Below are 54,959 nucleotides of genomic sequence, written 5' to 3' on the forward strand. Positions count from 1 at the left end.
CTTAAGAAATAAATGATGATCCTTCAGTGTGCCAACATGAAGCTCTTTCCTGTATCCATCTTTTCATGCTGCTTTGTTTCCTGCTGTTCTGTCTTCTGTCACTCTGTGCCTTAAGAAAAATCTTTTTTTTTTTTTTTTTTTAAATGGACCACCATAGAACCATCACTGGTCCTTTTTAAATGAAAATGTAAATCTCTGAAGAGCTTCTTATTCAAACTTTCTCCATTTTAAACTATGTGGCAGTTACATTCATGTTCCTGCATTCTGCTTTAACATTTAAGGTGGATTTGGAAATTCAAACAAGAAGTCAACTTCAGCCCTGATAGAATATAAAATAAATATAAAATAAGTTTGATAGGGGCTAAGGGGCTGTGGTAAAAACATTCAGGTCTGTAGCCCAAAAGCTCAGACCTAGTCACACCCCTGTCCACCACCCAAATAATATCTGGTGGTCAGTGGGGGTCCTGTGGTGGTCCTTTTCCATTGATGGATGGGCAAGTATAAATGGTCTATAAAATAAGGTAGGTGATTTCTGATAAAATGGACAGTGAGAAGTTAATGTAGTGTTTCTATTATTTTGTATTTTAATGTCCAGATAAAAATGTTTATAAAATTGTTGTAAGATTTTGGTTGGTGTAATAAATGTGTTATACCACCCTCTTTATTTTACAGCTGGCTTTGCTCTCCGCATGCATTCTGAAGTAGATCCAGAACTTTACAGTGGTGCTCTGTTGGGTCTTCTTCTCAGTGATAGTACATCTAGCTTTGACCGTAAGTTTTCTTTTTTCTATATGTCCATTTTCTCTCTAATAATGTATAAGCTACTTGTCATAAATGAAATTTCCATCCTTTAAAGGCAATATCTGCCAAACAGCAGAGAGAAATACAGAACTTTTCTGATGTTGAAAAAAAAAAATATTCTATAAAAAATAAATCAGTGAAATAAATGTTGAAATAAATCTTATTCCATCAAAATTCTGACTTACTATTTTGAAATTATACATTGTTAGATCATAAGAAAATTATTTTTTTTCAGGATAATTCAGTTCAATTGACTTGAGACATCAATATAAAATGAAATTAAAATGAAATAAATAAATAAATAAATGTATATCTTTAGTTAAAATCTTGTGAAAATAAGCTGTTATATTAAGACACATACTCAAATTTTTAAACAATTATGTCATTGTTTTGAAATAAAAAATCAATATTTTGAGATAAATAAATAATGTTTCAAGATACTAAGTGAATTTAGAGACAGCGTTGTTATTTCTAGGTACTAAGTCAAAATTTTAAGAAAGTGATTATTTTAAGATATTAAGTACAAATTCTGTGCACATTAGTCATTATTATTTCAAAATGCAAGTAAAAGTATTGAGAAAATATGTAATTATTTGAAGAAAAAGATAAGAAGAAAGAGGTTCTCCACTAGGCAGGAAAGAGCTTCTATAATATTGTAACTATATGTCTCTGGAAATTTCAGAGAGCCTTCAGATCCCTGGAGTGTTGCCTCCTTTTATCTTGGCAATTATGATGGTCAGTACTCTGCAGAGGCTTCCAAAGGAAACCATTTCAATGTAAGTATGATCATGTTAATTACACTAGTAGTGTTAATTACATTGATGTCATGAAATAAAATACAATTGATTTTCCTCCCTTAGGCGCCCACATTACTCTTTCATCTATTACTGTGATTGGATTCAGCCTGATTGAAATCAGTGTTTTCGTTCTCCTCGGCATTACCAGGAGAGATTTCAATAGCAGTAAGTATTTGAAACAACTGAGAAAAGAATTGACCAATACCAATTAAAAGGGCTCTTCAGATGCTGTAAATAGGTTCTTCTATTGTTACAAGCTTGACATTGTGACAGTAGCAGAACGCTTTTGGTGATATATATAGAACCTTTTTCAAAAAAGTTCTATATAGAACCATCTACAGTATATTCTCCTTCAATCTGAAGAACAATTCATGATGCAAAAAAAAAAACCCTTTAATCGTGCAGACAGTTCTTTGAGTGTTCATGATTCTGTATAGAACCATTTTATTTACTAAAGAACCCTTAACCCTTGGGACCTGGAGACCACAAACGGTAGGTCACTTCTAGCCTTCATAACTTAACAACAGTTTAAGATACAAGCATGATCCACATATCAGGACATCCAGCAGACCTGCCTCTAACTAGCAAGCACAACATCGAGCTGTGATGTCAGCATCAGTGAGTAATTCGGCTCTGAAAATCAACTAAAATCCTGAAATTATTGCTCTGCTGTTTGGCCTTCATAATCCAACAAAGGGTTAAAACAGCGACATGATTCACACATCAGATCACTCATCAGACTACATACATCATCTAAACCGCTTATCCTTCTGGGTCGCGGTGGGGTGCTGGAGCCTATCCCAGCTGTCATTGGGCGGAAGGCAGGATACACCCTGGACAGGTCGCCAGTCCATCGCAGGGGACTCTATTGTTATATTGTATCTCTGCTTTTAGCCTTCATATTATAAACAAACAGCTTTCAGTTTACAATGATTTTGAATATGAAAAATATCTGAATTAAAAATAAAGCTTGTCTTGCTGTGTATCAGAGTTTTAGCACTGAGCATGAATCCAAGAGGACAGAAAACCAATAAAAAACATAGCTGCATTATGCTAATTGTTTATTTTTACTCATAATAACCAATAAAATAAATCGCCATCAAAATTCTTGCACGTTCAGCTCACAGACACTCAAGACTAACAATTTCTGAAAAAATAAGTTCCAAACAAATTCCACTTGTTTTCAAGATCTCTATTATTAAACAATAACAGGCGCTAGGTACATTTTTTGATCTGAAATGACCCAAATTCATATAGATATCAAATTTCTGTTAGCATTTACATGTCAAGCAATGGCATATCGGAGTAGCGCATGGTCTCCTGAAAATAACAACATATGGCATGTGTGACTGTCACATGTGAATACTTTATAATTGCAATTCTAACTTTAATTGACCCAAAAATTACCAAAAAAACCCCCCAAAGTTTTTGGTTTCTAAGGGTTAAAGAATCTTTTTTGTGTATTTCACACCATGCTTAACAGTTATAATGATAGTGAAACTTCACAAAGAATCAAACAGAAGCATGGTGAGACTTTTATTTTCTAAATGAAAGTGATGACACAGTAATGAAACAGCAAAGCATATAGCATGTTCACTGCTACAGTAACACTATAAAAACAGCTCCCTATAAAAAGGAACTCAATCATTAACTAACAGTTTGTTAGTGATAGTATGTGATTATTACTTGTGCATTAATAAATGCTACCATTTGAACTGTTGCTTTGATAAATTTAAATGTAATCAGTAACATGATATATTTTCTTAAAACATTATGAAGTCATATTTTTACAATAGAGGTTAATCATTTTTGATGTTTTTAAAAAGTATACATTAACCTAATAATGAATAAACAAGGGAAGCATTAAGGGGATGTTTCTGTATCACAAAGCAGCAAGATTAAAACCTGCTTAATCACTTAAAACATGACATAGATAAATACTAACTAATTATTCATAATTATGTTAGTAGCTTTTGCAGCTAAGTAAATGTTTAATATTTGATGTTATATAATTTATGAATTATGAGTATAAAATAAGACCATTCAAAATAATTATTAATTATCATCTCTAAATAATCATTAATCTTTCAGTTGGTTCTTTTTATAAATGTATAATAGCAAGTCCTATTAAACAGCAACTTAATCATTACCTATGCTGCTAACAATTATAGGAAAATATTTATTGGAGCTTGCTATTATTAAATATTAGGAAATGAACGAACAAACAAACGAACAAACAAAGAAAAAAGAAAGAAAGAAACAGAATGAAACATAACTATGTTCTCTCAAGTGGCTGTGTGAGTGACATTCTTCTTGGTATTGTATACTATATGCATGGCACACAACATTTCTAAGTAGTGTGTATATAGCAGGTTTTTCTAACATTGGAATAATTTACACTTCAAAAAGATGGTTCTTCAAGGGTTCTTTAGTTAAGAAAATAAGGTTCTATATTGATCCATGAACACTCAAAGAACACTCAGCATGATTAAAGGGCTCTTTGCATCATAAAAGGGTTCTTAATAATGTGCTGTAGATGGTTCTATATAGACATTTTTCAAAAAAAGGGTTCTGTGTATATAGAACCCTTTTTCGAAAAGTGTCAGTATTTGAAAACAATGTCAAGCTTGTAACAAATGAAGAACCTTTCTGGGTGCTATTGTCCTATATTGAATCATTTTCTTTAATAAAGAACTAGAATCTTAAAATCTCTAATTTGTTTCTGATGAAGAGAAGTGATGCAACAATTTGTCAATTATGGGAAATAGTTTAGAACAACATGGAATTTGTGGTATATACATACACATGTATGAATGAAGGAATGTCCATTATTTTCTTGCAATTAATAGCTTTTAAATGTTCTTATTTTCAGCATGGTTCCTACCACTGGAGGCTGTACTACAGATCATTGCATGGATATCAGTGATTTTACTGCTATGGTGTAGATGTTTTACACAAGGATGTTGTTCTCACAAATTCCCCAGAACATTGAAAGCCAAAGAATTTTGTATTATGAATGCACATAATTATTACTTTCTGTAGGGATGTTACTAACTAAACTAACTTAAGCACTGGACTTGGTTTGCTTCTATGCTAAACCTTTGTTATAACATTTCTCTTTCTCTCTACTTTTATGAAGTGCACCTCAAAGTTATTGTAATTTACTGTATGTTGATTGTTTTACTCATTTCACATGTGTCCTGTGCTGTGATTGTTGCCATTCTAGCCACTGCTTATGGCGCCCTGTGTGTTCACTATAAAAATGAGCACATGGACAGTAATATTAGATACTGCATATAGACCAACTCTCATTATCCTCAATGCAATTAAAGGAGAAAAAAAGGACAGGAAAAATATTAAAACTTATTTAAAGCTGTCTTATCTACAGAAGCCCTAAAAGGTAAAATAAAGTTTCCTGAGTCTGAGTGGATCAGACACAGCAGTGCTGCGGGAGTTTTTAAACACCTCAGTGTCGCTGCTGGACTGAGAATTGTCCACCAAACAAAAATATCCAGCTAACAGTGTCCTGTGGGCAGCGTCCTGTGACCACTGATGAAGGCCTAGAGGATGACCAATACAAACTGCGCAGCAACAGATGAGCTATCATCTCTGACCTTACGTCTACAAGGTGGACTGACAAGGTAGGAGTGTCTAATAGAGTGGACAGTGAGTGGACACAGTGTTTAAAAGCTCCAGCAGCACTGCTGTGTCTGATCCACTCATACCAGAACAACACACATTAACACACCACCACCAAGTCAGTGTTACTGCAGTGCTGAGAATGATCCACCACCCAAATAGTACCCCCTCTGTGAGGGTCCATGGGGGTCCTGACTACTGAAGAACAGGGTAAAAGGGGGCTAACAAAGTGTGCAGAGAAACAGATGGACTACAGTCTGTAACTGTAGAACTACAAAGTGCACCTATATAGTAAGTGGAGCTGATAAAATGGACAATGAGTGTAGAAACAAGGAGGTGGTCATAATATTATGCATATATATATATATATATATATATATATATATATATATATATATATAATATATATATATATGGATGTATAGATGTATATTTGTAAAATCTGTACATCCTTCACATACTGTAAAAGTAAAAGTTCTATACCATTTTGTTTAATAACCATACATCTAAGTCATGAACCATTTAGTAACCTTTAAATCCCAAGTGATGGGAAATTGTAAGTTCAATGATGCCATCTGTGGCAAGGAGTCTAAAAGAGTGTAATTGGCCTCACTCTCTCTCTGTGGGTGGACAGGATGGTCCTCCCTTTCCACCTGTCACTCATCACAATGCCAACCAACATGTGAATCTGTTGGTTGTTGTAATAGAATCGGCAGTTTGTGCTTCCCACCAAACGTGTTGAGCTGACACTTCATTAGCAGTTTGAAAAGATATGGTGGTGCTTCACGTGACTTGGGGGAAGCATGTGCTAGCAACCCACACCCTCCCAGTTTGGTAGTATCATCTGACCTAGGTAGTGTGTGGGATCTGGCCATGAGTCAATCGGGGAGAAACATCTTGCCGATCCACGTCAGCAAAGGCTTCTATAGAATTTCAGGAAACTTGCTAGTTCACTTTCTTGCTAAGTAGGCCAAGAAAATCTGACTCCACTGCTATTTTAAAGTGTTCCTTATTGACGCCATGAGTTTAATGAAACACAAAGAGGATCAGCTCAGCTGCAGTTGAGCAATCGTCATATTCCACCTTATTTCCAAAGAGAGTTTTTGACAGCAGTTGCTACAGGATGTCTTCTTCACAATCAGCTCATGAGGAAAGTACTCCATGTGTTACAGTGCATTAATGCATCATGTGCACCTCAGAAAGGTTCAACACATACATTTTCAGTTGTTCACAAACTTATAAAAATATGTTATTGGAAAGATATGTTCTATTTTCTTGCTTTAACTTTAGTAAGCAGAAAATGTGAACAGGTTCTAGGTTGGAGTTTCCAAGGCAAGTTCACACAAGCATGTTTGGTGACCCATGACAGGGTTTTTTAATTACAAAACCAGATAAGCAGGTTGGCTTTGTTATTTTTTCCACTACGCTGTAAAATAAAAGGGCTCCTTAACAAAACATCATAGCGCACACATCAAAACCAAAGTCCAACTTTCAGTGTCATAGAACAACAGGGTAGCATCCAGGAGTGAAAACTTGTGCCATGTCATTTGATTAGACAGTCAAACGTTCAACAACATTCACATTTTTCTCTACATGAGAATATTTGTCACTTATTTCAGGAGAGCATTTATAATATTGATCTAGCTAATAATATTTAGCAACCTCTGATTAATACAACTAGACCTGTCCAGGGTGTATCCTGCCTTCTGCCCAATGACAGCTGGGATAGGCTCCAGCACTCCCCACCCACCGTGACCCAGAAGGATACGCGGTTTAGATGGTGCGTGTGTGTGATTAATACAACTAGCAATGCAATTATCAGCTGTTTTTACATAACAGACCTCTAGTTATGTACCAATACAGGTCATAATGAATAAAGCTTTATCTGAGCTTCACTGAACGAAGAACAATATCTTAAAAAAGGCCCAATATATGTTCCTTAAAATAAAGTGCAAACCAAAATGACATGTGACTTATATTCGTATTCATGTGTTTGCATGTCCAAGAGGTGGGAGACTAACTACATACAAATCTACAGATCTTCTGCTTTATCAGATCTCATCTTTATTCATCAAATAAATACAACACACAGATTAAAGCAGATTAAAAAGCAGCAACATCTGCTAAGTAAAATTCATTTATTGCCAAAGTTGATCATTTTCTTATATTTTCATTATTAATGACCAAGAGCAAATTAAATGGCAGAAAAAAGCACTGTTTTTGTGCATTTTCTCCGTCTGGCTTAGTAGAATGGTATGTCCATGCCAAGAACAATTTCACAAAATCTTTAAAAACATTTAACCCCTTAAAATCCCAAGACTACTATTTTACAATACGAAAGCTTACTAATCTTTAATTGCATGGAATGCAAACTGGTTGAGCTTTTCTATGGTTGTAGAAGTGTGTAATAAAACCTTTAGGCTTTAGCCTTTTTAAAGAGTTAAGTAGCTTTATTTTATGTACAAAAAAGGCTATGAAAAAAACAAAGTTCTCTAAAAGTATGTTCGTACTTCATGTTTATCAAGAACGCAGGGCAGAGACTGGCTGCAGATGCAAATGTCTGCTAGGTTGGGTATGCTGGATGTAGCCCTTTGTGGCTATCATAATTAGAAGCAGGTGCACCAGGATTTTGAGGTAGGTGGAGCATTGAGATGCACTAGCAACTGTCATTGTAGAGCTTGTGAAAATCACAAGAAGTCCAAGTCAGCCTCTGTACCATGCAAGTAACCAACACCAATCCAGCAAAAGTGCAATAGTCACATTTCATTCATTTTGGTATTCGTTCCATTGTAAACAATAGAATATAACTGTTCCCCTTTTTCCTTTCTAAAATAAAAATAAGCAACTCACCATTCGAAAACAATAACATTTTATCATTTGCATTCATAATGTAATGGTAACACAATATAACAACCATTTATGTGGAGGCTACCTACATAGGGACTTCATAACACAAGCATAAGCATTGAATAACATAATTATAAAGGAGTACTTGATATGCTTGACCAGCTTATGTCAGAAACTACAAGATGACCAGACACTTTATGAAATCAGTGACATGGGCTTTGAACTAAAATGATGGACATTTGTTCCATTTATAACACTGTTATGAAACATTGTTCACAGGTAATAAACCTGTTCAATAGTGCAGTTATTAAGGAGACATCTCTAGGTTTTCTGATATGGGAATAGGTTTATAGAGGTAGACCTCATAAAATAGACTATGGCTGTAGATACAAAGTAGCTGTAGATACTAATGAAGAGGCCAATGAGTGTTTTTCTAGAAAAACTGTGTCACCAAGAACTGATGTTTGGTGTTTTTAACCAAGCCTGGACTTGGGAAAGATGCTTCATAACAGTGTTATTAATGGAACAAATTTCTGTCACCTAAGATGATAACATTTTACATGAACCTTGATACATAACACTGACATAACCATGCCATGAACATGCAAGTGCAGATGTCATATGCCATTTAATGATATTACCAATATCGAAAATTGTCATGGCCGATACCATGACATTTGATGCTCATGTCACATGCTAACTTTTGCCATGTAATCTATTTAGCATTACCAATGTAAAGTGTTACACTTCACATTAAGGTCCCTTTATATCAATATATTGTCACTCAGCATAAGCTGTTCAGAAATATTCAATTATTGCCATATAATATGTAAAGGCATATGCAAGGAACAATGTATTGCAGCCTGTTCAAGAATGTTTTACATGTTAATTTTAGGTTATGTGTTCTGCAGCATTTATGGGGTTATTCTGCTAAGGACTCTTATTCTGAAGAGCAGGGCTGTGTCCATCCAGGCAGATATGTGTGTGGAGCAGGAAGAACTGACCCAGTCAGAGCTGAGCACTAAGAAAGGCAGATGTGAGTTTAGGTTTCGAAAAAACTGTTAGAGAAAACTGCTTATGTGCAGTGTAGCTGTGGCCAACAACAGCTGGTTAATAAAGCACCACGACTTGTGCAAAAGCTCTTTTTTTAGGAGTGAATACTACAATATTTGTTGCTTATATATCAAATACAAAGCATTGGATACAGTGTGTAAAACTTGAGTATTCAATATTTCCTCTGTAAGCAATTTAATATTTATGCATGTATCACACTGCCTATGTCGATAGCCTTCGAATACTGTTACCATTTGTATCATTTTTCAGCATTTGCAAAATTGACTAAGAACTACCGGTCATGAAAAGTACCAGTCATAGATATTGTGTGCTTGTTTATACTCTCTGTGTATGCCCATATATTCACAGGCATGACAAATATACGAAATAAACTCCTGATTCCACAGGATTAAATGACGAGTCGCAGAGACGTGTTTTCTCCAATCAAAGTACCGTCTGTAAGCCTCATCATCCTTGTCCAGTTTAAGTAGATACTCAGCCAATGCTGATGCATTAGGAAAGTCATTCACGTGAATGAACGAATCACCTGGAGCAAACTGTTCATAGTTTTCTCTTGAGGGTCCCAAAACAATAGGCACAGTCCCTACTGTAAGTGGGCCATTGAACTTCTCAGTGATGTAGTCCTTATGGACGGAATTCTCAAACGACAGGTAGAACTTACAGCTGGCTAGGGTAGGGTAGTAATCTTCGTCCTTCATACGCGATCCAGCCATATTTCCATAAACATTTACTTTTACGTGTTTGCTGAGCTCCTCATAGTACTTCATCCTGGTTCCTGTTCCAGTACTGGGGTTGGTGTTGGACACAATCCAGCAGACGAGCTTGTCTTTCTTCGGGGGTTCAAACTCCTCGTTTGGGGTTTTGCTGACGGTCAGTAGATTTCGCACAGAGATGTCAGCATCGCGTCTGTAACCAAGCGTGAGGTTGAAGAGGTTTTCCAGACCTGGAATTCTCTTAGTATTAGTTGGCGATTCGACGTGGAACCAGATCCATTTTTGAAAAGAAGGACGAGGGGATGGAGGAAGGTTGCTCAGATCCCAACTGATAGCTTTGTGGAAGATGAGAACCCCATCTGCCTGATTATACAGGCTTCTATCATCCGTCAGGTGACATCCATCAATGTTGTAGAAGGTTTTGCAGTCACTGAAGTCCCACTTGTAGTTCTCAGGCCAGACCCACAGCAGTAAGATGGGTTTTTCTGGCTGAGCAGCTGGAGGGGTAGTGGGAGCTGGATTACTGTTGTTTGAGATTTTGTTAGATGGTGTAACGTGTGGTACACCATAGGGGATATAAGGGCGGGATGAGCAGTTGTGTGACATATACTGGAAAAACAGCAAACATGTGCCAAATCCAGCAAGCCAGCATGTGACTATTAGAAAACCCTGAAATGGTTTAGGTGAAGTAGGCGTCATCGTTTCTGGAAAAAAGGAAACAGGACTGTGAAAAAATGGAAGTTTCAAACAATTTACCTTACAAGATTATAAGTGAAGAATGAAGCACAATTTCTTCAATCAACAAACACCTGACAGTAATTTTTTTTTTTATTAATTTTTCCTCTCATCAGGGCTGAACAGTGTGACAATATTGGCACACATGCTAGGAAAAATTCATCCTGTGCAAAAATCATAGTCGGAGAGCATGCAGAAGAACTTTTGTCCAGTCTCCTCATGCACAGTCGACACAAGTTGAAATAGTGTTTATTGTAGTTATAGTCCCTCAGGTAAACTGAAGCCAATATAACCTATTCAAATGTTTATAACTCAAGAGTTTTGCAACAAAGAGAAATGTCCAATGTACATGAGCAAAGTACAAACAGTCTCACATAGTATGTGCCTGTTACCCATAACTTCCTCTGAATATGGGCTTTAAAAGAAAGCAATCAATCTTTCTATTGGTTTAATGGATTTTTACCATTTACTTCAAAGTACTTTGTGCTGTCATTTATGCCTTATATCTTACCTGGTATTTAGTGACATTTCCAGTGTATGTTCCCACTTAAATGCTTGACATTACATTAAAAATTAGTGAGCATGTTTGTTTTTACAACCTTATGACTACAAATAATTATGATATATATTATTTTTTGCTTTATCAGACTAATTGCCAGAATCTGATCTGTAATTTATTTAGACTGACTTGGTACTTACACTTTACCAAAAAAATAATTACACAGCTTTTTGTAGTTTGTACCAAGCACTCACTCAGTGAATGTCTAGAATCTGTTTCATTTCAGAGAACTTTTCTTAAATTGTATTGGAATTTACAAATCATCTTGCTCAAAATATTAATCTAGTTCTTCGATTTTGTACATCAGAGTTACATGTTTATAACTTAGGAGACTGTAAAAGTAAGCATTACCCTTTTGTGTTGGAGGTGGGGGTGGGGTATAATTGTATTTGTAAAGCCAGCAATGTCTGAAAATGTTAAATTGTGCAAAAAAAAAAAAATTCAGTCAGCATAAAATCTTCTCTGGATTTGGTAACCTTGTCTTTGTGGTCTTCGCCAATATCTCTTTTAGACTGAATTAATTCTATTCAAAATCACACATAAAATAATATTGAGTCTTACCTTTAGGCAATTATCTTGCTTCTCAATTGGAAATAATTAGTGCATTTGTGAGATTCTGCTGGTGTGGGTTTCCTCCCTCTCATAAAAAATAATCTGTAAATTTCACAGAATGATCATTAACATTTAAGCTTGTACAAACTTTTGCAGAGTTAAGATCACAAATTGTTGCACTTATTGGGATTAACAGAAGTCTTGTTATGGACTTCAAAAAGTGCTTGTTTATTTATTTATTTACTTTTTGAAGTGCTACACTTTTTAAATTTGTGCACACCTGCATGTTTTGCTTGTGTCAGCGCTACTTGCTTAAAAATCTCATGTACAGCTCTGAACATGCTTTAACTCTAGGAAGGGGATACAAAATGCTCATCCCCCATTACCACTGACACACACGCATGTTAACTCAGTTTTCCTAGAAACACACTCATTACCACTTTAATAGTATCTACAGTTGCTTTGCATCTACAGTCCCCCTTTATTTTATCAGGTCCTGCCAAATAGGTTCACTTTGTGGTTTTACAATTACAAATTTCAGTTAATGTGTTAGCAGTCTTTGAAGCTGTCCATCAATAGTCAGCAGGTAGTACTTACATAGTGGACCATTCCCACTGACATGGTAGTAGTATGTTAGTTTGTGTTGCACTGGTACAAGTGTATCAAACACATAAGTGCTGATAATTTTTTTAAACACTTACTGTCCACTCTATTAGATGCACTTTTCCTATTTGACCACTTTGTAGACATAGAGATGATAGCTTGTTTGTTGCTGCAAAACTTGTGTTGGTCATCTTATAGTTCACGATAGGATGACGCTGTTGTGCGGACATTTTTAGTTGGTGAACTAAGTCTAGCAGTGACATTGAGTTGTTCAAAAACCAGCACTTCCAGCAGCACTGCTGTGTCTGATCCACTCATTCCAGTGCAACACACACTATGTCAGTGTCACTGCACCACAGAGGATGATCTACAACCAAAAATACCAGGTCAGTGGTGGTCCTGCGGGAGTGCTGACCATTGATAGACAAACCGATAGACTAAAATGATTAAAGTGATTGTAGAACTACAGTGTGTACCTGCATGACAAGTGGACTTGACAAAATGGACAATAAGTGTAGAAACAAGGCAAGTGTACCTAATAAAGTGGCTAGAGTAGTATGGTTCTTACAAACAGTTTGGATTGAAAGTAGAACTTATTCAAAATAACTATACTTTACTAGCTCTTCACTGGCTTCCATTGTCAGAGTGACACATTACAAAATATTAAAAAATAGCGATACTAAAGTGAGATCATCTTAAAAGTTTAAGGTAACTGATGTCACAGCTTTTTTGAGTTTATGCAGCTTAGTTTATTGTTCTCGTGACTCCTATTTTGTAGTTCTGCATTGCTGTTTTTTGGATTTTTACTCAGTGTCCTTCTCCTCTTAAATTAATCCTTGCTAATCCCCACCTGTAGATTAGGTCTCCCCCTCTAAGTCCCTAAGATGGTGGGGTGGGAACCTTTTACTCTCAGACTCCTGAGCATGGAGGGCTGTTTTGTTACCAGGATTCAAACTCTGGCTCTTCTGAGGATGGGGCAGTTAAACAGTTGCATCACACTTAAACTGGAAGTTTATACATTAGTGTATAACAAAAGAAAGAAAAGTAAATTTATTCAGAAAAGTGTCAAATATTTATTCACACTGAAACAGGATCAGATCAGGAACTCCATCCTCAGTGAAGCCACAGCCCTCCATAGGTGGGAGTCTGAAAGCAGGATATCCTGCCCCTCCCCCAGCCCAAAGATACCACGTAATAGCATTCAGAATAACCTGCCTAACTTGAGGAAACAAAGCAAATTTAACTGACAATGAGGCAGCACATATAACGGCTGATTTTGAGTAAGCTCAATTTAAATTGTATTGTTGACCCGACTGAGATGCAGCAGTAAAGACTGAAGATCTTTAAATTAAGGTGTGTTAACTCAAAAAAAACTGTGAAGTCAGTTACCTTATAATTTTAAGTTGACTTGAATTTTTGAATTCTGAAAAGGAGGTGGGTAACTATATCGCTCTCATGGTATATTTCACACTACACTGCTGCTGATGGAAGAAAACCTCATAAATCCATTTTTTGTTTTTGACATAATGTGAAAATTCCTGTTGTGTAAATTTCAAGAAGAATGGACCAAAAGAAGCAGCCCAAAATCACTTGGAAAAAATTCTGGTTCCATTGACTTACATTAAAAGTGAAGTAGGTTTTTTCCTTCTCCTGTAAAGTTACCATTTTGGAGATACAAGGTTTTCATCCGACAACAGAGATATACAAGTGAACTTTAAAATCATATTTTAAGAAAAAAATCGTCTTGTTGTTCAGAGTCCTGGTTCTGGAGAACCACTGATCTGCAATCTGTAATTTTCCTGCTCTAATGCAATCTAACACAATCTAATATAGTCACTCGAACCTCTTTCTTTAGACCTCCCTTTAGACTTCCACTTGAGTAAAAGTACAAAAGTATTTGCCTTCAAATGTACTTAAGTATCAAAAGTAAAAGTACTAAAAGATTAATTATGGCTCTGATGTCCTATTACCATTTTTGTAACAAGACTTTTGCTTTATCAACTCATTTTAGGTGAAAATATACCAATATTTTAATAGAATGTTATTAAATAGTCGGACACTGATGTCTATTAAGTTATCATAAGCACAAAACACTGAAGGCAAAGAATTTCCATCAGGTAGAATCAAGTGGATATGAAGTAACTTTTTCTGAACAAGCAAAGTTTCAGTTTAAGATTTATTTGCAACTTAGTTACAAGTTTAAATTGAATAAAAACTTGCTTTAAACTCAGGTTCACAAATGAGTTTTCCTTTACTAAATTGCATCTGTAGGTCTCTGTTCATAAACATAAACTAGCAAAAACAAATTTACTAGAAAATGAAATACTGTTTGTATGAATTCAGAAAAAAGAAACATGATACCCTGATTGGTGTTCTTGCTTCACGCTTCTTTCGTTTTGTCATGTTACGTTTTTATACACACATAAACCAAAAGGAACGACAGATTTTGCATAATGTACTGGACTAAAAAGTAAGATATTTGACTTTAAAATGTAGCGGAGTGAAAGTAAAAAGTCGCCCAAAATGGAAATACTTCAGTAAAGTAAAGATACACTTAAACTACTTAAGTACAGTAACAAATTACATTTACTTCAGTACTGCCCACCACTACTTTCTGGGTCTATATGATCTGCGGGAGGATATTTATCATCACTTATATCTAAAGGCATAATGTCTTATTTCTCATAGCAAGATGTTCGTATGCAAAATGGACTCCAATATGTCAAATAGTTTGTTAATGCATTTAGAGAAACTCAGACAAAAACATCTACCATGTTAAGATATTTCACTATTATCACAGTAAAAAGTGGCCATAACTTCCAGATTTATGATTCCAGAGTATGAGAAAGTACAAAGAGCAGGAGAGAACAGGTTAACAAATCCCCTCAAGCGTTTACAGCAATGCAAACAAAATACTGTTTAAGCTCTCTTAGCTGAAATATCAGAGACTTTAATTAGGATAATATCTACCATCATTTCCTGATTCCACTCTCGATAACTCCTTAAGACTGGCTCTGCGGCAAGTCACAAAGTCACACATGTGCCTCTAGCTATGGCTTCTACATCCTCACACTTGTGTTCAGCCAGCCCAGACCGATCTCACAGCTTCATTTCCTTGTATATATTGACGTGAGTGCTTGTAGATGGCATGAACTAATTTTATACTTCACTTGGTTCTATTTCATAAGATCTGCCTCAAAGATGTTAACAAGAAGTGTATCTTAATGGCAGGTATTCGAAAAACAGAACACGCCTCAACTGTATCTTCCTAACCGTATTCTCTTTCCAATTTGAGTCCATACAGCCTCAGCCCGTCATACACAGCACTGATGTTCTACCCAGGACTTACACTAAAGCTTATTTTAACTACAGAGTTAAGTTAGCTTTGACTAAAGTGTTTCAAACAGCGTGGTTAAAATTCTTTGAAGGAAACCTACCATCATCATTTACTCGTCTGTTCCTCCTTCCTCAAAGGAGCGCAGAGCAAAGCTGCAGCAGGTCGACCAACTTGAATGCTCCACCCCCAGCAAATATCCAGTTACACCCGATTCAACCTGACACGTACTGCTCACTGAAGCCCCACCCTCCACTGTTCAGCTCTTTCTGTTGTGAAACTTAAGATTTCACTTCTTTTTTTCTTGTTACTGTTGTTCTTGTTGATCTTGTTCTTTTTATCATTGTTATGTTTAGTATTATAAATAGCTAAAACTAAAGAAACAAAAGGTTTTACTATCATGTTTACATCAATGATAGAGATTCATATGATGAAAACAAGCTCTAGAGGCCTTTCTGGTTTACAGCATGTAGAAGAAATTAAGCCCTTTCACAAAGTTGTGATCTCACAAAGATTTTGTCTTTTTATTTACGGTATGAAAATCATTTTGAATAAGTAAACACATAAGTCGCACCATACTTCACACATCAGTGTTATATTCTACTCTGATTAAACAAAACAATAAGAAGTGATTAAGCTAACTAAGCAACTAATGTTAAACAGCCATGATATTGCGATTTTAGACACTTTGAAATCCTAACACTGCAATTCTCCCAGCTGAGATGTCAGAAAGCTGGACTGTATATCTTATAAATACCAGTGTTGAAATCCTAAACATTACATGATTATGTTTTGACAATAACTCTTCAACTTAAATTTCTTATTGCATTTATTGGACTTTTTATGTGACATTAATGTGCTGCAGAAAGATAAAGTGATTAAAACCTAAATGTTTGGATTCACAGTGCATTTCAGAGTATATATAATACTGTGGAAATTATATTAGCAGCATTAGTTTAAAAAAAATAAAACTACATTAAAGTACAATAAAGTACCGTTTACATTTATACTATGTCTGTTTTTGGACAGCAATGTAATATATTAAAGTCTTTAATCTGGCTGCTTTTCATTGGTGTATACTGTAGTGCCTTTCTGCTGACATCACACTATATGATGCCAAGGGATCAACCGGTTTAGCAACATCTGAATTATGTGCATGGAGCAGACAGACCTCACTTTACTATACTTTCTGAGGGAGTGGTCAGTTGCAGTAAGCTATGAGTGGGAACTGACAGGCTCAATCACATCAACTTACACAACAACTGAGTGAGCAAGTTAATCTTAAAGGAAGGCCTCACCTGAAAACGATAGTGATAGCAGCTAAGATTTGGCCATTTTACCATTGGCTGTTTAACTGTTGGCTTTGTTATTGACCATTTTGCTATTGCTCATTTTACTACTGGCCGTTCTACTACTGGTCTATTTACTTTTGACCATTTTACAATTAGCTATTTTGCTCTTCACCATTTTGTTATAGACTTTTTAACTTTTATTTGTTATAGACATTTTACTGTCGGACAATTTATCATTGATTGTGGTACTATTGACTTTTTTACTCTTGACAATTTTGCTATTTGCTGTGGTGTCTTTGGTTTTGTTTTTTTGTTATGCTACTAGCTGTTTTATTACTGGCCAAAATGGTATTGGCCATTTTACTATTGGCCTTTGTACTATTGCCTATTTTGCTATTGGAGACTTTACTATTGGCCATTTTCCTACTGGCTGTTTTCCTATTGGCCGTTCTGCTGTTTGCCATGTTACTATTGGCCCTTTAATTATTGGATATTTTACTATTGGCAATTGTGCTATAGACTATTTTACTATTCATGTTTTTTTGTTTGTTTGTTTTTGTTTGTTTGTTTTTTTTTCTAACAGTAACATTAAGAAGACAGAGGTGAATCTAATTAGCAAGTATGTACACACTTAGACAATACCATTTCAGAAAATCGCTTCAAGTAAACCTGCACATATAAACATGCTCAGTTAGATGGTTAAAACATATCAAAAGGTTTCCAATACAAAATTTAGCTTTTGGGCAAGCAAAAGGCAAATTGTAGTTGTTGTTTGCCTGTTCTGCATTCCATTACACTTAATAGAACAACAATGTCTACCAAAACAGCATTGTAGTCTGTGGAATAATGGGATCATAATCTTATTGGGAAAGAAAAAATATAGGCCAATGTAGAAGCTGTTACAATTCACCTCCACCAATACTTTTGAGGTACTTCTCTGATTTGAGTTTACTGAGCATCCTGCTTTTGACCGGCTGCTTGCCTGGACATGAACAAGCTTTGTTTTAAACACACCTCTTGTTTGCACAGCATAATTTAGACAGCAGTTTTAAGAAACCATCCCTGGAAAATTGAGTGGGTGAGTGAGGTAGGCCTTTGGTTACCGTTGTTGGGCATTTTATCAGGTCCACTTTCTATGTAGATGTTCTTTGTAGTTCTAAAATTACAGCTTGTTCTTGATCTATTTCTCTGTACCAATTGTTAGATGTGCTTTCATGTCCATTCATCACTGGTCAAGACCACCACTGAGCAGGTATTATTTGGTATATTTTAGTGGTAGATCATTCTCCATAACATTTTCTTTCACATTCCTTAAAGTTCCAGGGATTAACCATGTAAGTATGCAGTACCAACACCAATGTACTAGGTAATTATTTTGGGTAACATGATGGTACAGTTCTGGCCACCATTATGGGCACCCCTGAATTTGAAGTACATAATATACAATATCTCATAAAATAAACATGTGTTGGGAAATATCTTCGGTAAATAAACATTCATGTTCAATACACAATAGCTAAAAAATTACATATTTAAAAAAGTGACACAAGGAAAAAGTATAAAAACAAAAATATAGACATGACACAATTATTGGCACCCTTTTGATAAATTCTAATCAGATAAGACCTGTGATAAATGAGGGCTCACATGACTTGAATTAACTAATGAATGTTGGCTTTAATGCCTAAAAGGTCAATTTACTTTCCCTCATCCCATTTCAGATCCCAGAGCTGTCTGAGAGCATCAGAAGTGCTATTATCTTCAAACCCAAGAATGGTAAAAGTTCATCTCCAAAGTCCCTGACATCTTTATTTCAACACCACGTAATGGTATTAAGACATTTATGACTTGTGGAACTGTAAAAATGTCCTAAGATGTGGGTCAAAGAGGAAAATCAGTGAGGAAAGTCTTTGAAGGAAATAAACAGCATGATTATAACGCCCAAACAGCTTAAGGCAGACCTGGAGCAATCTGGAGTGATGGTTTCAACTCGTACCATTTACTACACATAAAACCAAGAAGGACTTTACGGGCGAAGGCCAAGGAAACCTCTGTGCTGAAAGAAAGACATAAGGAGGCACATCTGATCTTTATCAAAATGTACCTAGACAAACAGAATCCTTTTGGGCAAATGTTTTGTGGACAGACAAAACAAAACCCTTTAGCAATGCAGACCAGTGATTTGTTTACAGGAGATGAAATGAAGCTTATAAGCAAATGAACAACCTACCTAGAGTCAAACAAGGTGGTGGATCCATTACGTTGCAAAGCTGCTTTGCTGCCTCAGATGCTGGAGGCCTCAACCGAATTGAAGGAATAATGAAATCAGAAGATTACCAAGACCTTTTTGAGAGCAAAATGTGGTACCTAGTGTAAGGAAGCTGGTTTGGGTCAGAGATCATGTGTCCTCCAGCATGATAAAGACCCAAAACACACATTAAAAAGTGGAACAGAATGGTTGCAAAGGAAGAAGTGGACCGTTTTAAACTGGCCAGCCTTGAGTCCTGATCTCAACCCCATATAAAATCTTTAGAGAGAGCTAAAATGTGCCATAGGGAAAAGACATGCTGCAAGCATGTCAACAACCAAGAGTTTGACCTGTTGCAATGGACCAAACTACCAGCAGACAGGTGCAAGAAGCTTGTCGATGGCTACCAAAAGCGCTTAGAGGCTGTCATTGCAGCTAAGGTGTGTGCAAAAAAATATTAGGAAAGGGTGCAATGAATACTCTCCATGGTACATTTTGTTTCTCTTCTTTAAAATCACTTCCTGCAAGTTGAGATGTTTTTTGTTTAATATCTTTACACATTTATTAAAATATTTGAATGATAAAAGTTGGTATTTTCCATTTATTGTAAATTTTATATAAAAAAGTAAAGGGTGCCAATAATGCTAGCAAGGCCTGTTCCAAGGCAATCTAACTAAATTACACTGAAATGCCAAACAGGTTGTATTATCTGGGTAAATATGTGGTACTGGAACTTCCCATCATATTACCACTAATAATAACCTGGTACATTGGAATTTGTACCTCATAGTTACCTGATTGACACCTAAAGCTGACTTCATTCTCAGGAACTGCCATGAAGCCAACCACAAGTACACAGCCAACAGCTGACAGGAAGTGACCACTGTGAACACAGAGCTTACACATGTACAACAAAACATAAAAAACAAAAGATTAGTGAAAAAATAGTGCAGGTTTGGTAGCAATTTAATTTACAGTAATTTACAATAATTTAATGGCAAATAATACTTGGTGCAAACTTTACAAGTTTTATTTTTTTAAAGTAAAGACTAACTAATGTGAGAAATACAAACATTTCTAAGCTGTTTATCCTTCTGGGTCGCGGGGGCAGCTGGAGCCTGTCCCAGCAATCATTGGGTGGAAGGCAGGATACACTCACACCTAGGGGCTATTTAATGTGAGAAATATATGGTTTATTTTAACATTTAATGCAGAAAAGTTACTTTTTTTGCTGAAAATCTGAAGCAAAATCTGAAAATATAGATTACAGGTGCAGGTGACAGAGATGTAAAAATTGTACAATAAGTACATTTTCCCAATACATTAATCCACAATAATGGTACTTTTACTGGAAAGTTACTGTAATTTGATGCAGAGCTGTGAAATGAAGTGTGACTTTGTATATAGTTTTAAACAGCAACTACTATTTGTGGAATGCAAAGCATAATCATACATAGTGTTTATAGCCATACTTATTGTTCATGATCATGAATAGTGCAGATGGTGTGGGTCTATATTAAAAAAAAACAATGATACATTGTAGTACAAAATATGGAAGAATAAAGCAAAAAGAACACAGGATTAAGGCAAGAATGGCAATATATCATACTAAGAGAAGCTAAGTAGTGAAACAAGACTTTTATTACAGAGAATATACACTGTAAGCCCGGATAAGTTGAATTTACTTAAAAAATTTGAGGAAACTGGTTGCCTTAAAACAATTAAGTAATGTGTAATGAAAACCTGAGTTAGAGTAACTATAATTTTTGAGTTAGGCTAACATAAACATACGTTTGCACAACTCGTAAATTCTTATTATTTTAATTTAACGTCTTGAAATTGCAATTTAACTATATGTTTCATTAGGCAATTCAGAAATGTTTTCTATTAAAGTGATATTAATCACTTTACCAAACACCAAAGGGTTAACCTTTACTGTGGACATGGTCAATGACCAACACAAATACCCACTCATGAGCAAAGAGAATGATAACCTTCACTCTTAGCCAGCAACACAATATCAGGCAGCTGAGTAAAGCATATGTAAAAAACATTTGCCTGAGGAAAGGCAGCCTGGGTGGATCGAAAGCTCACTGACAGTGAGTAAAACAAACACTCAGTATGTAAATAGATGGAGCCGAGAGCCAACGGGAAAGAAATATACATTTTATCTAATAAAATCATGTTAACAAAACAAACATATAACTGTATTTCACAGCTTACTTAGCTTCACTCAGTTTCACACATTTTTTAACCAACTCAGTTTCAACCAACAGAAATGTTGTCATTTTTTGAATATGAGGTTTCAAAGTTGCCATAGCAACAGACTAAACTAAATAGCAAAAAGTTAATTCAGCTCAAAAATATCATTTGGGTGTACAAAATCATCAAAAACGTTCCCTTAACTTAAAATTGTTGAGCAATGTGAGGGATATACGGAGTTTTATGTACAACTGACTTAATTTATTTGAGTTAAAACAAAATGCGGGTTTACAGTGCACATAATTTACAAGAACATAACCAATGTTTAAGCTACTAAATCCAGTTCAGTAACGATTCAACACACAGCTCAGAACACATGAAAACTCAAATGTGGGGAGTTCTGGATTGAACTGTATTTGACTGTTGCATGTACACTGTTACAAATACATGTATTGTGCAGGTACTTTTTTCATTCATCAAGGTAGAAACAATGTAAATGTACCTTCAAAGGTACAACAGTCGTGTTAAGGTCCAACTTAAAGTGTAGAAATTCATCATAACAGCCAATCCAAAGCGATTCAGTACTCCAGTCCAGTTTTTCTGCATTATTTTCATGACCTCTCTGCATGTATGACTGTTTGAGACTAACTTCCTCATTATCTCCTCATTATCTTCTGCTGTTAGACTTTTACCTTTTCCTGTTCCTTCTGCTCTTATCTTGTCTTTCTGTCTGTGGCTGTGTGTGTGTGTGTGTGTGTGTGTGTGTGTGTGTGTGTGTGTGTGTGTTTGCTAATCAAGCATAGAGGGACGTTTCTGTGTCTTTTACTTGTTGTACTTCTCTTTGTTTAAGTGAGTTAGCCACTGTTACCTTCCAGGTAGTTTAAAATTGTGTTTGTTATTTTGTCTGTGGGCCAAACCTGAAGTCTAAAATCTAGTTAGTTGGGTATTGTAGTTCACTGCTTCAGTACAATACGTTTCCATTTTCACTTTAATCCTGTTTTTGTTTTGGTTCATTCATCCTTGTTTCACACTACAACATAGATACTACTGCTGTGCTTTAACTTAGATCAGATACATTACACTGTATAAGGTTATGAGCATTTTGTATGGTTATGAACAAAGTTACACTTTACAATCATGTTTCCATCATATTATAGAGAACTTGCCAGCATGTACCTCGTAGTATATCTGGTAAATTTCTGCAGGATGACCATAAGAGACAGTGTAGTTATTGTGTAAATACTATACACAATCTTACATTTTATTATATCGTCCTATTTTCACAGTTTTGGAGAGGAATTAGTGGTCCCACTTTAATAGCTTTGTTAGTTTTTAATAAGTCTTTTTGTTAGTTTTTTGTTAGTCTTTAATAGGTGTGTAGCTACTTGTGAACAATACATGCAACAACAATGTAACCACTAATGATATAGTCACTGTAACAGGTGGATTACAGAAGTATACCTCATGTAATTACACACGTGTATCTTAATAATTTTAACAGCCTATTCTCTCTCATGTAATTACACATGTGTAATAACAAATGTAATTACATTTGTAATCAGACTGGAGCAGCAGCCTTTTTCAGATGTTTTTTTTGTTTTTTTTTGTTTTTCAGTACTAAAAGGAAGTATGCACTTCCTGTAATTACTTACACTGTATCTTCCAGCTTTCCTAACATTTAACAAGCATTTATGTTGCTAGTGCTGTGACACTGTAACCAGTTTCAGCTTTAAACCATTGCTTTCCTTTTTTCCTAGCAGTACATCGGCACTGTACCATCAGCATAATCTGTCTGTTTTATCTTCCAAGCCACTTATCCTTCTGGGTCACGGTTGGAGCTGGAGCCTATCGCAGCAGTCATTGGGTGGAAGGCAGGATACACCCATCCATCAAAGTAACAGATACTACAAATTTTGGGACCTGTGACTGAACAACCTAATCTTTTTCAGGCCCTGATTTTCAGGTTTGCCGTGTCAGCGCTTAAGAAAAACTAAATTATATTCAACAAGTTGATTTCACTTTTCTACACACCACTATGCTTTGTAGTTATAAAGAAATATGAAGCCTTGGCATGGAAAACATTGAGACCCCCTGAGTTAGTATATGCGTATTTGATAGAGAAGTACACAGTGAGATGCAGTTAGTACCTTTACTCCACTACAGCAATTCATTCCATATTATGTGACAAGTTTACTGGTGAGTTCTCTGTCATACTGTAGTAATAAAACAGCACCTTAAATAAGCACCTTAAATAGGGACTTCATAACATATGCATAAGCATTGAATAATATATTCATAAAGCAATACTTGACTGTGTATGAACTGCTTATTTCAGAAATCACAAGATGACATAGGACGTTTTATGAAAGAAATGAAATGAAAGGGCATTGAATTAAAATGATCTTTGTAAATATTGTGTAAATAGTTTTTACACAGAAACTATTATTATTATTATTATTATGATTATTAATCTTTGTAAATAGTTTTTACACAGAAACTATTAGTTTTCTTGTCTTTGTGACATGCAGAACAAAACAATACAGAGTGTTACGGATCTGATTTAGATTAAGGCACAATGGAATGGTGACGTCTGTGTTGTGGTGTGAAATATTTATGAATGAAGCAAAGACAATACATATGAACTACAATACACAACTAACTGGATTTCAGAGTTCAGATTTGGCCCACAGATTAAATAATGAACAAAACCTCAAACTACCTGGAAGATAACACTGGCTAATTTACTTACAATGAAGTACAACAAGCAAAAGCCACAGAAACTTCCCAATGTGCACACACACACACACACACACACACACACACACACACACACACACACACACACACACACACACACAATGCCTTCACACACACAATGCCTTCAATGCCACTGATGCCTTCCAAACACTGGATCGACCACATTTTCCAGGATTTCATGTGTCTCATGGAGGCTTGTTTCAGTACTTAGCTTGTACTAATATATTGACATTTTTGCCTTAATCCTGTGTTGTTTTTTACTTTTATTCATCCATATTTTACACTACATTACACACCATTTATCTTTTACCATTGTTTGTTGACATAGATCTGGGGCCGTATTACAGAAACATCCCATCTTTTTGTCTTAACTTAAGATCTGACAGGTCAAGATAAGATTTTTCACAAATTCATATTACATGAATTACATAGTACCCAGCGTTTCACTCACTGTATTACTTCCTTATCGCACATGTGGCCTAACTTGCTTTCTCCAGTGATGTTTTTCTATCTCTTGTCCAGTGCCAATGTCTCTTGTCCATTGATCAAAACAGTGTCTTACTCCTCACGCATGACGGACAGCTGTTTATTTCCCCTGTTTACTTGTTAGCTTTGAGAGATTTTAAGTCTGATTGCTGAAAAGTCATTCAGGCTGGGCGTTCACTACACGACTTTTAAATCTTAACAGATTTCTAAAATGGATAGCATCTCAAACTTAACGTCAGTTTATCACAGAGTTTCTTGTCTTTTTGTCATGAGGGCACTCAGACTAGATGACAAAATAAAGAGAAAGAATATCACACATAACGAGTTTCAGCTATGAATAAGAACTCAAACTCCCAGATCTCCTCAGAGATCACATGACACAAGCAAAGCTAGAATTACCGAACCTGTTTGTGCTGTTATGCACAGTGAAAGTTCAAACTGGGGAATAATATGTGGTTGGGAAGGGCTGATACAGTGAGAGCTGAAGAAATGTTTCACTACAAACTGGCAGCTGAGCTGAAACTGTAAAGAGAGTGTTTTGACGTCTGGATCCAAAATTATAAATATATTATTAGCTCTAATTTGACTGTGTTTTACATGCAGCTCATCTGTCTCCACTCCACTGTTCACGCGTGTCTCTTTGCCTGTCCCTCTGTTCTTCTAGCTCTCTGATTGGCTGTTGTTTGAATAACTGGTTGAGTAAATCTCTGACTTTCTAACTCTACAGGACTCATGAATGTTTTGAGTCTTAAATATCAAACATGTTTCATAATATCAGAGGGTCTCTGATCACTTCAGATTTCGATCAGATGGCTACAAAAACTGCATTAAATCCCTACTGCAACCATCATCCACAACAGCTAATGGGAACTTTTTTTCATAGTAGAGCCCAAATTAGACCCTTCTAAATGGTTTATGCACTGTACATTAAACTTTCTTTATTATGATCTGTATTAGTCCATAATTGGAGTTATTATGGCATCATTAGTGTAATAATTGAGAAACATTGAAAAGCATGCATTATCCTCTAAATTGGAGTAGTGACTGTATACTTGAAAGTATGACTCTCATTAGTGATGAAGAATTTGGAATAAATCTTTAAGTATGAGTAATTTATTAAACTCTCATCCACTCTTAATTAAAAGACCAAAGAAGTCACCTGATGTTGCTTATAAAATATTATAAGTGTAACCTATAAAATATTAATTAGCAGTATTTATAAAATAATACTGCCAATTATTCATTTAAACAATTTTTAAACTTTTTTTGACTATACAAGTATGCAGCACCACTCCAGCATATATGCTGAAGTCTTATTGTACTCCTTCTTGTCAGTATTGCACTCCACTGTAACCCATAGAATAACATGCTAAGACAATATCATATTATCCCTTTTTTCTCTTTAAAAAATGCAACAATGTATGAAGTATAATATTTCATCTTTAATTTACATTGTGTTATATACATATATACATATATATTATACAATATGGTAACACTTTTGACGGCTACCTACATAGGGACTTCATAACATATGCATTAGCATTGAATAATATATTCATAAAGCAATACTTGAATATGTATGAACTGCTTATTTCAGAAATCACAAGATGACATAGGACGTTTTATGAAAGAAATTAAATGAAAGGGCATTGAATTAAAATGATGGACACTTATTCCATTTATAACACTATAATGAAGCACTGATCTCAAGTAATGGAACCTAAAGGAACATTGTTCAGTTTTATATATTTGCACTATTTGTAATCAAAGTGCAAAAGTGCCGTTTCTGTTAATATGAATTCTGTGGATGTGAACAACTACCTCAGTTTTCTGTGTCTGCAGCTACAGACTGTTTTCTTTAGTAGAAATTGTTAATAAAACTAAAATAACATTACTGTTGTAACTTAAAGTACATTTACATTTGATACTTAACTACATTTAAAAGCAAGTCTTTTTTTTTTGTAGTCAAAGAACATCTAATCATGTAACTTTACAAAAAGCATGTCTACTCTTATTCAAGGAGAGGACTTTTGATATGGGAATATGTATATATCTATAGATATAGGAAAATGCATTAAGTGGGATCCAAAATCTAGAGACCACTACTGAAAATGCTTTATTTAGCTTTTTGTCCAAATTTAATATGAAGTTTTTCCTTGCAAATTACATTACCTGCATAACATTCCAGTGTTAAATAGAACCTTTTAAAAATTTTACATGAATTTCAGAATTTTTTAGTATTTGGTGCTCTGCTTTAATGACAGAGTGTACTTGAGCTGGTAATGAACTCCACAAATTTGGGCAAAAGCTTTTGCCAAGCAGATCAAATCTGCATGAGACATTACAAGCTTTAATGGTAGATATATGATTTAAAAAAGCTGATCTTTTTGTACAAAGGCCATAATCTCCTTCAGTTTACTTGACCAGGTTCTTGTGCAGGTTCTTAAATATTCCTCCTTTCACTTATTTATAGTCAGAACTTCAAAGTTCTAAAAATATGCCGTTGTTCATTTCCAGGTTCAACTGGGGAAAAAAGACAGATTTCACAGATTTTCAAAGTGGTGTTTGACTTTACGCCATACTATATGAAAATCTGCACTTAGGTTTAAGGAATTCAAAATATTCCATGAAACTGGTATGTAGTGTTCTTAAACAGACCTCAACTACTTGGGGATGATGCTTCATAACAATATTAGAACTGGAACAATTTTTTATCACTATAGCTGTAACACTTTATTTGAACCCTGCTGCATAACGCTGTCATAAACAGGAGATTGTAGATGTCATATGCTATCATGACAATCACCAATGTATTTGTGTTGCTTTATAAATAATGTATTCGATGTTTATGCCTGTGTTATGTGGTAGGTAACTAGTAGAGCTACAAGTTAGGAAAAATACCAGTCATAAATATTGTGTGCTTGTTTATACTCTTTGTGCCTTCCAATATATTCGCAGGCATGACAAATATATGGAATAAACTCCTGATTTATGATTGTGAGATGAGGAGTCGCAGAGACATATTTTCTCCAATCAAAGTATCGTCTGTAAGCCTCATCATCCTTGTCCAGTTTAAGTAGATACTGGGCCAACGCTGATGCATTAGGGAAGTCGTTCACATGAATGAATGAATCACCTGGAGCAAACTGTTCATAGTTTTCTCTCGAGGGTCCCAAAACAACAGGCACAGTCCCTACTGCAAGTGGGCCATTGAACTTCTCAGTGATGTAGTCCTTATGGACGGAATTCTCAAACGACAGGTAGAACTTACAGCTGGCTAGGGTAGGGTAGTAATCTTCGTCCTTCATATGTGTTCCAGTTATACTTCCATATAAATTCACTTTTATATGTTTGCTTAACTCTTCATAGTACTTCATCCTGGTTCCTGTTCCAGTACTGGGGTTGCTGTTGGACACAAACCAGCAGACGAGCTTGTTTTTCTTTGGAAGCTCAAACTCCTTTTTTGGGGTTTTGCTGACGGTCAGTAGATTTCGCACAGAGATGTCGGCATCGCGTCTGTAACCAAGCGTGAGGTTGAAGAGGTTTTCCAGACCTGGAATTTTCTTAGTATTTGTTGGTGATTCGGCATGGAGCCAGATCCATCTTTGAAAAGGAGGGCGAGGAGATGGAGGAAGGTTGCCTAGATCCCATTTGATATCTCTATGGTAGACGAGAACTGCATCTGCTTGGTAATACAGCTTTCTATCATCCGTCAGTTGACATCCATCAATGTTATAGAAGGTTTTGCAGTCACTAAAGTTCCACCTGTAGTTCTCAGGCCAGACCCACAGCAGTAGGATGGGTTTTTCTGGCTGAGTAGCTGAAAAGGTAGGGATTTTATCAGATTTTGGTTCATCATAGGGGGAGTGAGGGTGGGATGAGCAGTTCTTTGATATGTATTGGAAAAACAGAAAACATGTGCCAAATCCAGCAAGCCAGCCGATGACTACTAGAAAACTCTGCTGCACTCTACATGGAGTAGGCATCATCGATTCTGGAAAAAAAAAAGAAAGCAGAAAGGACAGTAATGAAAAATCTATGTTTTGAAATATGTTGTCTTACAAGATTATGAGAGATAAGTGAATTGTGCCAATTCCCAAAGCAGTGTGTCTTTTATCATCAAACACCTGAGAGTAATTTTTGCTTATGTGTTAGGAGAAATTCTTCCTGTGCAAAGATCACAGTTGGAATGCGTGTAAAAGAACTTTTGTCAAATGTCAACACGGGGTACACTGGTGTTTATCGTAGTTATAGTCCATCAGGTAAGTTGAAGCCAATGTAACAAATGCAAATGTTTGTAACTGAAAGGTTTTGTAACAAACAGAAATGTCCAAGGCTTTTTTTAGATGTTAGCATTTGTTCCAGTCCCTCAAGTTTTAGGTATTAACCAGATATGTGTGAGATACAGACCGTGTAGTACTTGGTAAATACATGATCAATATGATTGTAAGTGAGAACACAGGTTAGTAAATTACTGTCAAACAAGTTCTTGGTATTAACCAGGTAAGTGTGACATAAAAAGATGAATACATGAATAAAGTACAAACAGTCTTACATGGTATGTACATGTTTTCCCTGACAGTTGCCTGCTTAATACTTAGAATTTAGGAGAACTTTAAAAGTAAGCATTATTCTGCGACATACTGCTCCAATGCTTTAGCTTCGGGAAGGGCATAAAAAATAGCCCTCCATGGTGATTCAGTTCTACTAGAAACACACTTATTGGACACTTTATTGGTATCTATGGTTACTTTGTATCTACAGTCACTGTCCATTTAAACAGATTCTGCCATGTAGGGTCATTTTGTAGTTCTACAAGCAGTGTGGACAAATGATCTAGATTAACAATTTGACAAGCTGTAATTGTAGAACCAGAAAGTCCACCTGTATGCTAAGTATCACATATAGGCCTGGGGATTCCCCTCTGTGCCTTCAGTGGTTGCTTTCTCCACAAAACTGAAGTGTTTTCTAGTGCCTGCTACTCATTAGCTCTCATTAGCAGGCTTTAAATGGACAATCTGTGCTGCTACACCTTGCAAAGTCTTGTATGTGTCTAAGCTGCAATTCTAAGCATGTTATTCATTGATTTTCTAGCTATTTCATGGTTTTTGACTCGCACTGTATTATTGGTTTTGTCTTTGGATTATTCCTCTAATTTTGGACACCTGTGATTAATTTTGACTTTGTGTCTAATAAACCTGCACTCTGATCCTCTCCTTTGTGGAGTCCATTGTTACAGAATGCATGCCAGGGATATAGACTGGAGGAATTAGTTTAACTAGTTCAAGGCATCTTACAACACCCTCCTCCAGCTGGACATGCTCAACATGCTCTGCTGTGCTAATAGCTGTTCCTGGGAGGTATGATGGCTCTGCTAAAAGATGTAAGGGCTTTTTAATGTAGTGCAGCATTTACATTAACTTCCACCAGCCCAACTGAATAAAAGTAAGGCCTTGAGATCTGAAACACAGTTTTCTGCCATTTTTAAAGCTGCCCTGTTACAAGGAGGGATGTGGGTTCTCTCATCTGTGACCTCATGTAAGGTTCACATACAGCTGCAGATTATGCCCTTGAGTTCAGGACTCAACTCAGCAGGGAGTGTTTGGAGTGAACCAGCTCTGTTAACCATGTACAACAAGGGCCGCCTATGGCAAGATTTACAAGCCAAATTATCATGTCGGGGGAACGGCCAATCCCTTGACCAGTTTATCCAAATGTCCATTGCCTTGAATAGCCTCCTGAACAAATGAGGATGACTCAGAGAACTCTTAGGTCGTATTCACTGCCAGAACTTCTTCTTCTTGTTACTTCTTCTCTTTTTATTGAGTGCCTTGCTGTCCCTTTGCTGCTATAACACAGAGAATTTCCCCATTGTGGGACTAATAAAGGATTATCTTATCTTATCTAATCTTATCTAACCATGAGCCTGAGCCCATGCAAATTGGTAGGGCACACCTTACTGTGGAGGAGAAGCAGCAGAGACTGAGAGAGCAGCTTTGTCTTTACTTTGGACAAGCTGGGATGTCAGAGATGAGTGAAAAGGTCATGCCACCCATGGAAAATAGACAACTGCTTATGAATTTCACTCTGCTGTGGTCATAAGAATCTCATTCAGTTTCAGCTTTAATTGACTCCAGGGCCACCAGCAACTTTATGGCCCATAGACTGGCTCAACAACTGAAGACTCCTCTGAAAACCTTTCAAACCCCTCTTTGTAGCATGGCACTGGATGGTTGCCCATTGGGGAAGGACTCTGTCACACAGATCACTATCCTTCTTAGTCACAGACTCCTCTGACCACCCAATCATTCCAGGCTTTCTTTTGCTTTGGTCATTTCTTTGTGTATAGGAGAAATAGAAAATGGAATGAATTTTGCTTAATTATCTGTTTGTTGTTGCCCTACCTGGCCACCCCAGCTGTGATGCTACAATCCCCCCCCCCACTCCTCTACTGGTCTAACCTCTTTCCAGTGTATTTTAGGTTTCCTACTATTGTTCCTCTGGCCAGGTGAGACAAGTGACATGTCAGCAGTTGAGGACAGACCTGGCAGGAGGCACATGTTCATCTCCAAAGGGCAGTGATAATCAGATGTTCCAAGCTGACAAGTGAAGCAGACCTGCCACCACTCTTTCTCTTTGGCTCAAACTTGCTGTTTTTTTTTGTTACATTTATTTTTAAGCTAATTTATAGTTTAGGTTTTTGTTTGTTTGTTTTTATTTCATTTCTATTTACATTATGGACACTACTTAAGATCCTACATCACACTTGCATCCTGTGTCCTTGTCTCCTCACCTCCACAAATGTTACAGTTAGAGTCAAGAAGTGCCATAGTTTCAATATCTATGACCTGGAGTATGAAAATCTACAGCCAATAAGGGAAAAAAGGTAAAGAGTTCACAAAATTTGTAAGCAAAATCTTCTTTTTCTTTAAGCACTCTTAGCAAAGACATTTATGTTGTCAGCACTGCTTTGTTAATGGATCTGCTGTCTACTGTCACTTCTTGGATCCACTCTTGATAACTCCTTAAGACTGGCTCCAAAACAAGTCTACATAAATGTGCAATTTTATAGCAAATAGCTATGACTTCTACACTGTTCTTGAATGGAATTGGTCTATTTTATCCTCAAAGCTTTGTTCAGCCAGCCCAGACCAATCCTCCAGCTTCATTTGCTGAGCACCATGAATGTTTTTGCTTGTAGATGGCATGAACTAATTACATACTTCACTTGATTCTTTTGCACAAGTACTGCCTTGAGAACATCAAGTTATGTATCCTACTACTGTACTATTGCGTAATGGCAGGCATTTGAAAAACACAACATGACCCAACTGCATCTTGATATTCTCTTTCACATTTGAGTCTATACAGCCTTCACCAGTGAAACACAGCATTGATGTTCTACCCAAGACTAACACTAAAGCTTTTTTTTAAGTATAGAGTTTAGTTAGTTTTGACAAAAGTGTTTCTAACAGATACCTACCATCATCATTCACTCGTCTGTTCCTTCTCAAAATAATGTACAACAAAGCTGCAGCAGGACGGCCACCTTGGATGCTCCACCCTTCAGCAAATATCCAGTTATACCTGATTCCACCTGACACCTACTGCACACTGATGCCCCACCCTCCACTGTTCAGCACATTAGCAGGCGTCTAGTGCAAATCTGCAGAACAAACGCCAAAGTTCTTCATATTGCTGAAATTAGGATACTTCTTCTTGTTGTTATTCTTTTCTATATTCTTTTATTATTATTTATATTATTAATATTATTAGTAGTAGGTAAAAGTACATAAACAAAATAATTGAGTAGTATGTTTGCATCAAGCTCAAGATGCCTTCCTGATCTATACAATGTAGGTGTAACGATCTGACAGAAACCAGATGCTCGCGGATTGAAAAGATCACAGCAGTTTTAATAACGCAAGGCAAAAACGTGGTGGAGTAACAGGCGTGGGTCGAGCCCAAAAAACACAATAGGAAAAGAAAGGTGATCATAACACCGAGAGAACAAACCAATAAGGGCAGGGCAAAAACGTAATCCAAATAACAGACCAAAGGGTTCGAAAACACAGATCAGTCGAGACGGCAAAAAGGCAGAATCCAAATAAACAAAGCCGTGGTCAGAAACAGAGTACCGGTAATCAGAATATAAACGCTCAGTAGTTCATAAGGAAACAATACCTCACAACTATTCTACCTAAAGCCCAGGGCTTTCAAACTAAACAACACGAGTCATATGACAACGTACACAGGTGCGACATATTAGTATTCAGGGGATTGAGATCTCTGATAAGAGGGCGTCCGAGAGTCAGAGGTCACGTGAGTCCCGCTAGAACTCTGGGTAATGGAGTCTGTGTCGGCCTCCAGCTCTGAAGGAAGTTATGCAGTGATGTGATCTCCCGTTAGACTCTGGGAGATGGAGTCTGTTTCCTTTTGACAGCTTGCCGAATTCGTGACAGTAGGAAGAAATGCAGCCCTGCTCAAATACTGTCCTTAGTAGTCTGGTAGATATATACAACCCCATTTCTAAAAACATTGGGTCGCTGCAAATCATGTAAACTCTATAGGTAATTGAAAATAGTACAAAGTCAACATATTGAATGTTGAAACTGAGAATTTTTTTTGTGTGTTTGAAAAATGTATGCAGTACATAATAACATTAAAAGATTCAGAGAATCTGAGGAAATCTCTATATACAACGGACAAGGCCAAAAAACAGTATTTGCTGGCAATTATTTTTGGGCCCTCAGGCGGCACTGCATTAAAAACAGACATGATTCTGTAGTGGAAATCATTGCAGGAGCTCAGAAACACTTCTGAAAACCACTGTCTGTGAAAATCATTCTTTGCTGCATCCACAAAATTAAGCAAGTTAAAACTTTAAAACACAAAAAAAACATATATACACAGGAACCAGAAATTTGGTTTTCCAGCCCTGTAAAAGTCATGGAAAATAATAAGTGCTCAAATAATCATGGAACTTCCAGGATTTCCCCCCAGTGCAGTTTGTCATCTCATCATATTTGAAGCACCAAAGAGGAGAAAACAAATGAACAAGTCAAATGTAAGAGGAAAAACACACCACCTCTGTTTCTCTACCAAGACCTGCATGCCTAGTTTCTTCACTGTGAAGCTGGGTGTATTCTTGACACATTGAGCATGTTTACATGCACCAAACAAACCAATCATAATCAGATTTCTGCAGTTATTTGATTATTCAAATGGTCATGTAAACAGCACACTCCGATTTTTTACGGTCTTGAAATCTGATTAAGAAATCTGATAAAGAGAGCTAGATTTTAGCTCAGTAATCAGATTTCTCAGTGCATGTAAACTGTTACTCTGATTTCTTTTGGATTTCTCAGGTCTGCATATGTGCAAAAACAGACTGTGGTACCAGAAATAAGCAAGCAGCATATAATACAGCACCAGCAACATGGCTACAAAACACTTTTGGAGCGATGCTGAAACCAGCCACATGCTTGACAAAGTGAAGGATTTAAATATTTTTCAACTTCTAGATGATGTATATTCATATTTCCAAGTGGAGCGATGTTAAAAAAAAAATAATTCTTCTTCTGTGAGTTTACTGGATGGCTGCAAAGCAGAAGTTTTGCCTGACTTGTAGAGTTTTATCTTTTAATATCATTATTATATTATATATTATTATTATCTGATTAACAAAGTACCTGTAACATGCATTGACTGTATCACTCATTAAATCAAATTTTCTGCTGTTATCAGATTATTGAGTGCATGTAACTGCACCCATTATAAGTAGTGCAATGGTGCGCATGCCTTAAATCACGCAATCGCAATGCCTCTAACCCCACACAAATGTTTGTAACTTGGCGCTTACCATGCATGCGGATGACACTCTACATGAATGAATTTGAAGGGAGATTTGCTGAGCATTTTCGCCTGTACAGGTGCCTATATGATAGCTTTAATAACATGTCAGAGAGAAACCGGCAGCAATGGAAACGCTACTATAAAAGCTAACATGTCTAAAAGCTAAAGTGTCTAAAATCACAATATTATGGCTGTTGAACATTAGTTGCTTAGTTATTCATTCATTCATTATTGTTTTATTTGAACAGAGTAAAATAAAAATGATTTGTGAAATACGTTGCTATTTATGTGCTGAATGAAGCCACAGACTGGGTTGTGGCTCCATCAGTGGCCGGTCGCGAGCCACGGAGGTCGGCATGTCAGAGAAGGCTGTACCAGCCGCAGACACAGCCAGGGTCCCACTGACATCTTTGCCAGCAAGTGGGGCCTCCACGACATATTTGCCAGCAGGCAGTGCCTCCATGACATATTCGCCAGCAGGTGGGGCCTCTGCAACATCTTCGCCAGCAGGGAGTGGAGGAGAAAGGAGGCAAACTCCGAGGCCTCTCGAAATCCCCAAAGCTGAGAGGGAAAGAGAGCTTGTTGCTCTGCCTTCCCGTCACCACCCCTGCTCCACGGCTCGTCTGCCTGGATCGAACAAAAGTGGCTTCACTGCAGGACCAGAGGTGGCACCTAGGAGGTGGACTCGCTACTCGCACCATCCCCCACTCACTTGCGGTGATCCTCTCCATGTTGTCCTCACCAGGCTTCGTCCCCACTCAGAATTCAGGCCCTCACCTTCCTGCCAGCTCTCGTGGCTGTCACTGGGGCCTGGTGGACAGGCACACGCCATACCAATAAATATAAAAAATATGGCTTACTGAGATCACAGGTTCAAAATGGTAAAGACTTTGGCTGTTGACTAAAGACTATAAATAAAGCATTTGAGCAGGACTGCATTATTTCTAAATTATATAGACCAGAAAGGTATCTAGAGCTTGTCTTCACCATATGAATGTCTTTCTGTCTTTGATGTAAACATGACAGTAAAACCTTTTGTTTGAGAGACTTTATTTATTAGTAATAATATGATGAAGTATAAGATCTACAACAACAACACAACAACAACAACAAAAAGAAACCTAATTTCAAGAACAGGATGAACTTGTTTTGAACTGGATACCTGATTATGTGCTGAACAGTGGAGGGCGGGGCTTCAGTGTGCAGTAGGTGTCGAGAGGAATCAGGTGTAACTGGATATTTGCTGGGGTTGCAGCATCCAAGGTGGCAGACCTGCTGCAGCTTTGTTGCGCATTATTTTGAGAAGGAACAGACGAGTGAAATGATGGTAGGTTTCCTTCAAAGAATTTTAACCTCATTGTTGGAACCACTTTTGTCAGCTGTAACTAAACTTAGCCGAAATAAGTGTTAGTGTTAGTCCTGGGTAGAACATCAATGCTGTGTTTTACTGGCTAAGGCTGTATGGACTTAAACTTGAAAGAGAAACATCGAGATGTTGTTGGGTCACAATTTGTGTGGACTTGTCTCAGAACCAGCCTCGAGGAGTTGTTGAGAGTGGACAGTAGACTGTGACTGTAACTGTGCTCTAGCAGAGTGAACTGTGATCAGTCTCAGCTCTCAGAACTTTGGCTTTACTGCTTTTCTCTACAGATTATTTACAGTGATGTAGCCGCGTCAGCTCAGAAATATGTTCAGGTTGTGACAGCGGTACAAAAAAGTAACTAAGTAACTCAGTACTTAAGTAGTTTTTATGAACTACTCATTTACTCTTACTTGAGTAATTTTATTTATTAATACTTGTACTTGAGTAAAGGGTTTTTCCATATTCTTTACACCCCTGGAAATAAGACATTATGCTATTAGATATAAGTGAAGATAAACATCCTCCTGGACGTCATATATGCCCACTTAGCTGCTTTATATGGAGGTTTTGCAGTATAATGGAAATACGACTTTTTTAAGTTAGAATAAGTTCATTTTTATTCAACATAGAGTGTTATTTTATGGAAATTGGTGCGAGCATTATAGCTTTTCTTGAGGCTGAATCAAAGATGAGTTTGTATGCATCATCCTCATTCATAACACCAGCATCCTGTTATTTTTGCTGTCCTCATCAAGGCTAAACTTCTTATCAGGAAATTAAAACCTCTTGTCAAAGACACCAGCACCAGCGTTTACTTTACCATGTTATTTTAATATGTCTTCAACAGCTTGACAGTACAGTTTCACCCTTTTTTTAATTGCACCTTTACTTTATATGGAGGTTCCAGACCACTTACAAAAACACCCACACTTACAAAAACGGCAATTTGTGGGCAAAGAAGTAGGTAAATTCTAGCCTTCATAACTTCAGAACAGTTTAAGCTACAGACATGATCCACATATCAGGACATTCAGCTATTAGGACCCAGCCCTAAATACCTAGCCTTATGATGTCAGCATCAGAGAGTAATTCGGCCTGGAAAATCCTGATGTTATTGATTTGTTTAGTTTTTTTTTGTTTTTTTTTGGCCTTTATATTAAAGGGTTAAACCAGCCACATGATTCACACATCAGATCACTCATTAGATTCTGCCTTCACAATCCAGAGTGATTTGACCAGCAATCCAGCTCCAAAATCAGCCAGCAATCCAGCTCCAAAATCACCCAAACCCCACTTGCTACTGTTATATTACATCTCTGCTTTTAGCCTTCAAATTACAAACAACGGGTTAAAAATAGCGACATGATTCACACACCAGAACACTCAGATGAACCTGCCCTGATTAGCCAGAGAGAGAGAAACCAGCTCTAACATCCCACAACCCAGAAATACAGCACAAACACACAGACAGATCACTGTAAAACCTGGTATTAGCTCTCTGCTTTAGCCTTCATATGGCGACCAAAGGGTTAAAGAAGTATCCACTGAACGGTTCTTTAGGGTTCTTCTTTGGCATCCATCCAAAGAACATTAACAAAGTTATGATGAAGAGTGATTCAAATAGTTCTTGACCATAGTGCTGGTGTCTCAGAGCAAAACACAATCATGTAGCTGAATTCGAATATTACTGTACTGTTCAGTGCCCAGAGTGAGTAATCAGAGCTCCAGATGGGCTTGTAATGTTTTGAGCCCGTTACAGTGAGCATTTACAATCATATGCACAACTTTGGGCATCTCTGGTCAAAGTATGTGAAAATAATTGAACACAAACTGGGGTACTAGTACCCCCAGGGTTTGTCAGTGACACTGGGGGAACGTTAAAAAAAAATCTGACATTAATCACTATTTAATTTAATTTAATCATCTGGCAGCACAGTTGCACAGGAACCTACCCCAATATGAGTGACACAAACAGCTTGCAGGAAATGGCAAACTCACACTCAAATAGTTCAGTATTTAGCAAAGAAAGTGCTTCACTCCAGACACTTCTGAGCACAGAGTGTTCAAGCGAAACTAGAGTGACAGAAGAGCTAATTCAGTTTATCGTGCGCTGTTGTGTATGTATATGAAGTGCATGTCCTTCACTGACTGTTATTGAGGCCTCTAAGATGTTTGTTAGTCATGTACTTGAGTTAGTTTCACTTTCACTTCCGTGCTTTAGATTACAGTTTTAGTGAGTTTGTGGTTTCAGTGTCAGCGTTTAGCCATTAGCATTTTGTTTCCGTGTCTGTAGCGGTGATAAATTATGAGTGGATGATCTTATTATTATATTCATATATGCGATCTGTGGCTCAAGTAAGTAAACATTTTGCTACTTGCTGTTCATTTTATGGCCACATACTTTCTCACAGACACACTTCTTACATATTGATGCTGCAGTCTTTCTGGTTAAAATGTAGGAAGTTCGGTGCTTTGTCACCAGGAACTCCAGACTGACAGTGAGACAGAAACATCGCTATTTAGTAAGGTATTGTTTATTTAATGGTAAACATTCACAGAAATGTCTGTTGTACACTGTCAGAAAGAGGTACTGTATACATTTTTACAAGGTAAAACAATGTAAATATACCCTCAAATGTACAGTACTGACTCAATTGTGTATACACTTAAAAAAAAGATGCATGGACACTCAAAGAACCCTTTGCTTGAGTATAGGGGTCTTTACATCGTGAAAGCGTTCTTCAGACTAAGGGAGAATGTGCATGTGTTGAAAAAGGTTCTATATAGGACAAAAAGGGTTCGTCTCCAAGCTTGACATCATAACAATAGAAGAACCTTTTTGGTGCTACATAGAACTCTTTTTAAAAAGGTTGTGTATAGACCCATTTATAACAGAGTCTCCATCAATCTGAAGAACACTTTCATAATGCAAAGAACCCTATAATAATGCAAAGGGTTCTTTGAGTGTTCATGGTGCTAAATAGAATCATTCATGGTGGAGGGGTACATGCAGGGTGTCATAAGGCAAGATAATCCCCAAAGAAAATGTTTAGTGTTCAGAATTACCACTATTTTAGTATCATAAACATTCCACACAAAAACTTAGAAGACATGTGTAGGTTCACTGGTGGTTTTGGATAGTAAATAAAATGTCTATATTCGTGTTGTAGATAGGGTGACCTCTGGTCAATAGTGTCACACTGTCCACTGCTGATATTAATGTAGTGTGAAATGGCAGAAAAAAGTGAACAAGCACTTGAAAAAAATTCCGTCAGGTGTTTGTTGATTAAAGAAACAGTGGTTTTGAGAATCATCATGATTATTCATTACTCTTAATTTTGTAAGGTGACATGTTTCAAAACTTCCATTTCTTTAGTTCAGTTATGCTCTTTCTGTTTTCTTTTTTTCCCAGAAACGATGACCACTCCTTCATCTAGATCATATAAGAGTTTTCTAATATTCGTGGGCTGGCTTGCTGGATTTGGCACATGTTTGCTGTTTTTCCAATACATGTCACAGAACTGCTCATCCCGCCCTTTTATCCTCCATGATCAATCAAATGTTGCACCACATGAGAAAGAGGGAATCTCAAGCAACACTGATCCCACTCCCACTACCCCTCCAGCTGCTCAGCCAGAAAAACCCATCCTTCTGCTGTGGGTCTGGCCTGAGAACTACAGGTGGGACTTCAGTGACTGCAAAACCTTCTACAACATTGATGGATGTCACCTGACGGATGATAGAAGCCTGTATAACCAAGCAGATGCAGTTCTCGTCTACCACAGAGATATCAAATGGGATCTGAGCAACCTTCCTCCATCCCCTCGTCCTCCTTTTCAAAGATGGATCTGGCTCCATGCCGAATCACCAACTAACACTAAGAAAATTCCAGGTCTGGAAAATCTCTTCAACCTCACGCTTAGTTACAGACACGATGCCGACATCTCTGTGCGAAATCTACTGACTGTCAGCAAAACCCCAAAAAAGGAGTTTGAGCTTCCAAAGAAAAACAAGCTCGTCTGCTGGTTTGTGTCCAACGTTGACCCCAGTACTGGAACAGGAACCAGGATGAAGTACTATGAGGAGCTCAACAAACATGTAAAAGTAAATGTTTATGGAAATATGGCTGGATCGCGTATGAAGGACGAAGATTACTACCCTACCCTAGCCAGCTGTAAGTTCTACCTGTCGTTTGAGAATTCCGTCCATAAGGACTACATCACTGAGAAGTTGAATGGCCCACTTACAGTAGGGACTGTGCCAGTTGTTTTGGGACCCTCAAGAGAAAACTATGAACAATATGCTCCAGGTGATTCATTCATTCATGTGAATGACTTCCCTAATGCATCAGCGTTGGCCCAGTATCTACTTAAACTGGACAAAGATGATGAGGCTTACAGACGGTACTTTGATTGGAGAAAATACGTCTCTGCGACTCCTCATCTCACAATCATTAATCAGGAGTTTATTCCATATATTTGTCATGCCTGCGAATATATTGGAAGGCACAAAGAGTATAAACAAGCACACAATATTTATGACTGGTATTTTTCATAACTAATAGCTCTACTAGTTAGTTACTACATAAAACATAAATACATACAGTATTTATAAAGCGAGATTGATACATTGTCATGTATTATAATCTTTGATTTCATTAAAATTAACTAGAATACAAAATTAGAAAGTGACATAAGCTATCACAAAATCTAACACGGTGGCATCGGTTATGAGAATTCAGGATCATGGACGCTGCTTTAGGACTGAACAAAGTCTGTCATAACAACTCATGACAGCATATATCTACAATTACATGGTAATCATAGTGTTGTGTAGCAGGGACCAAGTGAAGTGTTACCAACTGAAATTAAAGAAAATTGCTCCATTTCTAATATTGTTATGAAGCATCGTTTCCCAGGAGCTAAACTTGAAAGGTCTGGTTAAAAACACCATATGGCAGTTTTGTGGAAGGGTTTGATTAAAACAAAGAAAAGTTATAATTATAAATGAATAAATATTCAAGATCCTGCACTACGTCTAAGTCACTGATCACTTTTTAGTAAAATCATCATTTTAAGGCCTTTGTGCAAAAAGATCTTTGTTTTTAGTCTTGTCACTTCTGTCATAGCTATGCAATTAGATGCATCTCAGGCAGATTTGATCTGCTCAGCAAAGGCTTTTGCCCAAATTTGTGGAGTTTATGGCCAGTTTGAGTACACTCTGTCATAAAGGCAATACACCTAATACTAAGAAATAACGAAATTTATGTTAAAATTTCAAAAGATTCTATTTTTCACTCGAATGTAATGCAGGTAATATAATTTGCAATACAATACTTTGTATAAAATGTAAAAAATGCAGAAGAATTTTTGGTAGTGGAGATTTTAGATCCCACCGATTGTGTTTCCTATACACACACACACACATACATACATACATACATATATATATATATATATATATATATATATATATATATATTAGAGTACTTTGGTAAAGTTACATGACTAGAAGTAGACATTATCTGACTAAAAAAGACCTGCTTTTTAAGTAAATGTACTGTAAGTACATAACTAATGTTGTTCTACTTTCATTAACAATTTCTATAAAGAGAGCCGTCTGTAACTGCAGACATAAAAAACTCAGGTAGTTGTTCATGTCCACAGAATTCTTATTAACAGAAACGGCAACTTTGTACTTTCATTACAAAAAGTGCAAATATTTGTAACTGAAACATGTTGCTTTAACTTCCATTACATGGGATCAGTGCTTCATAACAGTGTTATGAATGGAACAAATGTCCATCATTCTAGTTCAAGTCTCTTTATATAATTTCTTTCATAGAATCTTCATCATCATCTTGTCATATGCAGGTCATGCACATTCAAGCATTGCTTTATAAAGATGTTAGTCAATGCTTATGCATATCTTATGAATTCACTATGTCAGTAGTCTTCAAATAAAGTGTCAAATATAGGGTAATACCACAATGTAAATTAAAGATCATACGTTTTAAAGGAGAGTTACATTTATTTAAAGAGAAAAAAGAAGAAAAAATAACATTGTCTTTATATGGTATTCTACAGAGGAGTGCAATACCAAAATGAATGAAAACGAGACTTAAGCACATGTGCTGGAGTGGTTGTTGCTACTTGTACAGTTAAAAAAACACTGATCTGGATGTGAAACCAATCACAATCTTCACAACAACCGTTGCGAAAGCACCTCAATGCTCCACCTTCCTTGAAATCCCAGTGCACCTGCATCTAATTATAGCCCGCGCTGCATCCAGCACACCCCACCTAACAGTCATATGCATCTGCTGCCTGTCTCTGCTCTTTGTTCTTAAAAAACAGGATGAACACAGTTTTTCATAGCCCTTTTTGTACATTCATTTGTAAAAATAAACATATTTTAATTCTTTCGTACATATTTTGTTAAACGGTTCTTGGTGTGGAAATAAATCAGTGAAATATTAATGTAAAAAAGCTACAATTGCTGCTGTTTTGTCTGATTTTTGGGCCTGTATTCAGATGGAGGCAGTAATTCAGGCCGGTAATGTCACTGTAAGTCATAAAAACAAACGTGGAAAAATGATTAACTTAATAATTAAAAATCTCACAGCATCATCATATGTGGGCTGATTAAATGTCATCAGTCTATGACTACGCAGCCGTGGGCTCGCGATGCAGACAGCGAGCCAGAGATGGAGAGGTTTCTCAGGATGCTTTGTTTGGTTTGGGCTTATCACACCTTTTTTTTTAGTTCACTCCATTTTGACATGTGTGAACACTCTGTATTCAGGTCTACAAATAGCTGAACAGGTATGGCAAACAAACCCTTTTCAGCTCACTGCTGATGGAAATGCGCTTTGTGATCAAACGAGGGAATTCATCAACAGAGCTGGCTTTCCTTCTCTTCTAGAGGCACGTCGGCGCCGTGCAGTCAGCATAACAACCATTTTAATGACTGACTCTTTAGACACGCAGCACAAGCTGCTGTTGAAAACAATAGATGAGCCATTAAATAATAGAGAAGAGATGCATTTGATTTAGAACTTATTGGTCGCGGAGCGTATATTTGGTCGAGCATCAGCAACCTGAGTGGTTAAACTCAAACTGATGAATCAATGACAAAGAAGCAGATATCAGGTAAGACTTACCATTATTGTTAATTGTGACAATGCTAATCCAAAAGCCCAGTGAGTGAAGTGTGGTTTATTTCAAATGAATCAGAAAAACCCTCAAAACTATAGACTCTCAAGACCAAACAACTACTCTTTTGGAAAAGCCAGTGGAGTAATTTCAGTGCAAACGTGGTGGAGTGTAGCTCTAAATCATATTGTACAAACTACCTTGTACATTTTTATTTTTTTACATTTATTTTCCCCCAATCACTACAAACATGTGCTTTCTTTTAAACATGTTTCATGCTTTTTAACATACCTGCAAGTTTTTCAAACCTACTGACAACTATAATGGCCAATCTGATCTTTTTCTGGACCTCATTTTCAGGTTTTCAGTATCAGCATTTAAAAAAAGAAAAATAAAGCTGTATTTAAAATAGTTGATCTTAGTTCTCCTGTGGGCCGCTATGCTTTGTAGTTATACACAGGTGGGCTTTGAGGTGGAAAAGGTTGAGAAGCCCTGTTCTATGGCATTGCTCTAGTGCACCATTACAAACACTGTGTATATACCCTTTGCTACTGGCTCATTGAGGTTACATCATTTGCATGAACATATTTGAATTTAAATGGCCAGAAAGCATTTTCCTCAGGGTTGGATGTGACCAGCCACTCGAAAGACGATCCAGTGTGAATGTAAGGAATTCAGAACCATTAGCCTACTGTGTTTTGCAGACAGAGGAATTAGACCTCCGCATTTAATCCATCCATGCAGTGAAACACCCACAAACATGCACACTAGTGAACACACACACTAGGGGGCAGTGAGCACACTTGCCCGGAGCAGTGGGCAGCCCTATCCACAGTGCCCAGGGAACAGTTGGGGGTTAGGTGCCTTGCTCAAGGGCACTTCAGTCACGTACTGTCAGCTGAGGGGATCGAACCGACGACCTTCCAGTCACAAGGCTGGTTCCCTAACCTCCAGCCCATGAGTTCTATATAGAACAATTTCATGCTTAAACAGTTCTTTGCATGGTGAAACTGTTCTTCAGATTGATGGAGAATGCATTGTATATGGTTCTGTATAGTACCTGTGGTTCTATATAGCACCAAAATGTTATTCTACTGCTACGATGTCAAGCATGCAACACTACTCAGTAAATACTCTCCACTACAGTAATTCATTTCATATGAATTGGCACATTTACAGATAATTTATCTGTAATATGATGGAAACTGAACCGTAAACATAATGTGTAAATATGTAAACTTTGTATGCAGTATTTACACAGCAACTATTTTCTTGTAACTGAGAAACACAGAGCATAACTGTACACAGTGTTGATAACCGTATGTAGTGTTATAGATAAGAGGTAGGTTAACAAGTAATGTAAGAGGTATGTGTATTGCACTGTAAGACCTTGAAGAATTAAGAAAAAAACAACAACACAGGATGACGGAAAACATGGAAATGTACTGTACTGGTATAAGCTTAGTAGTGAAACAAGTCTTTAAATACAGAGAATATCTACATAATATACTTGAACGTATGAAGCAATTAAGCTACTAAATCCAAAAACCAGAAAGGAGTTCAGAGCAGGATCTAATGAGCAAGCATGGACCGAACTACAGCTCCCATCTGTCCCATGGCAGTGACATCACCTGCAGCACTGAGATGCTCAAAAACCTGACAGAAGTGGACTGCAGTTCTGGATTGAACTGCATTAGACTGTATTCAGTAATTCAGCAATAACAGCTGATCCAGTGCAGTCTAGTACTCTTGTCTACTTCTTCTGGGTTTCCATGTGTCTCGTCATTGGGCGGACTGTTTAATATGGTCTGTTAGCTTCTGCAGCTGAACCAGAGATTCTCTGAAATAAGGGGAGATGGCAATCCTCCATTGTTTAGCACTAGGGGGAAATGTCTGACCATGATGTCATCAAAGAGTTACAACAGTTCTCTTCAGCAATGGCAGCACAGAGTCATCTGTGGCTACCCGATCAGCACCATGCATGCTCGCCACTGTCACACCTGCATACACTGCATTATGTTTTACAGTGCTGCCTGATCTGCATCCTGAATCTTTTTTATCTGCCCTCTTTTTATTAGCAGATTAGTTCGGGGAATTTAATGCTGAAATCATTGTATTATTAGTATCATTCTCTTTTCTAGTGTAATACTACTTATTAAAGTTTCTTTCTGTGAGTGAAAACAGGTTCAGGTTAGAGCACAGGGAGACAAGAGAGGTACAGACAAAAACCTGCTCAATTTTTACTTTTTTTACTCATTTTTGTTTAGCGTGAGAGCATCTCTGTGGCTGAATCTCAGATGGCTCCTTACTCCCTATATAGTGCACAGATCATTAAATCTGGGACTCATACCGTAACCATAAAAATGTACTAAATGTTTGATAGGATGTTATGCGGCTTTGACTGAATTTGAACGGCTTGTATTTGGACATATGCACTGATTGCATGTAGTGCGCACTACATAGGAAGTAGAAAGCCATTTGAGATTGAGCCTGCATTTTGCCCAGCTCTGTTATTATTGGAGGGCAAATACAGGCTAAGAATGACATCATAAACAAAGCAAAACGGCTCAGCTAGATAATAACTTAAAGCTCTGTGTTTTTACTGATGAACCTGAACACTCAGGAAAAAAAGGTAGTAAACTGTCACTGGAGCTGTACCCCTCTTGTCACTGGGGTGGTGCCCTCAAGGGTACATCTCAATACTTTAGTCAGGGAACATAACTGTATTATAATCCATTGAAATTATATTTATCACTTAAGAACATGACTGATTTGTTACAGCTCATCTACAGTCAATACTTACATGTGTACTACAGGTCTGGTAGTACCGGTAAAAGTAACATTTTCTACGATTGCGTGACAGTCGTGTGCATGAGCAGTGCAAGTTGGGCATGGGACGCAAATTAGGTAGCGACGTCAGCAACTTTTAAGTTATGAACTTTACAAATGTTCATAAAAGTTAATTTATTAACTTTTGTGAAGTTAATCAAATGGAACAAATCATTACTGATCACTGCGATTATAGTTCACTGAAATACTGATGGTGGGAAACTACAGCCGTTAAGTCCTGTATATACGTGCACTGCAGAGTCTGAACTGCTGCTTTAGGTAAACTTCATAGCATTTAAAGTCGCTGTTAGAGACACTTTTCTGGGTTACTGCCCCAGACACTGTCTGATATAAGCTGTTGTGTAATGTGAACATGCCTTTCATTGTGCGAAGGTTGTGAAATTAAAGAAAATTAACAGGAAAAGGGAACAGATGTTTGCTGGCTTGCCAGTTAGTTAATTGTGTGCTACTTTGTTATACTTCAACTCATTTTTCTGGTATAAAACAATAGAACTGGTGTCAGTAAAGAGAATTTGACATGAACAGACCTCCTTAGGCTAGCTACGTAAAATCTGCCAGATTCATGAGCTGTTTAGATTGTCACTGGAGTATTTATGATGGGCTATGATGTCTGAGAAACCACACACAGCATACCACTTTCAGCTGTTTCAGTATTTATAAGAACAGCATACAGGTATGTACCAATACTTTTCCACAGTACTTAATCTTGTGTTGGTCAGACAGTGTCCGTAATAATGATGTAATGTGTCCATATAAGTGATGTAAGAAAACGAGAGACGCTGGCACAGTGCCATAAATGAACCCTAACTCCATCTTGTCCCACAAAACCTTTGTTTTTTTTTTTCATATGAGACACATTGTGGCTTATTAAAAATGGACATGTGATAGAAAACAACGAAGATGACAGTTAATTTGTTATATTATGATCTACATCCAAAAACACAGCAGTTTGTTCAGGGTGCTCAGACATGTCCTCCGTTTATTCACGTTCACTCACTCAGAGCATCTGGTCTCCCTGCTCACACCCCAGTATGCTTTTTTTAGACCAGGGATTGACGTTCCCCCTGGGGGAGGGTCTCCGGCTGGACTGATTTGTCTACAGTTTTTTCTATGTCGGTGTTTTCCTCTTATTCTGTATAGTAAACATTTTCTTTCTGGGTGTGACTTTGGTTGTAGGCTGTGTTGTTTAGTAATCAGAGGCAGATGGAAATTTAGTCATTTTTATCTTCCAGGTCAAATCTGACGTCTGAAATCCAGTTAGTTGAGTGTGAAGTTCCCTGTGTTAATACAATAAACCTCCATTTTCGCTTTAATCCTGTGTTGTTTTTGCTTTTATCCATATTTCACACTACAACATAGACATTGCCATTCTGATGTGCTTTAACCTAAATCAGATCCAGAACAATATGTATGGTTATGTTCTGCATGCTATATAGATAAGAAAGCAAATAACTGAATTGCTGTGTAAATACGATGTGCTAAGATATACTCTATTTTAGAGTCTTTTTTCGCACACTATTAGCACAGCATTACAGTAAACTCACTGGAATAAAAGATACTTATACTGTCTTACTCCGTACTTCACTCTCACATATGCCTGTATTTACTGACATGCTGAATCACTAAAAGCTGAAATATAGCTGGAGTTTTCTACATTAGTTATTCTGTACATGTTGAGCTTACAAGTTATGCACCAAATATTAGTAGTAATTATTACATATTTACCATTAAAATTCAAAGTATGGCTGTATATACATGATACTTTTCATATAGTTGCTAATTAGGTTCAAAGTAGATACCAGAAAAGTACAGATTTCAGATTTACCTATTACATTTTGAGTAAGTGTGGCTTTATGTACCTGGCAGTTTTATGTAAATTACTAAATGTCTTTAAAGTATGTACCAGAAAATTACTGGTAAGTAAAAACCTTGTATCTCCATTTTTTCGTTTTTCAGTTTTTGACATAATTTATAAATTATGATTTGTGATTTGTGTCAATTTCATGATGAATAAACCAAAAGAAACAGCCCAAAATGACTTTGAAAAATGTCTGGTTCAATTGACTTACATTAAAAGTAAACTAGGTTTTTTTCCTTCTCCTGTAAAGTTACCATTTTGGAGATATGAGGTTTTCTTCCAACAACAGTGATATTTACCTATTAAATACTAGTTACTTACTGTACTGTAAAATAAAGTGGAAAAAATGTCATTTTTCTGTGTGTTCACTGTCAAAGATGTGTTGACTTATTTTCACTTTTTCAACACAACTAATATGTAATAATAAAACTTTTAGGATAATAATAATGGTATTATATGTATGCGTTGTACTGGATTAATAACAAAATAATTGGAAACCTCCAGAAATGGTTATACATATTAATAATATTAGTAAAAGTAAAATTTTGTAAAGTTTAGATAAATTAATGCAAATTAAGACAAATTAATGCAATATTCAGCAAGGGTGGTGGTGGGGGGGGGGTGGTTGCCTTACCCCAGGTAGGTGTTAAGATTATTATTTTTGCTATTACTTTTCAAATCTCTTCTTTTATGCTCTATAAAACAGAACTGTCTGTCATTCAGGTTTATTTCCTCTAACTGTGTGCAGGATTATGCAAGAACACCATTCTGACAGGAAGGCAGTTTCCCCTTACTTTCTGAGATCTGCTTGTTAAAAATCTATAATCCAGCCCACATAATATACACCAAGATTAAACTTGGTAAGCCACTTCCCAGCTGAAACATGTGGCTGGTTAGTATTAAATGCGAATGAGAAGTAAAAGTAAAAGAAATAAAAGCCTGGCATGTGTTCCAGGAACTTTTCAGTTGTTATGCAGAAAGCTGAGTAATGTAACTGAGACATCTTCCACTCCCTTCCCAGCTTTGTATGCAAATTACATTGAGTCTAGAGGCTCCCCCACCCTTTCCAGCAATTCGGCCTTAACCAGCCTTTCAAATGACTTCATAACCAGTGAAGTCAATGCCACTGGTCTGAAGTCGTTTAGCTCTTTAGGGGTTCTAAAGTTTTAATGGTGGACTTCTTCCATAACTTTAGAACTCGTCTCTGTGCCAGAGGCATCCTAAATATATAACAGAACACCTCACAGAGCTGACCTGAACAATACCTCTTTCTTCCAGTCTTTCTACAGCCTTCCTGTAATCCTATCCGGCCCTGGACTCTTATTTATCAGAGGTGTTCTCTGTTCAGAAGTCTGCACAGGTTAGTGTTGGTGTCCATTGTCTCTGAGAAATCAACAAAACATGTTATTTGACTGGGAAGGCCCAGACTTTTTCATTGGTCTGTAATTATGGATACTGTTCGTACAATGTCCAATATCAATTACATTTCTTTCAAGTCTATGGTTCTAGATATGAGGGTTTTAAGCAGAAAAGAGCTAAGTTACTGAGCATGAAAGCAAAAAACAGCACTTGGCACCAAGTGACTCATAATGACTCTAATAATTCTAGTACGACTACATTTTTAAAAATAACTCACACCAACCTGTAATTATAAAGTATGGGCAACCAGATTACCATTCGAAACATGTAGATGACATTTTTACGTAGATACTGATGTCAAATATCATCATGACATCAAACAATCTGACAGCTGTCCTTACAATTACTGCTACAATTATCGATAATAATATCCTTCGTATTACTGAACAAATTATGCCATGACAAATCATGACAGCATTGCACAACTGCTGTGACATCAATCAAGTAAAGTGCTGCCCAAAATCCTGACCCCTAAACGTCAGCCCAGCCTTGCTCATGGAGAATCAACACAGCCGGTCAAATATTACATAGGGCTGATGTAAGTTTGCTACTTGGTTTTCAACTATCCAAGTCAGGAGGTCAAGTCAAGAGGCTTTCATTGTCATTCCATCTATGTACAAGTACACAGTGGAGTGAAATTACATTCCTCCAGGAACAACAAGGTGCAACATGGAAAAAAAGAGTACAAAGTGCAAACGTGCAGACACAGTGTGCAAACAAAAAATGAAACTAGAAACAATACAATAAATACGATAAATTAAACAGACGTTAGACACAGTAAACAGACAGGACTGTGCAGCGCCGACACAGCACTCATTTCTGGACATGAGGTAGTGGAATAAGGTGCAGAGATATTTAACATGCTTTGATCTGTGAGTTTACGCAGTCAGATAACATACGTGAGCACAGCAGTTACTGAGGTAGTACTTGAGTAAACAGTGTAAACACAGTGTTAGCAGCAATGTTCCAGATAGTGCAAGTAGAGCATCGAAAGAGGTGTGTGTGTGTGTGTGGTGTGGGGGGGTATTCAGATCAGTCCTTGTGAGTTTAAAAACCTGATCGCTTGAGGGACAAAGCTGGGAAACTATGCTGACTAGCATACATTCTAGCATATCATCATCCTGAGCCTCTCAGACTGGATAATAGGATGGATTAGATTGTTTTCTATTTGTGTCCTGTACTATTAGCAGGGAAGGAGCCTTCAGCACTGATTCCCTTCTGTGAGGTCACTCATGTGAGATGAATATCCATGATGGCAAAATTAATCCGAAGTGCAAAAAGCAATAATAATAATAATAATAATAATAATAATAATAATAATAGCATAAATGTCGTGTAGATTCACTGGGAGATTCACTTGGGAGACGGTCTTGTCCAGCAAGATTTACATGCAGTACTGTGGACAATATCCTATGCATTACACATTAAAAGATGCTGTAATGTGTACATTAAGTAGCGAACATTCTCTGCCATTTTAGATAACAATGTATGAGAACACAGGATATGTTTGCTTTGCTGTTTTACTGTAAATGACCAAGTGTTGGGCCACTTTAGCATAGGCAAACTTTGTTATCTGGCTGTTGGCGAGATACAGCTACAGGCAGTTCCCTACAGTCTGATTGCTGACTGCATTAGTAGATTAGTATATTTTTCAAGCTATGACTCAAAATGTCATCATAACTTACTCTTATTGCTTCTCTGAGCTGGTCCAGGGTGGTCTTCCACTTCCTCCACACCCAGAGTTCATGCTCTAGTGCTTTTTACCATCCCATCCTCAACGACTTACTGTAGAAATCTGTAAACTGTTGAAGACCAGCTGTTAATACATAACTTTTTTATTAATGTCACATGAATAATCTTAGCATACAACATAATTACTCAGTGTTAACAGGAAATAATAAAACTTACCACGTAGCAAAGATCATTTCCCGGATTACCAAAACCATGATGCACACCCAATATACAAAGGGCGCTGGGGCTGTAGGTGCCAAAATTCATAGGCTGTGTTCAAGAGGTGAAGGAAAGGGTGCGATTTGGAATGGTTTCTAATGTGTCACGGTTATCATGGACATTGTACGGAAAAACAAACAAAATGATATAAACTAATTAAGTGGATGCAGACAAAGTGGATAAAAACGGTTTCTTATTCAAGCATGGATTATTATATCTGTGAAGTCACTATTTTCCTTTACTATTAACGTTTCTACACTCATTGTCCATTTTATCAGGGACAAAGCTGTTGCAGAGTCTGGCAGTGACAGATGCTCCAGTACCTTCTGCCAGATGGCAGCAGTGAAAAAAGTCTGTGTGAGGGATGGGTGGGGTCGTTCACAATGCTGGTGGCTTTGCGGATGGTGTAGATGTTCGTGATGGAGGGGAGATAGACCCTGATGATCCTCTCAGCTGTCCTCACTATACGCTGTAAGGTCTTGCGGTCGGAGGCGGTGCAATTCCCAAACCAGACGATGATGCAGCTGCTCAGGATGCTCTCCACAGTCCCCCTGTAGAACACGGTGAGGAAGGGAGGGGGGAGATGAGCCTTCTTCAGTCTCCGCAGGAAGTAGAGGCGCTGCTGGGCTCTCTTGGCTATGGGGTTGGTGTTGAGGGACCAGGTGAGGTTCTCTGTGATGTGGACAACGAGGAACTTGGTTCTCCTGACGATTTCCACAGCAGACCCAGCGATGTTTAGTGGGGGTTGGTCACCTCGCACTCTTCAGAAGTCAACAACTGTCTCCTTAGTTTTATCCACATTCAGAGACAGGTTGTTGGTTCGGCACCAGTCCATTAGCCACTGCACCTCCTCTCTGTATGCTGAGTCATCATTCTTGCTGATCAGACCCACCACAGTCATGTCTTCAGCAAACTTGATGATGTGGTTTGAGCTGTGCTTTGCAGTACAGTAGTGAGTCAGTAGAGTGAACAGCAGTGGACTAAGCACACAACCCTGAGGGGCGCCGGTGCTCAGTATGGTGGTGCTGGAGATGTTATTACCTATCTTGACTAACTGAGGTCTCTCAGTCAGGAAATCCAGGACCCAAGCTCTCTCTTCGGTTTCTCTAAGGCCTTCAACACTATTCTGCCTCTTCGATTGGCAAGCAAGCTCAGGGTGATGCAGGTTGATACCCACAGTGCCTCCTGGATCATGGACTACTGGGTCTGCAAGCCTCCAGAGCTGTGTGTCAGACATGGTGGTGAGCAGCACTGGGGAACTGCAGGAACACTGCTGCTGTGGTCTTCACCCTTCACTCATCAGATGTCCAGTACAACACCTGCTCATGTCATCTGAAGTAATTCAGAAGGGACATTGGTACAGGACATGTGGTGCAGGTAAAATAACCAGCCACTTAAAGGGGAACTCCATCAATTTGTGAAAATTTCCTGCATAGTTAAATGGTTAAGATGTAACCAAAATCATTCAGAGTGGTTTGGTGTGAAATGTTCCGTTCTAGAGAAACTTACCGAGTCAAATTCACAGTGGTGGTGATAGGAACCAGATGTCCACCTCTAAAAGCTCCCTCACAGACAGTTATCACATGAAATGTCTATGAATCTGTTCTCTGATATCTGAGACATTGTTTCACAATAGTTATGTCATAAACCAAACTTAAAAACACAGAAAACATGTAGGTTCACTGGTGGTTTTGGATAGTAAATAAAATTTCTATATTTGTGTTGTAAACATGGCGACCCCTATCGCCACCACTGTAAAGAAACCTGAGCGTCTACATCAACCATGTCACACCAAACCACTCTGAACGAATCTGTTTACATCTTAATCACTGAATTAAGGAGGAATTTTGAAAAAATGGGTGACGTTTCCCTTTAATATCAGCAAGACAAAATAATTAGTAGTGGATTATAGGTGTTTAGAGGGCCTTTGAAACCACTCATTACCCAGAGAATATCTGTCGCCTTAATGACAGTCTGTACATGGATGCTGTGTACAGGAAAAGCAGGCCTAACAAATATTTAGCTCTTTTAATGAGTGGAGCAGAGTAGCAGGGTGATCTCAATCAGCTGTGTCAGTTCAGTCAGTCATCTCTAGGAGGCACTGCTGGGAAACTATGCTGACTAGCATACATTCTAGCATATCATCATCCTGAGCCTCTCAGACTGGATAATAGGATGGATTAGATTGTTTTCTATTTGTATCCTGTACTATTAGCAGGGAAGGAGCCTTCAGCACTGATTCCCTTCTGTGAGGTCACTCATGTGAGATGAATATCCATGATGGCAAAATTAATCCGAAGTGCAAAAAGCAATAATAATAATAATAATAATAATAATAATACCATAAATGTCGTGTAGATTCACTGGGAGATTCACTTGGGAGACGGTCTTGTCCAGCAAGATTCACATGCAGTACTGTGGACAATATCCTATGCATTACACATTAAAAGATGCTGTAATGTGTACATTAAGTAGCGAACATTCTCTGCCATTTTAGATAACAATGTATGAGAACACAGGATATGTTTGCTTTGCTGTTTTACTGTAAATGACCAAGTGTTGGGCCACTTTAGCATAGGTAAACTTTGTTATCTGGCTGTTGGCGAGATACAGCTACAGGCAGTTCCCTACAGTCTGATTGCTGACTGCATTAGTAGATTAGTATATTTTTCAAGCTATGACTCAAAATGTCATCATAACTTACTCTTATTGCTTCACTGAGCTGGTCCAGGGTGGTCTTCCACTTCCTCCACACCCAGAGCTCATGCTCTAGTGTTTTTTACCATCCCATCCTCAACGACTTACTGTAGAAATCTGTAAACTGTTGAAGACCAGCTGTTAATACATAACTTTTTTATTAATGTCACATGAATAATCTTAGCATACAACATAATTACTCAGTGTTAACAGGAAATAATAAAACTTACCACGTAGCAAAGATCATTTCCCGGATTACCAAAACCATGATGCACACCCAATATACAAAGGGCGCTGGGGCTGTAGGTGCCAAAATTCATAGGCTGTGTTCAAGAGGTGAAGGAAAGGGTGCGATTTGGAATGGTTTCTAATGTGTCACGGTTATCATGGACATTGTACGGAAAAACAAACAAAATGATATAAACTAATTAAGTGGATGCAGACAAAGTGGATAAAAACGGTTTCTTATTCAAGCATGGATTATTATATCTGTGAAGTCACTATTTTCCTTTACTATTAACGTTTCTACACTCATTGTCCATTTTATCAGCTCCACTTACTATATAGGAGCACTTTGTAGTTCTACAGTTACAGACTGTAGTCCATCTGTTTCTCTGCATACTTTGTTAGCCCCCTTTTACCCTGTTCTTCAGTGGTCAGGACCCCCATGGACCTTCTCAGAGCAGGTACTATTTGGGTGGTGGATCATTCTCAGCACTGCAGTAACACTGATATTGTGGTGGTGTGTTAGTGTGTGTTATGCTGGTCTGAGTGGATCAGACACAGCAGTGCTGCTAGAGGTTTTAAACACCTCAGTGTCACTGCTGGACTGAGAATAGTCCACCAACCAAAAATATCCAGCCAACAGCGTCCTGTAGGCAGCATCCTGTGACCACTGATGAAGGCCTAGAGGATGACCAAAACAAACTGTGCTGCAGCAGATGAGCTATCGTCTCTGACTTTACATCTACAAGATGGACTGACAAGGTAGGAGTGTCTAATAGAGTGGACAGTGAGTGGACACAATGTTTAAAATCTCCAGCAGCTAATGGATTTTAATATTACTGTTCTGGTAACAGGAGTTGCATAATTTCCAGGAGACGTGTTAGAACAGGAGCAGTTTTATCAAGGTCACATTCCAGTCTTTTCACCTGGATGCAATTCATAAACT

At 37.4% G+C, this 54,959-nt stretch overlaps 2 protein-coding genes and 1 pseudogene across 5 annotated transcripts; 1 reads left to right on the plus strand and 2 right to left on the minus strand.

The window, feature by feature from the left end:
* Nucleotides 1-7,821: 7,821 nt before the first annotated feature.
* LOC118810960 (4-galactosyl-N-acetylglucosaminide 3-alpha-L-fucosyltransferase 9-like) lies at nt 7,822-15,868 on the minus strand. Of its 2 annotated transcripts, XM_036575127.1 has the most exons (3): nt 15,758-15,867; nt 11,727-11,819; nt 7,822-10,575 (listed from the first exon to the last, which is right to left on the minus strand). In XM_036575127.1, the coding sequence occupies exon 3, from the start codon at nt 10,568-10,570 to the stop codon at nt 9,437-9,439; it is 1,134 nt and encodes a 377-aa protein (XP_036431020.1). In that variant the 5' UTR covers nt 10,571-10,575; nt 11,727-11,819; nt 15,758-15,867; the 3' UTR covers nt 7,822-9,436. The 2 variants fall into 2 exon arrangements, with proteins under 2 accessions (XP_036431020.1, XP_036431021.1); XM_036575128.1 differs by lacking the exon at nt 11,727-11,819 and having other exon boundaries at nt 15,758-15,868.
* Nucleotides 15,869-27,632: 11,764 nt separating this feature from the next.
* On the minus strand, nt 27,633-32,207 carry LOC118810963 (annotated as a pseudogene).
* Nucleotides 32,208-35,735: 3,528 nt separating this feature from the next.
* Nucleotides 35,736-41,335, plus strand: LOC118810961 (4-galactosyl-N-acetylglucosaminide 3-alpha-L-fucosyltransferase 9-like). 3 transcript variants are annotated; one of them, XM_036575131.1, is made up of 3 exons: nt 38,058-38,215; nt 38,320-38,387; nt 39,273-41,335. In XM_036575131.1, the coding sequence occupies exon 3, from the start codon at nt 39,278-39,280 to the stop codon at nt 40,415-40,417; it is 1,140 nt and encodes a 379-aa protein (XP_036431024.1). In that variant the 5' UTR covers nt 38,058-38,215; nt 38,320-38,387; nt 39,273-39,277; the 3' UTR covers nt 40,418-41,335. The 3 variants fall into 3 exon arrangements, with proteins under 3 accessions (XP_036431023.1, XP_036431024.1, XP_036431022.1); XM_036575130.1 differs by lacking the exons at nt 38,058-38,215; nt 38,320-38,387 and adding an exon at nt 35,736-35,824; XM_036575129.1 differs by lacking the exon at nt 38,320-38,387.
* Nucleotides 41,336-54,959: the final 13,624 nt, after the last annotated feature.

The sequence above is a fragment of the Colossoma macropomum genome, unplaced genomic scaffold, assembly GCF_904425465.1.
Source record: "Colossoma macropomum unplaced genomic scaffold, Colossoma_macropomum, whole genome shotgun sequence".
Lineage (NCBI taxonomy): Eukaryota > Metazoa > Chordata > Actinopteri > Characiformes > Serrasalmidae > Colossoma > Colossoma macropomum.

Coding starts and splice junctions, on each gene's coding strand:
- LOC118810960 (XM_036575128.1), bottom strand. CDS start 10,570: ATGACGCCTACTTCACCTAAACCATTTCAGGGTTTTCTAATAGTCACA.
- LOC118810961 (XM_036575130.1), top strand. CDS start 39,278: ATGACCACTCCTTCATCTAGATCATATAAGAGTTTTCTAATATTCGTG.